A 65982-nucleotide genomic window follows, 5' to 3' on the forward strand; every position below is an offset into this window, starting at 1 on the left:
GGGAGAAGTTGGGCATCGCCAGCTATGGAGCTTCTGTAACCACCATGGAGGAAGTATCCCTAAAATGGGGAAACTGGTGGATTCCAGTTTGGACATCCAGGCCATTCAGATGCCCGCACTGCAGTACCAACGCGGGAGGCGCTCTCAGCAGACCACAGATAACACCGGCAGCACCGGTGGAATAACGGACAACACAGACCTCACAGACAGCCGGATGTTCAGCTCAGAGGACTTCTCCAACATGAAGCTCAACACAGGGCTCAGATTATGCATTCAGCAGTTCTACGCCACAGCGGCGGCAACAAGAGGAAGCTTGGCTCTGATTGAAGGGCCTCCGGTCATCTTCCTGGATGAGCCATCCACCGGTATGGACCCCGTGGCTAGACGACTGTTGTGGGAAGCCATCACGCGTGCCCGTGAGTTCGGCAAGGCCGTGGTCACCACGGAGGAGTGTGAAGCCCTGTGCACCAGGCTGGCTGTTATGGTCAACGGTCAGCTGAAGTGTCTAGGCAGTCCCCAGTATCTCAAAAGCAAGTTTGGCAGCAGCTACACATGCCGGCAAAGGTGGTGCACGACGTAGAGGTGGACCTGGAGGAGGAGAAGGAGGTGGTCGTCAACAGGTGTTTGGGACAATGGAGGCGGCCAAAGTGAAGTACTGTGTTGAAGACGACTGTGTGAGCCAGATATCGCTGGAGCAAGTGTTCCTCGGCTTTGCCTAGTTCCAGCACTGCACAGAGGAGGGCAGGGCTTCGCATGACGTATGTCCCTTCTATGACGAAAGGGGGACAGACTTTTTTGGCTGGGGCCGGGGGACAAAGTGACCATGCCCATGTATGGAGAAAACAGATACAAAGCCTCATGTAAGCCCGACCCCTTAAGTCTGGCAAATATATTAAACTCGAAAAAGAGCTCCTCGGAGCACAGGTCTCCGCCAGGTCAGGTAGGTCATTGTGGGCCAGCAATGCTCGGAATTCGCAAATAAGGATGGAATATGAACAAGGGAACCAGGAGACCTGGTACTGCCAGACCCCTAGTGGTTGAAATCTCAATGGCCGGGCTTTGCATGACGTGTGTCCCTTCTATGTCCCTTCTATGACGAAAGGGGGACAGACTTTTTTGGCTGGGGCCGGGGGACAAAGTGACCATGCCCATGTATGGAGAAAACAGATACAAAGCCTCATGTAAGCCCGACCTCTTGGGTCTGGCAACAAAAATCAGACAGATCCGTCTTGATCACTTGACTATAGAGATAATGTGTACAGATTTGTGTGAAATTTGGATAAAATCTGAAGGAGGAATATCAAAATAATTGTTTTACATAAGTCGGCCTCTGGTGGCGCTATAGAAGGCAGATGTGATAAATGCAGGGTAAACGTTTTTCTTTGGTGAGTGTGCACACAACATTTTACACAGATCGGTGCAGTTAGAGGTAAAAACACAAATTGGCCTCTTATAGCTGATTTGAACATTTTCAAGTGGCATTTCTTCCTCTTTCTAGTAGGGAATGTGCATGCATTTCACGGAAATCGCTGTGTTCATGATTTGAGGCATCTTGGTCGTAAACGGAGAACTCTGCAAACTTTAGAAGCCAATCTTAGCCATTCAGGATGAAATATGATATTTTTCTTTCCCCCCTCATAGACTAAACATTTTTTCTTTCTTGGAATACTTTCTCACGTAAATTTGTATGACACTACTTTATCTTCTGGACCTTAACGTGAATACATGGACATAAGTGAGTGGATCATACGATGAAAGGACTGGTGGATTGAACTGATGTTTTTTTTTCTTTTTTCGTTTGTACTACCCAGTCCTGTGCCCTGGGGCGGGTGTGGGGTGGGGGGGAACGGGTGTGCAGGGGCAGGCCCCCGTATGAAATTCTCATAATATTCTTTAATTTCTACATGAACATTTGTTGATGTCTTCTGAAGACAGGTGAGAAGTTATAGATAAGAGTCTTCCTCAAGAGGACTGGAAAACTGGTGATTACTGTTCATGGCTGGAAGGAGAGAGAGAGAGAGAGCTTAACATGGTTTCTATTCTACAACATAGAAGTTAAGGCTGTGTCAGTTGTACTCCTGGTGACCGTGTTGGAAATTGCCTTGCCTTGCCTTTGCCTGTACGTAGGCATCCTTATAGGCATCCTCATTGCCTCATTGCTTTAACTGCCATTGCCTCATTGCTGGAGGAGAGCTGAAGTGCTGCGGCTCGCCTCTCATCCTCGAGAACAAATACGGACCGGTTACCACATGGTTATTGTGAAAGACGCTCTCTGTAACGTGTCTGAGATCACCCATCTGGTCCACATGCACATCACTAACGCCACGCTGGAGAGCAACGAGAGCAACGCGGGGGCGGAACTCTCCTACATATTGCCTAAGGAGAGCACCGACAGGTTTGAGTTGCTGGTTGCTGAGCTGGAGGTGAATAGGGAGAAGTTGGGGAGGTGAACAGGGAGAAGTTGGGCATCGCCAGCTATGGAGCTTCTGTAACCACCATGGAGGAAGTATTCCTCAGAATGGTCTCTCCCAGAGACAGCTAATGACAGCTAATGAGCTACGGGGTATATGACTTACACTGACTAGAGGTTCGGACGCTTCGCGGCCCTCACAGCTACGTTGCACCAGAGATCCAACTGATATGGCCATATATGGAGATCTCTATCTGTCAGTCCTTGTCCCATTTATGGCCATATATGGCTGACTGATTTGAAGATGTGGTTCGTCCGCCTGCCCATCCTCCCTTAAGGCAATTTCTTGTCCCGTTTATGGCCATATATGGCTGACTGATTTGACAATGTGGTTCGTCCGCCTGCACCCATCCTCCCTTAAGGCAATTTCACACTGGCATCGTGCTCCAAATTGGGTGGTTTGCCGCTAAGCATCGGAAACCTTGGTAACAGTAGGGTCCTAGCGGGCCAAAAAAAAGTGACTAAAATGTGCCTGAATAAAAATAATGTAGTTTTATATTAACTGTACAATATGTGGCCTGGGCCGTGGCGTCGCGGTCCAGGCACCCTGGTTGAAATCCCTTAACAGACAGCGTGCCGCGGGTTCGCGTCCCGTTCCCGACGGCCTTTGCTGCGTGTCTTCCCCCACCTCTCTCCCCATTTCCTGTCAGCCTACTTTCACTATCCCTCTCCAAATAAAGCTATAAAAAGCCACAAAAAAAATCTAAAAAAATAAAATAAAATAAAAGTACAATATGTAAGTACATTGAAGGTGGGGAAAGAAGCCTAGGTATTATCCAGAGCACTGATAAATAGTATGTGGCAAGTTTGGCGGCAAGTGGAGTGATCGTGTGCTGGCCAAGCCCGGATATACACCACAGCGTGGGCATTTCAATTAAAGTAATAGGATTTTTTTTAACAACAGTTCAACTGAGAGACCGAACTAACTGTTACTCATAACAATGGGCCTCATGCAGCAATAAGTTCTAAATGTTTTTCTAACATTTCTTCCTAAGTGAATTCCTAAGAGAAGTTGAGTCAGATTCATGAAACGTTCTTAAAAGGCAGAATTGTTCGTAACTATGTTCTTGATGATGATGAATCCCAATCCTCGTAACTTGAAGGGGTGTGCCAGTTCATCCTAATTACCATAGGGAGCCGCCCCAGTGGCCCCACCAATCCCCATATAAGGCATGACTGCATGGCTCTGCCTGCAGTCACACCTGTGTGTGATTGCTGCACACAGAAATCACAGGAAATCACACACAGAAACAAAATTGAGAGAATGAAGTAAAGAATACCTTGGGGGGTACCGTGGGGGTTATGGGGTAGGTATGGGGCTTGGGCTTCAACTCAACCGGGTCCGTTTGGGTTAGATTGTAATTTCAGACCCGTCTCAAACATTTTCATGTCAAGGACCCCCAAATTGACATGCATTTGGCTGCAGACCCCCACCTGAAAATACTTTCTGCCGAGGTCCTGGGGTTGCTGCTACTGGACGCCTTGCTGTACTGCCTGGTGGCGTGGTACGTGGAGGCCATTTTCCCTGGTGAGTACGGAGTACCGCTGCCGTCAGGGCCGCATTTACCGCGGAACTTAGTGGAACTTGTGTTCCACGGCCCGCAGCCTGCAGGGCCCTGTGAGAATTGTGTATTTAATTTTTGTGTATTTAAAGAAAAAATGTTGATTTATATTGGTCAAATAGAACCGAATTAGACCGAATTAGACCCGAATTAGACCGAATTAGACCCGAATTAGACCCGCAGCGCGCGTGCATGTGCGTGAAATTACGCCACTGGGGGGCATTTGATTTTGTGGTGTTCCACGGCCCTGTGGGGTCTTAATGCGGCCCTGGCTGCCGTACTACTTCTTCATCCTGCCCTCCAGCAGCCCCCGCACGGCTCCGGTCAGCAGGAACAAGGAAGAGGCGGTTGCTGGGAGCGCTGTGAAGGGTGAGTTCATGGAGGAGGAACTGACCGGATCATCATTATTATTATTATTATTACATTTATTGTTATTATTATTATTATTATTTCACTTAATTCACTCTCCATTTGTTCTCAGTATGTAATTCCATAGATAATAATGTACAGTTCTTCATTCACATTCTGCAGGTTTCAGGTTTATCGTGAAATATTTTAGTGTTTGATCAAACTGTATGTTGTCCATTCAGTATTATATAGTCTCTGTCGGGTGGAAACCTCATATGTCCAGAACTATTACTTTTCAGGATTTAAATAAAAAAATAGTAAAAGTAGCAGATCTACTACTTTTGTGACGCTGTAGTGTGATCAAGTAGGGCGATAATTTACGAATAAACACAAAAAGTTAGAATATGTAGATAAGAGGTTTCTGCCCGACAGCAACGATATCTATAAACATATAAACTAGTAAATAATGTGAATTTCAGGATCCATGGGAACGCTGTGGCTCTGACTTCATGTGACCAGACTGAGACATCAGTCATGATGTCAGTCATCTATGACAGAGGCATAGATTAACTTTTCAGGCCGTGACCCCCCCATTACATATAATTGTGTATATACAGTAGAATCGAAGTTGATACAAGACTTATATCCAGGTATCGGTGGTGGAAAAAGCACTGACATTTTTTACTTAAGTAAAAGTATCAATACCACAATGTAGAAGTACTCTGTTACAAGTAAAAGGCCTGTGTTCAAAATGTTACTTTAGTAAAAGTACACAAGTATTGGCTTCAAAATATACTTAAAGTACCAAAAGTAAAAGTACTAAAATGTTTGAAAATAGCAGATCTACAAGCTCACAACGCGTCGCGATGCGACGAAGTAAACAGTAACTCAAAATTTGACTTACAGTAAGTACAGTACTTAAGTACACATACTTAGTTTCTTTCCACCATTGCCAGTGATGCATGCACTCACATTTTAATGTTATAAAACGTTTTTGGTGTTGTTTCTTGGACTGTTGCGTGCGCGTAACTTTCGAGGAGATTATGAAGCTACAGGGAAACTGTGGTCACTTCTAGCTTCTGTCAGTGCAGAATATACACGTTGTGGTTGAATGATGTTCATGAGAATGAGGAACTAGAAGAAAAGATGTTAAACCGCAGAGTCGGGCAGTGGAGAGGAGGAGAGGTGATGTTGTTCTGATCGCGTTTGTGTGTGTGTGTGTGTGTGTGTGTGTGTGTGTGTGTGCGGGTGTGTGTGTGTGTGTGTGTGTGTGTGTGTGTGTGTGTGTGTGTGTGTGTGTGTGTGTGTGTGTGTGTCCAGACCCCCTGGATGTCCCACCACAGACCCCCGCCAGTAAGGAGGTGTTGAGTCAGCTTCGCCCAGGAGAGAAGCACCAAACACTTCCCTCAAGGTATACTGTCAGTGGTGGAAGAAGTACTCAGATATTTTAAATACTCTGTTACAAGTAGGAAAGGCCTGTGTTCAAAATGTTACTCGAGTAAAAGTACCAAATTATTGGCATCAAAATATACTTAATGTACGAAAAGTAAAAGTACAAAATTGTTTGAAAATAGCCAATGCAGCCAAATACATTATGGGGGTCCTTGACATGGAAAAGTTGTAGCAACACTGATATAGCAAAAATACTGTTAGGATTTAGAAAACATTTTTAGATATGTATTTGGCCAAAGACCCCCAACTCAAAATATGTTGTTCCAGGGACCCCCCAGAAGCAAAGACTTGAGTTACAAATGTTTTCTTTAAAAAATATATACATTCAACGATTTGCACAAATGTTCAACATTTTTCCAAAAATATCAGATCTACAAGCTCATGAGCTGGTAGATCTGCTATTTTTGAATGGCCGAAGACATCTTAAAATGACACATGATGCGTTCATTGTGTTTTTACTCTTGTACAATTCTTTGACAACTTTAGTCACTAGTTACTATTTAGATTGTGATTATTATTACAAGACATATACATTAACTACTTCAGCCCTTTATACATTTCGGCCATTAGAAAATAGCCGATCTACAAGATCTACTATTTTTACGGGGACAGGCTTCCAGCATGTCTCTGTTTTGTTATTGGCATTATTACGGGGCCAGAGCTCAGCTCTGGACCTGTTTTAAGATTGGCATTATTACGGGGACAGAGCTCTCAGCTCTGTACCTGTTTTATTATTGGCTTCTTTTTTCTTCTCCCCCTTTTGGCAGTTCTGGCTGAACCGTGCTGTCGCTTTTTACGAAATTCGGCCATATGGTAGATGGTCATGAAAAACTATCAAGAAATAATTCTCACAACCATCGGCCAAAGGGTGGCGCTATTTCACTCAATTGACTTTGAACAGGTACAACTCATGCCCTGTTTGACCCACGGCCATTAAACTTCGATACACACATGCGTCTAGTCATGATGAACAACTTTCACCTGGGGACTTTTGACCTCTGACCTTTAGATCTCCCACCATTTTGAATTATATGAAAAACAGTCATTGGCTCCTAACTTCTGCATTTTTTCACTTAGAAAAAATCGCTCGCATCATTATGTCGGCAGAGGTCCAAAGTTCATGTGTAAAGAGTTTCGTGCAGATTACTCAAAAATCCCAGGAGGAGATAGATTTTAACTATTGCAGTTTTATGAAAATTATTCATCTGCCCCTAACACACACATGTAGACTCACATTTCTTTGAAACTTTGCAGAAAGGTTGAAGGTCATTCCAAATATCACTGAAACCAATCTTACTCCAATTGGCCAAAGGGGGGCGCTATAGCAATTTTTTGAAAATGCAGACTTTAAACAGGCATGAGTCATGCCTCGTTTGGCCGAAAGTCGTGAAACTTGCTTACACATGTGCCTCGACTCATGAGGAACACATGTATCACTTTGATCAGTAAGCTCCGCCCTTAGATTGTCCGCAATTTTGAGCAGTTTGAAAAACACTTGTTTTTGGCAGTTCTGGCTTGACCGTGCATACGCTTTTTAAGAAACTCGGCCATATGGTAGATGGTCTTGAAAAACTATCAAGAAATAACTCTCACACTCATTCGTCAAAGGGTGGCGCTATAGCACTCAATTGAAAGTGCCAACTTTGAACAGGTACAACTCATGCCCTGTTTGACCTACAACCATGAAACTTCAATACACACATGCGTCTCTTCATGCCCGACAACTTTCGTGGTCTGACTTTTGACCTCTGACCTTTAGATCGCCCACCATTTTGAATTATATGAAAAACAGCAATTGGCTCCTGAGTCAATATCACCATAAGGTACATTTGGGTGTCCTCACCACAATCACTCAAATATCATGAAAATGTAACAAAATAATGAAACTCTGAGGTCTTATTATGAATGGCCAAACATTTACACACTTATCAGTACAATGATGAGTCTCTGGAAATGTGTTTCCTTCATTTTATACAGATCTGTAACATTGGATGTATATGGTTTTGGCATGTCCCACACACCACTCTGCTAACTACAGTGTGTCTAATAAGTGGTTATTTTATTTGTTTTATTGTCCACAACACCTTATTTGATAAAACAAGTCATTTTGATCATAAATCATATGATATAGTCTGTTTTTATAATCATATTGAACATTTTTTGTGTCCCCCTGACATTGCTGTCCACCCTGTCATCTGGGGGTAAACTGGCCCTTTAAGAAACTTACTTAAGTTTAAGTTCCCTTGTTGTCTTCTTCCTGTCTTACTTCAATGGAGGCTGAAGCTGTGGCAAGTTGCCAGTAAATATTTACACTTATATATATTGTATTTTTCATAGTTTATGTGTGTAGTTGTATGTTGTCAAGCTTAGCATGTCCACTCTGTCATACTGAAATATCAATGAATATAAAAACTTTTCTGAAATTTGAAATATATCTGTTAAAAAGTATAGAGTCACCTTGCTAACTGAGCTAAGTTGCTAACAGAAGGTCCAGCATGTGCCAATTAAATCCTAAAACTGACCCAAAAGGTCCACCCTTTGCATTTTTCCTGACAGGGTGGACATATTTTACTGTTGACATATATTACAGTTAATTCATAAAAAGTGTGGGAGCTTGACCAACATGCATTTCTAACTGTACAACATCCACTTAATACAATGAGTAAAAAGTTAAATGGAAAATCACAGTTTAAAAAAAAAAAGAAAAGCTAAGGCCCAAATGTACCTTATGGTGATATTGACTCTCCTAACTTCTGCATTTTTTCACCTATGGAAAATATTTTGCATCACTTTGTCGGCAAAGGTCCTAAATTCATGTGTAAAATGTTTTGTGCAGATTACTCAAAAATCCCAGGAGGAGATAGATTTTAACTATTGCAGTTTTATGACAATTATTCATCTGTGCCTAAAACATACATGCAGACTCAAATGTCTTTGAAACTTTGCAGAAATGTACAGGGTCATTCCAAATATCACTGAAACCAATCTTACTCCAATTGGCCAAAGGGGGGCGCTATAGCATTTTTTTTTAAATGCAGACTTTAAACAGGCATAAGTCATGCCTCGTTTGGCCGAAAGTCGTGAAACTTGCTTACACATATGCCTTGACTCATGAGGAACACATCTATCGCTTTGACCAGTAAGCTCCGCCCTTAGATTGTCCGCAATTTTGAGCAGTTTGAAAAACACTTTGTCGTATATTAGCCCTCATTTGCTATATTTAATGTACCAGTATGTAGGTAAAAGCAGAGGAAATAATATACTAAAGGCTAAAGTAAAACATTAGATAGAAATGTAACCTTGCTAAAAGTAAAAATCATAGTGTGTGTGTGACACAGACTGGTGTTCGCATAGGTAATCAGGGCATCAGACAGCTGTGAAGTCTATATTTACATGCCTTTTGTTTAGCCTGGAGACGCCAGGTCTGGCTTCTTCACACATACAGAGGCAGTGATCAAAGACATTGACCAACTGGTGGGGGCTCTCACTGACCCCCACCCCGCATGAGCCATTTGTTTGTATTGTAATGAGAGGGTGAGCTAGCTACAGTGTATAAAACAGTGAATGAAATGACTAGTCAGGACAAGTACTGCCAGGCCGTCAGGCTGCAGGGAGCTCTGGCTCCTTGGTTCTCTGAGATGATGCTATGCTGTTTGCTGCTGTTGCTCTGCTCTGAATAAATGAATGCTGCTGTTGCTCTGCTCTGAATAAATGAATGCTGTGGGAAACCTTGGTCCAGACGTCTTCTCCTCTTCTCCTCTACATTATAACAAGTTAACTACCAGCCTGCTGACCGCAGTTTATGCCTCATCATTTACCACAACTTAAACCCAGGATTTTTCAGCTATTTGCGTCAAATGGTATTATCTGTATGACCTCCGTTTTCACTAGACCAGGTCTGTTGGTCCAATGGCTTCCCCCTTAAATGAATGCCTCACAACCTCAAGGTTGCCGGTTGAAGCCTCACTTGGTGCAGATGTCATTTGAAGTGCATTGCGAACACCAAGACTGTATCAATGAATACATTTGCAATTGTTAAAGATAACATGAAATGCTTATTTGAGAGGGTATGTTTTTGCAATGTATGACATACTTCATTCTGAAAATAGCTACAATCTCAAAACTTTTCAGATAGCAACGTGTTTCTGAGCTTGTAGATCGGCTGCTTTCACTGTTTTCGGTTGCGAGGAGACATACAATTTCTCTATTGGTAAATGGTTTGTGAACGAGTGATCTTAGTGTTAGTGAAACAGGGGCTTGGTTCATGACAGAAGGCAAGAGTTTATTGTCTTCAACAGACAACCTCAGCCTTGACAAAGCTATAGCACTATAGGTAGTGTTGCAGCCTGGCAATCCGAAGGTTGAGGGTTCGATTCCTGTTATTGGAAATAGATTGAGATGTCCAATCAATCAATTCAGTTTCCATCCCTCTCTCTCTTCAATCTATTACGTTTCCTTGTCTCTCTCTCTCTCTCTCTTCAATCTATTCTGTTTCCATGTCTCTCTCTCTCTTCAATCTATTCCGTTTACTCTCTCTCTCTCTCTCTCTCTCTCTCTCTCTCTCTCTCTCTCTCTCTCTCTCTCTCTCTCTCTCTCTCTCTCTCTCTCTCTCTCTCTCTCTCTCTCTCTCTCTCTCTCTCTCTCTCTCTCTCTCTCTCTCTCTCTCTCTCTCTCTCTCTCTCTTCAATCTATTCCGTTTCCATGTCTCTCTCTCTCTTCTCTTCAATCTATGGGGGCGGCCATAGCTGAGTGGTTAGTGAGCCCGCCTAGAGAGCCAGAGGCCCTGGTTGCCCCAGGTACGATTCCAGGCCAGGCCAGCAAATGTGTCGATGAAATGAAATATCTCCCTGAGCAAGACTCTTAACCCCTAATTGCTCACAAGCCCTCATTGGAAACAAGGCCAAGGACTTTCATAAACGGACTTGTTAAAGGAATTATCCTATTCTGTTTCTCTCTCTCTCTTCAATCTATTCCGTTTCCATGTCTCTCTCTCTCTCTCTCTCTTCAATCTATTCCGTTTCTCTCTCTCTCTCTTCATTCACTGGCCCCGTATAATCGCTGCTTGCAGCTATATTTCTGTTTCTTCTTCTTCTGCCACTTTTCGCAGTTCTGGCTGAACCGTGCTGTCGCTTTTTACGAAATTCGGCCATATGATAGATGGTCATGAAAAACTATCAAGAAATAATTCTCACAATCTTTCGTCCAAAGGTGGCGCTATACTGTAGCACTCAATTGATAAATGCCAACTTTGGACAGGTACAACTCATGCCCTGTTTGACCTATAGCCATGAAACGTCAATACACACATGCATCTACTCATGATGAACAACTTTCACACTCTGACTTTTGACCTCTGACCTTTAGATCTCCCACCATTTTGAATGCTATGAAAAACAGTTAAAACCTATCTCCTGGGATTTTTGAGTAATCTGCACGAAACTTTTTACACATGAACTTTGGACCTATGCCAACAAACCGATGCAAAATATTTTCCATAGGTAAGAAAATGAAGCTTTAATGAGCCAATGAATATTGCAGTTTTATGAAAATTATTCATCTGCCCCTAACACACACATGCAGACTCACATTTCTTTGAAACTTTGCAGAAATGTAGAGGGTCATTCCAAATATCACTGAAACCAATCTTACTCCAATTGGCCAAAGGGGGGCACTATAGCAATTTTTTGAAAATGCAAACTTTAAACAGGCATAAGTCATGCCTCGTTTGGCCGAAAGTCGTGAAACTTGGTTACACTTGTGCCTTGACTCATGAGGAACACACGTATCACTTTGACCAGTAAGCTCCGCCCTTAGATTGTCCGCAATTTTGAGTAGTTTGAAAAATACTTGTTTTGGGCAGTTCTGGCTTAACCGTGCATACGCTTTTTACGAAACTCGGCCATATGGTAGATGCTCATGAAAAACTACCAAGAAATAATTCTCACACTCATTCGTCAAAGGGTGGCGCTATAGCACTCAATTGAAAGTGCCAACTTTGAACAGGTACAACTCATGCCCTGTTTGACCTACAACCATGAAACTTCGATACACACATGCGTCTCTTCATGCCCGACAACTTTCGTGGTCTGACTTTTGGCCTCTGACCTTTAGATCGCCCACCATTTTGAATGTTCCCTTTATTTTTTCTTCTGCCACTTTTCGCAGTTCTGGCTTAACCGTGCATACGCTTTTTACGAAACTCTGCCATATGATAGATGGTCATGAAAAACTATCAAGAAATAATTCTCACAATCTTTCGTCCAAAGGTGGCGCTATAGCACTCAATTGAAAATGCCAACTTTGAACAGGTACAACTCATGCCCTGTTTGACCTACAGCCATGAAACTTCAATACACATATGCGTCTACTCATGATGAACAACTTTCACACTCTGACTTTTGACCTCTGACCTTTAGATCTCCCACCATTTTGAATTATATGAAAAACTGTTAAAACCTATCTCCTCCTGGGATTTTTGAGTAATCTGCACGAAACTTTTTACACATGAACTTTAGACCTATGCCGACAAACTGATGCAAAATATTTTTCATAGGTCAAAAAATGAAGCTTTAATGAGCCAATGAATATTGCAGTTATATGACAATTATTCATCTGCCCCTAACACATACATGCAGACTCACATTTATTTGAATCTTTGTGGTAATGTTGAGGGTCATTCCAAATATCACTGAAACCAATCTTACTCCAATTGGTCAAAGGGGGGCGCTATAGCGATTTTTTGAAAATGCAAACTTTAAACAGGCAAAAGTCATGCCTCGTTTGGCCGACAGCCATTAAATCTGCTTACACATGTGCCTTGACTCATGAGGAACACATCTATCACGTTGACCAGTAAGCTCCGCCCTTAGATTGTCCGCAATTTTGAGCAGTTTGAAAAACACTTAAACCCAGGATTTCAGCTATTTGCATGAAACTGTATCATCTGTGTGATCTCTTTATTCACAGGTCTTGTCTGTTGGTCCAATGGCTTCCCGCTTAAGTGAATGTGTCACAACATCAAGGTAACCGGTTCAAGCCTCACTTGGTGCAGACTTCATTTAAAGTGCATTGCAAACAACAAGACTGTATCAATGAACACATGTCTAATTGATAAAGATAACATGAAATGCTTCTTTGAGAGGGTATGTTTTTGCAATGTATGACATACTTCATTCTGAAATTAGCCGATCTACAATCTCAAAACTTTTCAGATAGCAACGTGTTTCTGAGCTTGTAGATCGGCTGCTTTCACTGGTTCACTTTTCACTTTTATCTATAGCACTATAGGTAGTGTTGCAGCCTGTCAATCCGAAGGTTGAGGGTTCGATTCCTGTTAATGGCAATAGGTTGAGATGTCCAATCAATCCAATCTGCTTCCATCTCTCTTCAATCTATTCCCCCTTTCTCTCTCTTTCTCTCTCTCTCTCTCTCTCTCTCTCTCTCTCTCGGTGAGAGGTGGAATTGCAGAAAACATGACCTTAAGCTCAGTCTTCTATGGCTTATTGTGCATATTACTTATAGTTTTGTCTCTCTTTTAATGTATAATATACTTCATTTTGAAAACAGCCGATCTACAACCTCACAACTGTTCAGATAGCAACGTTTTGTGAACTTGTAGATCGGCTACTTTCACTAGTTTTCGTTCTGAGGAGACACAAAAATCCCTTTATTGGTAAATGGTTTGTGAACCAGTGATCTAGAGTAGTTCGGGACACAGAGGCCTGGTTCAAAATGAACGGAAATACTTATAAATATCAACAGACACTATCAGGGAGGCCATATATCTAGCTCAATGAGAAGAAAGGCAGTCTTGGAGTCCGTAGGTTGCTGGTTCGATCCCTGTCCACGACAATGTATTGAGGCGATCATGATTTGGCATTATTAGGATAACACATAGTGTGTCTTGAGGATAGGCTTAGGCGTTGTTTTACTGAGGTTAGGGTTAGTGAGGGTTTAAAATCCTCATGTTAATTGCATGGTCTTCTTTCTCTCAAGTTCAGTATTCTATGTTTCAACGGCTTATTGTGCATATTACTTATCATTGCTTCTTTCTTTTTTTTCTCTTCATTACCTGGCCCCGTATTATCGCTGCTTGCAGCTATATTCAAAAGATTGTTATACATTTGAAAGCTTGCAATGGGACATAATGAGTACTTTAACTTTTTGGTATTTTAAGTTCATTTTGATGGCAATATTTTTATGCTTTTACTCAAGTACATTTTGAACTCCGCCTGTCAGGCTGCCTGAGCTTCCCTACCTATAACCACTCACTGAAAATGAATCACTAATGGCACTTAAAGCGCTCTGTAGTGTTAGAAATGTTTTAGATGTGTGCTGGTCTTTAGAATTTTTAGCTTTTTCTCGAAACTTTGACATATAGGCTGTTTTAGCCCCTACATCTTTAGCTCAAGTGACTTTGCCTTTTGCCAATCCTGCCATAGTAAATAAAAACATTGCTCTCAATGACTTGCTTGGCCTAAAAACAGGTTACACGAAAATTATAAATATAATACGTTGTGGCTGTGAGTTCAGTCAAAGTAGTATTTCTGCATGAAAACGTTTCGATGTCCTCTGAAGACAGGAGAGAAGTTATAGATAAGAGACTTCCTCAAGAGGACTGGAGAACTGTTGATTACTCTTCATGGCTGGAAGGAGAGAGAGAGGGAGAGAGAGAGAGAGAGAGAGAGCTTAATGTGGCTTCCATTCTACAACATAGAAGTTGTGGGTTTGTCAGTTGTGCTCAAGTCCTGTATGGACATGCCTGACGTCACACGAATACTGACGTCGTCTGTGATGTCAGTCGGCTATGAATAAAGCTTATTATCGATCGAGAGACAGTGAAAGAAGAAGCGACAACATATTTCTGTCTTTACACCGTTTACAAGAAGGCGGCAATTACAGAAAGGACGGACGATGAGTCTCACGCGGCAGCTTGGCTTGCTACTGTGGAAGAACTATGTGCTGCGGAAACGTCAGATCCTGGTGACTGTGTTGGAAATGGCCCTGCCTTTGCTGTTCTCAGCCATCCAAGTTTATATGGGTGGTGGAAAGTTTCTAGCTTTTCTGCCACTGCTGCTGGTGCTCAGCTTAAGCTACACCTCGGGTTTCATAGTAGTGGCCTTGGTGCAGGAGAAGGAGAATAGGCTCAAGGAGTACATGCGCATTATGGGTCTCAGCAACTGGCTCCACTGGAGCGCCTGGTTCCTCACGTACCTCCTCAGCCTCTCCATCTCCGTCTTCTTCATCACTCTGCTCTTGTCCATTCCTGTTAGTGATTGTCCTGTCTGCGAGAGAGACAGAGACGGCGTTCGTGTCTGTCAAAAGTGTGCTGTTCTGTACAACAGTGACCCCACACTGGTATTTGTCTTCCTGCTGGTCTTTGTTGTAGCCACCATCAACTTCAGCTTCATGATCAGTACCTTCTTTTCACGGTCCAAATTAGCAGCAATAGCAAGCGGCTTTATCTATATCCTGACCTACTTGCCTCAACCAATGCTGAACCTTGTGCCCAAGATGACCGATGCCCAGATGACATCTGCCTGCCTTCTTTCTAACGTGGCCATGGCTATGGGAGTCGATCTCATTAATGTGATTGAACAAAAAGGAACGGGAATCCAGTGGTCCAACCTGTTTGAATCGGTGACCTCGAAACATGGACCGCCAGGTAGCCCTGAGGTCAGGTTATTGTCCCTGGCCGAGGTCTTGGGGATGCTGCTGCTGGACACCTTGCTGTACGGCCTGGTGGCGTGGTACATGGAGGCCGTTTTCCCTGGCGAGTACGGAGTACCGCTGCCATACCACTTCTTCATCCTGCCCTCCTACTGGCGCAGTAGCCCCCATACCGCTCCCGTCAGCGGGAAAGAGGAAGAGGAGGTCGCTGGGAGCGCTGTGAAGGGTGAGTTCATGGAGGAGGAACCGACCGGACTGGTCTCCGGGGTCAAGATCAAACATCTAACCAAGGAATTCAAAGTGGGAAACGAGACGCTGCAGGCTGTACGGGACCTCACGGTAAATATGTTTGAGGGACAGATCACCGTACTGCTGGGTCACAACGGGGCCGGAAAGACAACCCTGCTGTCCTTGCTGACCGGTCTGTTCCCGCCCACCAGTGGACGGGCTTACATCAACGGTTATGACATCTGTCACGATATGGCTCTGATCCGCCGCAGCCTGGGTCTCTGTCCTCAACACAACATCCTGTTTGATAACCTGACAGTCAGCGAGCACCTGCTCTTCTACGCACAACTGAAAGGCTTCCCCAGAGACCGGATCCCGGCCGAAGTGGATCACATCATCGGAATCCTAAACCTGGAGGACAAGCGCCATGCCCGGACAAAGACCCTCTCTGGTGGCATGATGAGAAAGCTGTCGGTTGGCATTGCCCTGACCGGCGACTCCAAAGTGGTGATGCTGGACGAGCCCACCACGGGCATGGACCCGTCGGCGCGACGCGCCACCTGGGACCTGCTGCAGGGGCAGAAGCGCGGGCGCACCATCTTGATCATCACGCACTTAATGGACGAGGCCGAGCAACAGGGCGACCGTGTGGCCATCTTGGCCGGAGGAGAGCTGAAGTGTTGCGGCTCGCCTCTCTTCCTCAAGGACAAATATGGACCGGTTACCTCATGGTAATTGTGAAGGACGCTCGCTGACAGCCGGGGCGCCTGATGGAGGAGAAGGGAACTGGTTGGAATAACGTGTTCCTTCCACGCGCTATGTCCAACAAGGGAAACTCCCCCCTGTCGGGTGATAAGAAGCGGCCTGCTTGCTCCTCATGCATTGAAGGAGGCATGAGCTTCAGCTTGGGCTCTCCCTAGGCTGGCAGAGGGTAGGTAGTGCCCAGGATTACATAGGCAATTGGCACTGGGTGAAAAAATGTGGGTTACAAAATCGTGGGATAAAAATTATTTAAAAAAAAAAAAGGACGCTCTCTGTAACGTGTCTGATATCACACATCTGGTCCACATGCATGTCCCTAACGCCATGCTGGAGATTAACGTGGGAGGGGAACTGTCCTACATGTTGCCTAAGGAGAGCACCGACATGTTTTAGTTGCTGTTTGCTGAGCTGGAGGTGAACAGGGAGAAGTTGGGCATCGCCAGCTATGGAGCTTCTGTAACCACCATGGAGGAAGTATCCCTAAAATGGGTAAACTGGTGGATTCCAGTTTGGACATCCAGGCCATTCAGATGCCCGCACTGCAGTACCAGCGTGGGAGGCGCTCTCAGCAGACCACAGATAACACCGGCAGCACCGGTGGAATAACGGACAACACAGACCTCACAGACAGCCGGATGCTCAGCTCAGAGGACTTCTCCAACAAGAAGCTCTCTGTAACGTGTCTGAGATCACCCATCTGGTCCACATGCACATCACTAACGCCACGCTGGAGAGCAACGAGAGCAACGTGGGGGCGGAACTCTCTTACATATTGCCTAAGGACAGCACCGACAGGTTTGAGTTGCTGGTTGCTGAGCTGGAGGTGAATAGGGAGAAGTTGGGGAGGTGAACAGGGAGAAGTTGGGCATCGCCAGCTATGGAGCTTCTGTAACCACCATGGAGGAAGTATTCCGCAGAATGGTCTCTCCCAGAGACAGCTAATGAGCTACGGGGTATATGACTTACACTGACTAGAGGTTCGGACACTTCGCGGCCCTCACAGCTACGTTGCACCAGAGATCCAACTGATATGGCCATATATGGAGATCTCTATCTGTCAGTCCTTGTCCCATTTATGGCCATATATAGCTGACTGATTTGAAGATGTGGTTCGTCCGCCTGCCCATCCTCCCTTAAGGCAATTTCTTGTCCCGTTTATGGCCATATATGGCTGACTGATTTGACAATGTGGTTCGTCCGCCTGCACCCATCCTCCCTTAAGGCAATTTCACACTGGCATCGTGCTCCAAATTAGGTGGTTTGCCGCTAAGCATCGGAAACCTTGGTAACAGTGTGCGCCCATGTCACACATGCGCAGTAGGGTAGGGTCCTAGCGGGCCAAAAAAAAGTGGCTAAAAATGTGCCTGAATAAAAAGAATGTAGTTTTATATTAACTGTACAATATGTAAGTACATTGAAGGTGGGGAAAGAAGCCTAGGTATTATCCAGAGCACTGATAAATAGTATGTGGCAAGTTTGGCGGCAAGTGGAGTGATCGTGTGCTGGCCAAGCCCGGATATACACCACAGCGTGGGCATTTCAATTAAAGTAATAGGATTTTTTTTTAACGACAGTTCAACTGAGAGACCGAACTAACTGTTACTCATAACAATGGGCCTCATGCAGCAATAAGTTCCTAATGTTTCCTCTTACATTTCTTCCTAAGTGAATTCCTAAGAGCAGTTGAGTCAGATTCATGAAACGTTCTTAAAAGGCAGAATTGTTCGTAACTATGTTCTTGATGATGATGAATCCCAATCCTCGTAACTTGAAGGGGTGTGCCAGTTTTTCATCCTAATTACCATAGGGAGCCGCCCCAGTGGCCCCACCAATCCCCATATAAGGCATGACTGCATGCCTGCAGTCACACCTGTGTGTGATTGCTGCACACAGAAATCACAGGAAATCACACACAGAAATAACATTGAGAGAATGAAGTAAAGAATACCTTGGGGGGTACCGTGGGGGGTTATGGGGTAGGTATGGGGCTTGGGCTTCAACTCAACCGGGTCCGTTTGGGTTAGATTGTAATTTCAGACCCGTCTCAAACATTTTCATGTCAAGGACCCCCAAATTGACATGCATTTGGCCCCCACCTGAAAATATTTTCTGCCGAGGTCCTGGGGTTGCTGCTACTGGACGCCTTGCTGTACTGCCTGGTGGCGTGGTACGTGGAGGCCGTTTTCCCTGGTGAGTACGGAGTACCGCTGCCGTACCACTTCTTCATCCTGCCCTCCTACTGGCGCAGCAGCCCCCGCACGGCTCCGGTCAGCAGGAACGAGGAAGAGGCGGTTGCTGGGAGCGCTGTGAAGGGTGAGTTCATGGAGGAGGATCATCATAATTATTTTTATATTATTGTCTCCGCCAGGAGACTATGTTTTCACTTTCCGTCCCCCCCCCCTCGGCCAAGCTAACATTGGTCAAGCCTCACGTGACACGTGACAATACGTTGAAAGAGTGTGCTCTGATCGGCTAGTGAGACGCATGACGTATAGCGGCCTATAAATAGATGTGTCACTTTGAAAGAGTCTTGGTCTCTTTCAAAGTGAGGTAAGACAGGAATAATCACGAAATGGCTGAGAAATGGCGGAGCAATACATTATGTAGACACACTGGTGTCATCACAATACGCAATATAAATAGCTTAGACAGGATTAATCAAGAACAGTACTTTCCAGTCACAGTTGATGACACAGTGCAACTAGCTCTTATTATGCAAACTGAAGAAGCTAATCATTGTCTGCAAACTGATGAAGAAGCAAAGGCAACGCCTATCATCAAAGTTCCAATCTTGGAATGAATTCCAATATTTGCTGGCGGAGACTTGTGCTCCGAGGAGCACATTTTCTAGTTATTATTACATTTATTGTTGTCTCCGCCAGGAGACTATGTTTTCACTTTCCGTCCCCCCCCCCCTCGGCCAAGATAACATTGGGCAAGCCTCACGTGACACGTGACAATACGTTGAAAGAGTGTGCTCTGATTGGCTAGTGAGACACATGACGTATAGCGGCCTATAAATAGATGTGTCACTTTGAAAGAGTCTTGGTCTCTTTCAAAGTGAGGTAAGACAGGAATAATCACGAAATGGCTGAGAAATGGCGGAGCAATACATTATGTAGACACACTGGTGTCATCACAATACGTAATATAAATAGCTTAGACAGGATTAATCAAGAACAGTACATTCCAGTACAAACTGATATCACAGTTGATGACAGCTGATAGCACGGTTCTGCTGGCGGAGACTTGTGCTCCGAGGAGCACATTTTCTAGTTATTGTCTCCGCCAGAGGAGTTTGTTTTCACTTTCTGAAACTGGGACTAACATTGGTCAAGCCTCACGTGACCAACACGGTCTCACTCCGAAAACGTAGCCGGTTGCCTTTTTGTCAGAACCCCGCGACGGAGCCATATGCCGTCGCTGGACGCCAGCGACGTAATTATGTGCCTTCCACGGTCACTCATAGACATTCATTGAGGTCCAAAGACGACACATTGCGCCGTAACAGGCGGGCCATTGATAATGTTGGACGCCAGCGACGTAATTATGTGCCTTCCACGGTCACTCATAGACATTCATTGAGGTCCAAAGACGACACATTGCGCCGTCACAGGCGGGCCATTGATAATGCATTGGCATTTCAAAACGTGCGCTAAGAAGCTTGTTTGAAATGCACCAGACCACACGCCACCACCCACAAAAACCTGTAAATATTCTGAGCATTTACATACTAGTTTTGTAATTTTTCGATGAGTATTTGTTGAGAACGACACTTTTATTTAACTTTTCTATACCCGTGACGTCACGTCACATTACTTCCGTATGAGTTGATTGACAGTAGCAACGATCCGATCAAAACAATTTAGTTTAATCTAATAGATCTATATAAATGATCTGCTTGTCCATAAATCAATTATTCTGGCACTTAAATGCCAAATGTATGAACAATTCTAACAATAAATAATTATTTGTAATTTCTTGATTCCTAGCACTCATAAAATCCCGCCTACTGCATCCGGATGTTCACCACGTCCACATACGTGAAAACAAACATAACGTTTCCGTATCCGCTCTGGACCGGAAATATGGTTATAGGCACATTTCACGTTCTGTAAAGGTTCTGGCTTGCTTTTAAAGCTTTTGAAACAAATAACAGCAGTCTTTTGCAGTCGCTTGGGAACAAATAGCAGCATTTATTTTTTCTCAAAACGATTTAATGTTTTTTGTAACATTTAGGACGTAAACAATCCTATTGATTCTGGGGGCAGTTGGCTGCTAAAGCGTCATTGCCAGCGTTGCCAGATTCTGTGAGAGAAACAAGCAACCACTGGTCTAGGAAAACAAGCCCAAAAGAAGCAACTATGGGCCACATGACTCAGTCATGAGCACTTCAAACATGCTTGAAAATAGCAGATCTACAAGCTCACAACGCGTCGTGATGCGACACGTTGTGAGCTTGTAGATCTGCTATTTTCAAATTCAATTTTGGGGTAAATTATAATAAGCAGACCTGGCAACACTGGTCACAATGTATGGATATGTGCGTCTGGTCCTCCCATGATGCATTGCATTGTTTTTCAACTACAATCGCGGTAAGTCAAGTCTTGTTACTTTTTCATGTATTTAATAGAAATACATGTTAAATCTGCACCCCCACCACCACTAAATCATAGAACCACAACACAGGGTTGTTGTTAACATGTTAGGGGGTGTGTACAGTAGCAAGTTGGTCGGTCTGTATAAGTTTAAAACTGTTTCACTGTGGACATAACCCTAAGCTAACATGATAACAAACAAACACAACAACATGAGCTCGGCTATTTGTGTGTGTCCCTCTTCATTTGTGTGTAGTTATGTATTCTATATGCCATGTTTGTTTGCACAACACTAAAGGCAAAACGAAATGTAATCATTGTTTGTGTTTCCCATTCTGAGTGTACAAATGGAATCAAATGGATGTTTTATTATGAATAGGATACAAAATGATCCCATTGAGCCATAGTGCGTTCTTGTGGTTTAAATCCTATAGAAGTTTACTGTCCTGTACTGCTAATAAAGTATTACATCAATCAATCAGTTCTAGTAGTACAGTCAAATGTTATGCTAAAATATGAACACAATAAGCCCCAGGGGCTTGTTTACATTTTGGTCCATTGTACTCAATTGAACAGTCATATATATACCATACAGAGGTGCAATCCAAAACATGTTGGGATAAAGGTCAGTTGAATAAGAGAAGATGGGTGGGGGCGGGGGGCAGAGGATTCAACTATAAAGCTGGTACCAGGAGTTAAATAAATATTTTTTAAAACAGGAGCTATTTAATCACTTAATTTAAATGTATATGATGTTAATGTTGTTGTTGGAATATTCGAAAGTAGCTCACAACGCATTGCGATGTGACGTGTTGTGAGCTTATGGATCTATTTCTTAAAACTGAGATGTTACTTATTAACTTGGGGCGCTTCACATGAAAAACTTGCAGAACCACTGCCATAGTCCATATTCACACGGCGGCCATTTTGGAATTTAACATTGCGTTGCTGTGGCAACTGGGGTGGCATTTCATTGACTTAATGGCAATATGGCCGCTGTGTGGATATGGTCTATAAGGGTCTATTCCAGGGGTCTTCAACAGGGGGTCCGGGACCCCTAGGGGGTCCTCAGAGCTACTATAGGGGGTCCGCCAAATCTTTGTGTGATAGGATTTTTTTTTTTACATTAACCACTTGAACCCTATAATTCCTTTTCTGAGGGGAACATTAGCCAAAAATAGCAGAGGGGGAAAAAGCAGACAAAGTAAACAAAAAAAGTTTAATCTGAAACACAATTTTAGAGGGAGTCCCTGCTTCATCTCTCTCTCAGCTATGGGGTCCTTGGCCTGAAAACGTTGAAGACCCCTGTTCTATTCGGTTCTGTACACTCAGAGTTTATCTGAGGATTTCAGTGTATGCAGCTATTAAAGGTATTGTGATGTGTTTTTGGGCAAGTATAAGATTCTGTATATCTGGTTTAGGGCTGTTTCTCCCTTTGTTCATTGTAATTCTGAATATGTTGCTTTCTCTTACAGATCCTTCCAACCAAACTCTCCTAAACAAACAAACAACCCAAAAGGCACTTTGAGAGCCTCTCTCTCTCTCTCTCTCTCTCTCTCTCTCTCTCTCGCTCTCTCTCTCTCTCTCTCTCTCTCTCTCTCTCTCTCTCTCTCTCTCTCTCTTTCTCTCTCCCCCCCACCCCCCACCTTTCTCTTAGTGTGTGTGTGTGTGTGTGTGTGTGTGTGTGTGTGTGTGTGTGTGTGTGTGTGTGTGTGTGTGTGTGTGTGTGTGTGTCCAGACCCCCTGGATGTCCCAACACAGACCCCCCCCCCCCCCCCCCCCCCCCCCCCGCCAGTAAGGAGGTGTTGAGTCAGCTTCGCCCAGGAGAGAAGCACCAAACACTTCCCTCAAGGTATACTGTCAGTGGTGGAAGAAGTACTCAGATATTTTAAATACTCTGTTACAAGTATGAAAGGCCTGTGTTCAAAATGTTACTCGAGTAAAAGTACCAAATTATTGGTATCAAAATATACTTAATGTACGAAAAGTAAAAGTACACAATTGTTTTAAATAGCCAATGCGGCCAAATACATTATGGGGGTCCTTGACATGGAAAAATTGGAGCACCACTGATATAGCAAAAATACTGTTAGGATTTAGAAAACATTTTTAGATATGTATTTGGCCACAGACCCCCAACTCAAAATATGTTGTTCCAGGGACCCCCCAGAAGCAAAGACTTGAGTTACAAATGTTTTCTTTAAAAAATATATACATTCAACGATTTGCACAAAGTTCAAGATTTTTCAAAAAATATCAGATCTACAAGCTCATGAGCTGGTAGATCTGCTATTTTTGAATGGCCGAAGAAATCTTAACAAGATCTACTATTTTCAAAAGATTGTTATACATTTGAAAGCTTGAAATGGGACATAATGAGTACTTTAACTTTTTGGTATTTTAAGTTCATTTTGATGGCAATATTTTTATGCTTTTACTCAAGTACATTTTGAACTCCGCCTATCAGGCTGCCTGAGCTTCCCTACCTAACCACTCACTGAAAATGAATCACTAATGGCACTAAAAGCACTCTGTAGTGTTAGAAATGTTTTAGATGTGTGCTGGTCTTTAGAATGTTTTGCTTTTTCTCGAAACTTTGACATATAGGCTGTTTTAGCCCCTACATCTTTAGCTCAAGTGACTTTGCCTTTTGCCAATCCTGCCATAGTAAATAAAAACATTGCTGGGCCTCATTCAGCAACGGTACTTAAGAGGAAATTTCTTCTTAAACCCACTTAAGAAGTTTTTAAGAAGATTTTGGTATTCTCCAATGTTTTCTTAGCTGTGATCTGTTCTTAGGTAAGAACAGAATCTACGTACACTTTCTTAAGAGGATTTTTTTTCTTAGACCCATTTAAGAGGTTTTTAAGAAGATTTTGGTATACTCCAATGTTTTCTTAGCTATGATCTGTTCTCAGGTAAGAACAGAATCTACACACACTGATGAGCACTCTTAGGCTGGCCTTTGATTTCTTAAGTGTGACATATTTGTGCAAAAATAATTAATTCTCGAAGTTTCTTTTCTACAGTTGTATAATATAGGATTTAAATTACAATAATATTTTTATCATATCTTTAGAGCAGTGGTTCTCAAAGTGTGGTCCCCCAGGGGTCTTTCAGGGAGTTTCAGGGGGTCCACAGAAAACGAAGAACAGTTTAATCACTTTAACCCTATACTTTGTTTGAAAATAGCCGATCTACAAGCTCACAACACGTCCCATTACTGGCCATTTTGAGCTTGTAGATCGGCTATTTTCGAGACATTTTGATAAATCTTGAAACATTTTCCCTGGCAGAAAATATTTTCAGGTGGGGGTCTTCAGCCAAATGCATGTCAAATTGGGGGTCCTTGACATGAAAATGTTTGAGACGGGTCTGAAATTACAATCTAACCCAAACGGACCCGGTTGAGTTGAAGCCCAAGCCCCATACCTACCCCATAACCCCCCACCCAACCCAGCAGAGCCATGCAGTCATGCCTTCTATGGGGATTGGTGGGGCGGCTCCCTATGGTAATTAGGATGAACTGGCACAACCCTTCAAGTTACGAGGATTGGGATTCATCATCATCAAGAACATAGTTACGAACAATTCTGCCTTTTAAGAACGTTTCATGAATCTGACTCAACTTCTCTTAGGAATTCACTTAGGAAGAAATGTAAGAGGAAACCTTAGGAACTTATTGCTGCATGAGGCTCTCAATGACTTGCTTGGCATAAAAACAGGTTACACGAAAATTATAAATAAAATACGTTGTGGCTGTGAGTTCAGTCAAAGTAGTATTTCTGCATGAAAACGTTTCGATGACCTCTGAAGACAGGAGAGAAGTTATAGATAATAAGAGACTTCCTCAAGAGGACTGGAGAACTGGTGATTACTCTTCGTGGCTGGAAGGAGAGAGATAGGGAGAGGGAGAGAGAGAGAGAGAGAGCTTAATGTGGCTTCTATTCTACAACATAGAAGTTGTGGGTGTGTCAGTTGTGCTCAAGTACCGTATGGACATGCCTGACGTCACAAGAATACTGACGTTGTCTGTGATGTCAGTCGGCTATGAATAAAGCTTATTATCGATCGAGTGACAGTGAAAGAAGAAGCGACAATTACAGAAAGGACGGAAGATGAGTCTCACACGGCAGCTTGGTTTGCTGCTGTGGAAGAACTATGTGCTGCGGAAACGCCAGATCCTGGTGACTGTGTTGGAAATGGCCTTGCCTGTGCTGTTCTCAGTCATCCAAGCTTATATGGGTGGTGGAAAATATATAACTTTTCTGCCACTGCTGCTGGTGCTCAGCTTAAGCTACACCTCGGCTTTCATAGTAGTGGCCTTGGTGCAGGAGAAGGAGAATAGGCTCAAGGAGTACATGCGCATAATGGGTCTCAGCAACTGGCTCCACTGGAGCGCCTGGTTCCTCACGTACCTCCTCAGCCTCTCCATCTCCGTCTTCTTCATCACTCTGCTCTTGTCCATTCCTGTTAGTGATTGTCCTGGCTGCGACAAACGCGGCGGTCGTGTCTGTCAAAAGTGTGCTGTTCTGCACAACAGTGACCCCACACTGGTATTTGTCTTCCTGCTGGTCTTTGCTGTAGCCACCATCAACTTCAGCTTCATGATCAGTACCTTCTTTTCAAAGTCCAAATTAGCAGCAATAGCAAGCGGCTTTATCTATATCCTGACCTACTTGCTTCAACCAATCCTGAACCTTGTGCCCAAGATGACCAATGCCCAGAAGACATCTGCCTGCCTTCTTTCCAACGTGGCCATGGCTATGGGAGTCGACCTCATTTATAGGTTTGAAGCCAAAGGCACGGGAATCCAGTGGGACAACCTGTTTGAATCGAAGGGGCAACCTGGTCGCCCTGAGGTCAAGTCATTGTCCCTGGCCCAGGTCTTGGGTATGCTGCTGCTGGACACCTTGCTGTACGGCCTGGTGGCGTGGTACATGGAGGCCGTTTTCCCTGGCGAGTACGGAGTACCGCTGCCATACTACTTCTTCATCCTGCCCTCCTACTGGCGCAGCAGCCCCCATACCGCTCCCGTCAGCGGGAAAGAGGAAGAGGAGGTCGCTGGGAACGCTGTGAAGGGTGAGTTCATGGAGGAGGAACCGACCGGACTGGTCTCCGGGGTCAAGATCAAACATCTAACCAAGGAATTCAAAGTGGGAAACGAGACGCTGCAGGCTGTACGGGACCTCACGGTAAATATGTTTGAGGGACAGATCACCGTACTGCTGGGTCACAACGGGGCCGGAAAGACAACCCTGCTGTCCTTGCTGACCGGTCTGTTCCCGCCCACCAGTGGACGGGCTTACATCAACGGTTATGACATCTGTCATGATATGGCTCTGATCCGCCGCAGCCTGGGTCTCTGTCCTCAACACAACATCCTGTTTGATAACCTGACAGTCAGCGAGCACCTGCTCTTCTACGCACAACTGAAAGGCTTCCCCAGAGACCGGATCCCGGCTGAAGTGGATCACATCATCGGAATCCTAAACCTGGAGGACAAGCGCCATGCCCGCACAAAGACCCTCTCTGGTGGCATGATGAGAAAGCTGTCGGTTGGCATTGCCCTGACCGGCGACTCCAAAGTGGTGATGCTGGACGAGCCCACCACGGGCATGGACCCGTCGGCGCGACGCGCCACCTGGGACCTGCTGCAGGGGCAGAAGCACGGGCGCACCATCTTGATCATCACGCACTTAATGGACGAGGCCGAGCAACAGGGCGACCGCGTGGCCATCTTGGCCGGAGGAGAGCTGAAGTGTTGCGGCTCGCCTCTCTTCCTCAAGGACAAATATGGACCGGTTACCTCATGGTAATTGTGAAGGACGCTCTCTGTAACGTGTCTGATATCACACATCTGGTCCACATGCATGTCCCTAACGCCATGCTGGAGATTAACGTGGGAGCGGAACTGTCCTACATATTGCCTAAGGAGAGCACCGACATGTTTTAGTTGCTGTTTGCTGAGCTCGAGGTGAACAGGGAGAAGTTGGGCATCGCCAGCTATGGAGCTTCTGTAACCACCATGGAGGAAGTATCCCTAAAATGGGGAAACTGGTGGATTCCAGTTTGGACATCCATGCCATTCAGATGCCCGCACTGCAGTACCAACGCGGGAGGCGCTCTCAGCAGACCACAGATAACACCGGCAGCACCGGTGGAATAACGGACAACACAGACCTCACAGACAGCCGGATGTTCAGCTCAGAGGACTTCTCCAACATGAAGCTCAACACAGGGCTCAGATTATGCATTCAGCAGTTCTACGCCACTGCGGCGGCAACAAGAGGAAGCTTGGCTCTGATTGAAGGGCCTCCGGTCATCTTCCTGGATGAGCCATCCACCGGTATGGACCCCGTGGCTAGACGACTGTTGTGGGAAGCCATCACGCGTGCCCGTGAGTTCGGCAAGGCCGTGGTCACCACGGAGGAGTGTGAAGCCCTGTGCACCAGGCTGGCTGTTATGGTCAACGGTCAGCTGAAGTGTCTAGGCAGTCCCCAGTATCTCAAAAGCAAGTTTGGCAGCAGCTGCACCCTGCCGGCAAAGGTGGTGCACGACGTAGAGGTGGACCTGGAGGAGGAGAAGGAGGTGGTCGTCAACAGGTGTTTGGGACAATGGAGGCGGCCAAAGTGAAGTACTGTGTTGAAGACGACTGTGTGAGCCAGATATCGCTGGAGCAAGTGTTCCTCGGCTTTGCCTAGTTCCAGCACTGCACAGAGGAGGACAGGGCTTCGCATGACGTATGTCCCTTCTATGACGAAAGGGGGACAGACTTTTTTGGCTGGGGCCGGGGGACAAAGTGACCATGCCCATGTATGGAGAAAACAGATACAAAGCCTCATGTAAGCCCGACCCCTTAAGTCTGGCAAATATATTAAACTCGAAAAAGAGCTCCTCGGAGCACAGGTCTCCGCCAGGTCAGGTAGGTCATTGTGGGCCAGCAATGCTCGGAATTCGCAAATAAGGATGGAATATGAACAAGGGAACCAGGAGACCTGGTACTGCCAGACCCCTAGTGGTTGAAATCTGAATGGCCGGGCTTTGCATGACGTGTGTCCCTTCTATGTCCCTTCTATGACGAAAGGGGGACAGACTTTTTTGGCTGGGGCCGGGGGACAAAGTGACCATGCCCATGTATGGAGAAAACAGATACAAAGCCTCATGTAAGCCCGACCTCTTGGGTCTGGCAACAAAAATCAGACAGATCCGTCTTGATCACTTGACTGTAGAGATAATGTGTACAGATTTGTGTGAAATTTGGATAAAATCTGAAGGAGGAATATCAAAATAATTGTTTTACATAAGTCGGCCTCTGGTGGCGCTATAGAAGGCAGATGTGATAAATGCAGGGTAAACGTTTTTCTTTGGTGAGTGTGCACACAACATTTTACACAGATCGGTGCAGTTAGAGGTAAAGACACAAATTGGCCTCTTATAGCTGATTTGAACATTTTCAAGTGGCATTTCTTCCTCTGCCTAGTAGGGAATGTGCATGCATTTCACGGAAATCGCTGTGTTCATGATTTGAGGCATCTTGGTCGTAAACGGAGAACTCTGCAAACTTTAGAAGCCAATCTTAGCCATTCAGGATGAAATATGATATTTTTCTTTCCCCCCTCATAGACTAAACATTTTTTTCTTTCTTGGAATACTTTCTCAGTAAATTTGTATGACACTACTTTATCTTCTGGACCTTAACGTGAATACATGGACATAAGTGAGTGGATCATACGATGAAAGGACTGGTGGATTGAACTGATGTTTTTTTTTTCTTTTTTCGTTTGTACTACCCAGTCCTGTGCCCTGGGGCGGGTGTGGGGAGGGGGGGAACGGGTGTGCAGGGGCACGCCCCCGTATGAAATTCTCATAATATTCTTTAATTTCTACATGAACATTTGTTGATGTCTTCTGAAGACAGGTGAGAAGTTATAGATAAGAGTCTTCCTCAAGAGGACTGGAAAACTGGTGATTACTGTTCATGGCTGGAAGGAGAGAGAGAGAGAGAGAGCTTAACATGGTTTCTATTCTACAACATAGAAGTTAAGGCTGTGTCAGTTGTACTCCTGGTGACCGTGTTGGAAATTGCCTTGCCTTTGCCTGTACGTAGGCATCCTTATAGGCATCCTCATTGCCTCATTGCTTTAACTGCCATTGCCTCATTGCTGGAGGAGAGCTGAAGTGCTGAGGCTCGCCTCTCATCCTCGAGAACAAATACGGACCGGTTACCACATGGTTATTGTGAAAGACGCTCTCTGTAACGTGTCTGAGATCACCCATCTGGTCCACATGCACATCACTAACGCCACGCTGGAGAGCAACGAGAGCAACGTGGGGGCGGAACTCTCCTACATATTGCCTAAGGAGAGCACCGACAGGTTTGAGTTGCTGGTTGCTGAGCTGGAGGTGAATAGGGAGAAGTTGGGGAGGTGAACAGGGAGAAGTTGGGCATCGCCAGCTATGGAGCTTCTGTAACCACCATGGAGGAAGTATTCCTCAGAATGGTCTCTCCGAGAGACAGCTAATGACAGCTAATGAGCTACGGGGTATATGACTTACACTGACTAGAGGTTCGGGACGCTTCGCGTCCCTCACAGCTACGTTGCACCAGAGATCCAACTGATATGGCCATATATGGAGATCTCTATATGTCAGTCCTTGTCCCATTTATGGCCATATATGGCTGACTGATTTGAAGATGTGGTTCGTCCGCCTGCCCATCCTCCCTTAAGGCAATTTCTTGTCCCGTTTATGGCCATATATGGCTGACTGATTTGACAATGTGGTTCGTCCGCCTGCACCCATCCTCCCTTAAGGCAATTTCACACTGGCATCGTGCTCCAAATTGGGTGGTTTGCCGCTAAGCATCGGAAACCTTGGTAACAGTAGGGTCCTAGCGGGCCAAAAAAAAGTGACTAAAATGTGCCTGAATAAAAATAATGTAGTTTTATATTAACTGTACAATATGTGGCCTGGGCCGTGGCGTCGCGGTCCAGGCACCCTGGTTGAAATCCCTTAACAGACAGCGTGCCGCGGGTTCGCGTCCCGTTCCCGACGGCCTTTGCTGCGTGTCTTCCCCCATCTCTCTCCCCATTTCCTGTCAGCCTACTTTCACTATCCCTCTCCAAATAAAGCTATAAAAAGCCACAAAAAAAATCTAAAAAAATAAAATAAAATAAAAGTACAATATGTAAGTACATTGAAGGTGGGGAAAGAAGCCTAGGTATTATCCAGAGCACTGATAAATAGTATGTGGCAAGTTTGGCGGCAAGTGGAGTGATCGTGTGCTGGCCAAGCCCGGATATACACCACAGCGTGGGCATTTCAATTAAAGTAATAGGATTTTTTTTAACAACAGTTCAACTGAGAGACCGAACTAACTGTTACTCATAACAATGGGCCTCATGCAGCAATAAGTTCTAAATGTTTTTCTAACATTTCTTCCTAAGTGAATTCCTAAGAGAAGTTGAGTCAGATTCATGAAACGTTCTTAAAAGGCAGAATTGTTCGTAACTATGTTCTTGATGATGATGAATCCCAATCCTCGTAACTTGAAGGGGTGTGCCAGTTCATCCTAATTACCATAGGGAGCCGCCCCAGTGGCCCCACCAATCCCCATATAAGGCATGACTGCATGGCTCTGCCTGCAGTCACACCTGTGTGTGATTGCTGCACACAGAAATCACAGGAAATCACACACAGAAACAAAATTGAGAGAATGAAGTAAAGAATACCTTGGGGGGTACCGTGGGGGTTATGGGGTAGGTATGGGGCTTGGGCTTCAACTCAACCGGGTCCGTTTGGGTTAGATTGTAATTTCAGACCCGTCTCAAACATTTTCATGTCAAGGACCCCCAAATTGACATGCATTTGGCTGCAGACCCCCACCTGAAAATACTTTCTGCCGAGGTCCTGGGGTTGCTGCTACTGGACGCCTTGCTGTACTGCCTGGTGGCGTGGTACGTGGAGGCCATTTTCCCTGGTGAGTACGGAGTACCGCTGCCATCAGGGCCGCATTTACCGCGGAACTTAGTGGAACTTGTGTTCCACGGCCCGCAGCCTGCAGGGCCCTGTGAGAATTGTGTATTTAATTTTTGTGTATTTAAAGAAAAAATGTTGATTTATATTGGTCAAATAGAACCGAATTAGACCGAATTAGACCCGAATTAGACCGAATTAGACCCGAATTAGACCCGCAGCGCGCGTGCATGTGCGTGAAATTACGCCACTGGGGGGCCTTTGATTTTGTGGTGTTCCACGGCCCTGTGGGGTCTTAATGCGGCCCTGGCTGCCGTACTACTTCTTCATCCTGCCCTCCAGCAGCCCCCGCACGGCTCCGGTCAGCAGGCACGAGGAAGAGGCGGTTGCTGGGAGCGCTGTGAAGGGTGAGTTCATGGAGGAGGAACTGACCGGATCATCATTATTATTATTATTATTACATTTATTGTTATTATTACGGGGCCAGAGCTCTGCTCTGGACACGTATTGTTATTCGCATTATTCTGTCACTTCTGCCACTTTTCGCAGTTCTGGCTGAACCGCGCTGTCGCTTTTTACGAAACTCGGCCATATGGTAGATGGTCATGAAAAACGATCAAAAAATAATTCTCACAATCTTTCGTCCAAAGGTGGCGCTATAGCACTCAATTGAAAATGCCAACTTTGACCAGGTACAACTCATGGCCTGTTTGACCTACAGCCATGAAACTTGGATACACATATGCGTCTCCTCATGCTGAACAACTTTCACACTCTGACTTTTGACCTCTGACCTTTAGATCTCCCACCATTTTGAATTATATGAAAAACAGTCATTGGCTCCTAACTTCTGCATTTTTTCACTTATGGAAAATCCGTTGGAAATTTTTGTAGAAAGTGGTCCAAAGTTCAAGTGTGAAACGTTTCGTGCAGATTGCTCAAAAATCCCAGGAGGAGATAGATTTTAACTATTACAGTTTTATGAAAATTATTCATCTGTGCCTAAAACATACATGCAGACTCACATTTCTTTGAAACTTTGCAGAAATGTACAGGGTCATTCCAAATATCACTGAAACCAATCTTACTCCAATTGGCCAAAAGGGGGCGCTATAGCAATTTTTTGAAAAGGCAGATTTTAAACAGGCATAAGTCATGCCTCGTTTGGCCGAAAGTCGTGAAACTTGCTTACACATGTGCCTTGACTCATGAGGAACACACGTATCGATTTGACCATTAAGCTCCGCCCTTAGATTTTCCGCAATTTTGAGCAGTTTGAAAAATACTTGTTTTTGCCAGTTCTGGCTTAACCGTGCATACGCTTTTTACGAAACTCGGCCATATGGTAGATGCTCATGAAAAACTATCAAGAAATAATTCTCACACTCATTCGTCAAAGGGTGGCGCTATAGCACTCAATTGAAAGTGCCAACTTTGAACAGGTACAACTCATGCCCTGTTTGACCTACAACCATGAAACTTCGATACACACATGCGTCTCTTCATGCCCGACAACTTTCGTGGTCTGACTTTTGACCTCTGACCTTTAGATCGCCTACCATTTTGAATTATATGAAAAACAGTCATTGGCTCCTAACTTCTGCATTTTTTCACTTATGGAAAATCCGTTGGAAATTTTTGTAGGCAGTGGTCCAAAGTTCATGTGTAAAATGTTTCGTGCAGATTGCTCAAAAATCCCAGGAGGAGATAGATTTTAACTATTACAGTTTTATGAAAATTATTCATCTGTGCCTAAAACATTCATGCAGACTCACATTTCTTTGAAACTTGGCAGAAATGTACAGGGTCATTCCAAATATCACTGAAACCAATCTCACTCCAATTGGCCAAAAGGGGGCGCTATAGCAATTTTTTGAAAAGGCATACTTTAAACAGGCATAAGTCATGCCTCGTTTGGCCGAAAGTCGTGAAACTTGCTTACACTTGTGCCTTGACTCATGAGGAACACATCTATCGCTTTGACCAGTAAGCTCCGCCCTTAGATTGTCCGCAATTTTGAGCAGTTTGAAAAACACTTAAACCCAGGATTTTTCAGCTATTTGCGTGAAACTGTATCATCTGTGTGATCTCCTTTTTCACAGTTACTTGTCTGTTGGGCCAATGGCGTCTCCCTTAAATGAATGCCTCACAATCTCAAGGTCGCCAGTTCAAGCCTCACTTGATGCAGGCTTAATTTAAGTTGAATTGCAAACAACATGACTGTATCAATGAATACATGTGCAAATGGTAAAGATAACCTGAAATGCTTATTTGAGAGGACGTTTTTTCAACGTATGACATACTTCATTCTGAAAATAGCTGATCTACAATCTCACAACTTTTCATGGTTTGTGAGCTTGTAGATCGGCTACTTTCACTAGTTTTGGTTCTGAGGAGATGTACAATTTCTTCATTGGTAAATGGTTTGTGAACGAGTGATCTTAGTGTTAGTGAAACAGGGGCTTGGTTCATGAAAGAAGGCAAGAGTTTATGATCTTCAACAGACAATATCAGCCTGGACAAAGCTATAGCACTATAGATAGTGTTGCAGCCTATTAGTCTGAAGGTTGAGAGTTCGAATCCTGTTAATGGCAGTAGGTTGAGATGTCCAATCAAACCATTATGTTTCCATCTCTCTCTCTCTCATCAATCTATTGTTTCCATGTCACTCTCTCTCTCTTCAATCTATTCCGTTTCCATGTCTCTCTCTCTCTCTATTCACTGGCCCCGTATTATCGCTGCTTGCAGCTATATTTATTATTATTATTTCACTTAATTCACTCTCCATTTGTTCTCAGTATGTAATTCCATAGATAATAATGTACAGTTCTTCATTCACATTCTGCAGGTTTCAGGTTTATCGTGAAATATTTTAGTGTTTGATCAAACTGTATGTTGTCCATTCAGTATTATATAGTCTCTGTCGGGTGGAAACCTCATATGTCCAGAACTATTACTTTTCAGGATTCAAATAAAAAAATAGTAAAAGTAGCAGATCTACTACTTTTGTGACGCTGTAGTGTGATCAAGTAGGGCGATAATTTACGAATAAACACAAAAAGTTAGAATATGTAGATAATAAGAGCTTTCTGCCCGACAGCAACGATATCTATAAACATATAAACTAGTAAATAATGTGAATTTCAGGATCCATGGGAACGCTGTGGCTCTGACTTCATGTGACCAGACTGAGACATCAGTCATGATGTCAGTCATCTATGACAGAGGCATAGATTAACTTTTCAGGCCGTGACCCCCCCATTACATATAATTGTGTATATACAGTAGAATCAAAGTTGATACAAGACTTATATCCAGGTATCGGTGGTGGAAAAAGTACTGAAATGTTTTACTCAAGTAAGAGTATCAATACCACAATGTAGAAGTACTCTGTTACAAGTAAAAGGCCTGTGTTCAAAATGTTACTTTAGTAAAAGTACACAAGTATTGGCTTCAAAATATACTTAAAGTACCAAAAGTAAAAGTACTAAAATGTTTGAAAATAGCAGATCTACAAGCTCACAACGCGTCGCGATGCGACGAAGTAAACAGTAACTCAAAATTTGACTTACAGTAAGTACAGTACTTAAGTACACATATTTAGTTTCTTTCCACCATTGCCAGTGATGCATGCACTCACATTTTAATGTTATGAAACGTTTTTGGTGTTGTTTCTTGGACTGTTGCGTGCGCGTAACTTTCGAGGAGATTATGAAGCTACAGGGAAACTGTGGTCACTTCTAGCTTCTGTCAGTGCAGAATATACACGTTGTGGTTGAATGATGTTCATGAGAATGAGGAACTAGAAGAAAAGATGTTAAACCGCAGAGTCGGGCAGTGGAGAGGAGGAGAGGTGATGTTGTTCTGATCGCGTTTGTGTGTGTGTGTGTGTGTGTGTGTGTGTGTGTGTGTGCGGGTGTGTGTGTGTGTGTGTGTGTGTGTGTGTGTGTGTGTGTGTGTGTGTGTGTGTGTGTCCAGACCCCCTGGATGTCCCACCACAGACCCCCGCCAGTAAGGAGGTGTTGAGTCAGCTTCGCCCAGGAGAGAAGCACCAAACACTTCCCTCAAGGTATACTGTCAGTGGTGGAAGAAGTACTCAGATATTTTAAATACTCTGTTACAAGTAGGAAAGGCCTGTGTTCAAAATGTTACTCGAGTAAAAGTACCAAATTATTGGCATCAAAATATACTTAATGTACGAAAAGTAAAAGTACAAAATTGTTTGAAAATAGCCAATGCAGCCAAATACATTATGGGGGTCCTTGACATGGAAAAGTTGTAGCAACACTGATATAGCAAAAATACTGTTAGGATTTAGAAAACATTTTTAGATATGTATTTGGCCAAAGACCCCCAACTCAAAATATGTTGTTCCAGGGACCCCCCAGAAGCAAAGACTTGAGTTACAAATGTTTTCTTTAAAAAATATATACATTCAACGATTTGCACAAATGTTCAACATTTTTCCAAAAATATCAGATCTACAAGCTCATGAGCTGGTAGATCTGCTATTTTTGAATGGCCGAAGACATCTTAAAATGACACATGATGCGTTCATTGTGTTTTTACTCTTGTACAATTCTTTGACAACTTTAGTCACTAGTTACTATTTAGATTGTGATTATTATTACAAGACATATACATTAACTACTTCAGCCCTTTATACATTTCGGCCATTAGAAAATAGCCGATCTACAAGATCTACTATTTTTACGGGGACAGGCTTCCAGCATGTCTCCGTTTTGTTATTGGCATTATTACGGGGCCAGAGCTCAGCTCTGGACCTGTTTTAAGATTGGCATTATTACGGGGACAGAGCTCTCAGCTCTGTACCTGTTTTATTATTGGCTTCTTTTTTCTTCTCCCCCTTTTGGCAGTTCTGGCTGAACCGTGCTGTCGCTTTTTACGAAATTCGGCCATATGGTAGATGGTCATGAAAAACTATCAAGAAATAATTCTCACAACCATCGGCCAAAGGGTGGCGCTATTTCACTCAATTGACTTTGAACAGGTACAACTCATGCCCTGTTTGACCCACGGCCATTAAACTTCGATACACACATGCGTCTAGTCATGATGAACAACTTTCACCTGGGGACTTTTGACCTCTGACCTTTAGATCTCCCACCATTTTGAATTATATGAAAAACAGTCATTGGCTCCTAACTTCTGCATTTTTTCACTTAGAAAAAATCGCTCGCATCATTATGTCGGCAGAGGTCCAAAGTTCATGTGTAAAGAGTTTCGTGCAGATTACTCAAAAATCCCAGGAGGAGATAGATTTTAACTATTGCAGTTTTATGAAAATTATTCATCTGCCCCTAACACACACATGTAGACTCACATTTCTTTGAAACTTTGCAGAAAGGTTGAAGGTCATTCCAAATATCACTGAAACCAATCTTACTCCAATTGGCCAAAGGGGGGCGCTATAGCAATTTTTTGAAAATGCAGACTTTAAACAGGCATGAGTCATGCCTCGTTTGGCCGAAAGTCGTGAAACTTGCTTACACATGTGCCTCGACTCATGAGGAACACATGTATCACTTTGATCAGTAAGCTCCGCCCTTAGATTGTCCGCAATTTTGAGCAGTTTGAAAAACACTTGTTTTTGGCAGTTCTGGCTTGACCGTGCATACGCTTTTTAAGAAACTCGGCCATATGGTAGATGGTCTTGAAAAACTATCAAGAAATAATTCTCACACTCATTCGTCAAAGGGTGGCGCTATAGCACTCAATTGAAAGTGCCAACTTTGAACAGGTACAACTCATGCCCTGTTTGACCTACAACCATGAAACTTCAATACACACATGCGTCTCTTCATGCCCGACAACTTTCGTGGTCTGACTTTTGACCTCTGACCTTTAGATCGCCCACCATTTCGAATTATATGAAAAACAGCAATTGGCTCCTGAGTCAATATCACCATAAGGTACATTTGGGTGTCCTCACCACAATCACTCAAATATCATGAAAATGTAACAAAATAATGAAACTCTGAGGTCTTATTATGAATGGCCAAACATTTACACACTTATCAGTACAATGATGAGTCTCTGGAAATGTGTTTCCTTCATTTTATACAGATCTGTAACATTGGATGTATATGGTTTTGGCATGTCCCACACACCACTCTGCTAACTACAGTGTGTCTAATAAGTGGTTATTTTATTTGTTTTATTGTCCACAACACCTTATTTGATAAAACAAGTCATTTTGATCATAAATCATATGATATAGTCTGTTTTTATAATCATATTGAACATTTTTTGTGTCCCCCTGACATTGCTGTCCACCCTGTCATCTGGGGGTAAACTGGCCCTTTAAGAAACTTACTTAAGTTTAAGTTCCCTTGTTGTCTTCTTCCTGTCTTACTTCAATGGAGGCTGAAGCTGTGGCAAGTTGCCAGTAAATATTTACACTTATATATATTGTATTTTTCATAGTTTATGTGTGTAGTTGTATGTTGTCAAGCTTAGCATGTCCACTCTGTCATACTGAAATATCAATGAATATAAAAACTTTTCTGAAATTTGAAATATATCTGTTAAAAAGTATAGAGTCACCTTGCTAACTGAGCTAAGTTGCTAACAGAAGGTCCAGCATGTGCCAATTAAATCCTAAAACTGACCCAAAAGGTCCACCCTTTGCATTTTTCCTGACAGGGTGGACATATTTTACTGTTGACATATATTACAGTTAATTCATAAAAAGTGTGGGAGCTTGACCAACATGCATTTCTAACTGTACAACATCCACTTAATACAATGAGTAAAAAGTTAAATGGAAAATCACAGTTTAAAAAAAAAAGAAAAGCTAAGGCCCAAATGTACCTTATGGTGATATTGACTCTCCTAACTTCTGCATTTTTTCACCTATGGAAAATATTTTGCATCACTTTGTCGGCAAAGGTCCTAAATTCATGTGTAAAATGTTTTGTGCAGATTACTCAAAAATCCCAGGAGGAGATAGATTTTAACTATTGCAGTTTTATGACAATTATTCATCTGTGCCTAAAACATACATGCAGACTCAAATGTCTTTGAAACTTTGCAGAAATGTACAGGGTCATTCCAAATATCACTGAAACCAATCTTACTCCAATTGGCCAAAGGGGGGCGCTATAGCATTTTTTTTAAAATGCAGACTTTAAACAGGCATAAGTCATGCCTCGTTTGGCCGAAAGTCGTGAAACTTGCTTACACATATGCCTTGACTCATGAGGAACACATCTATCGCTTTGACCAGTAAGCTCCGCCCTTAGATTGTCCGCAATTTTGAGCAGTTTGAAAAACACTTTGTCGTATATTAGCCCTCATTTGCTATATTTAATGTACCAGTATGTAGGTAAAAGCAGAGGAAATAATATACTAAAGGCTAAAGTAAAACATTAGATAGAAATGTAACCTTGCTAAAAGTAAAAATCATAGTGTGTGTGTGACACAGACTGGTGTTCGCATAGGTAATCAGGGCATCAGACAGCTGTGAAGTCTATATTTACATGCCTTTTGTTTAGCCTGGAGACGCCAGGTCTGGCTTCTTCACACATACAGAGGCAGTGATCAAAGACATTGACCAACTGGTGGGGGCTCTCACTGACCCCCACCCCGCATGAGCCATTTGTTTGTATTGTAATGAGAGGGTGAGCTAGCTACAGTGTATAAAACAGTGAATGAAATGACCAGTCAGGACAAGTACTGCCAGGCCGTCAGGCTGCAGGGATCTCTGGCTCCTTGGTTCTCTGAGATGATGCTATGCTGTTTGCTGCTGTTGCTCTGCTCTGAATAAATGAATGCTGCTGTTGCTCTGCTCTGAATAAATGAATGCTGTGGGAAACCTTGGTCCAGACGTCTTCTCCTCTTCTCCTCTACATTATAACAAGTTAACTACCAGCCTGCTGACCGCAGTTTATGCCTCATCATTTACCACAACTTAAACCCAGGATTTTTCAGCTATTTGCGTCAAATGGTATTATCTGTATGACCTCCGTTTTCACTAGACCAGGTCTGTTGGTCCAATGGCTTCCCCCTTAAATGAATGCCTCACAACCTCAAGGTTGCCGGTTGAAGCCTCACTTGGTGCAGATGTCATTTGAAGTGCATTGCGAACACCAAGACTGTATCAATGAATACATTTGCAATTGTTAAAGATAACATGAAATGCTTATTTGAGAGGGTATGTTTTTGCAATGTATGACATACTTCATTCTGAAAATAGCTACAATCTCAAAACTTTTCAGATAGCAACGTGTTTCTGAGCTTGTAGATCGGCTGCTTTCACTGTTTTCGGTTGCGAGGAGACATACAATTTCTCTATTGGTAAATGGTTTGTGAACGAGTGATCTTAGTGTTAGTGAAACAGGGGCTTGGTTCATGACAGAAGGCAAGAGTTTATTGTCTTCAACAGACAACCTCAGCCTTGACAAAGCTATAGCACTATAGGTAGTGTTGCAGCCTGGCAATCCGAAGGTTGAGGGTTCGATTCCTGTTATTGGAAATAGATTGAGATGTCCAATCAATCAATTCAGTTTCCATCCCTCTCTCTCTTCAATCTATTACGTTTCCTTGTCTCTCTCTCTCTCTCTCTTCAATCTATTCTGTTTCCATGTCTCTCTCTCTCTTCAATCTATTCCGTTTAATCTCTCTCTCTCTCTCTCTCTCTCTCTCTCTCTCTCTCTCTCTCTCTCTCTCTCTCTCTCTCTCTCTCTCTCTCTCTCTCTCTCTCTCTCTCTCTCTCTCTCTCTCTCTCTCTCTCTCTCTCTCTCTCTCTCTCTCTCTCTCTTTTCAATCTATTCCGTTTCCATGTCTCTCTCTCTCTTCTCTTCAATCTATGGGGGCGGCCATAGCTGAGTGGTTAGTGAGCCCGCCTAGAGAGCCAGAGGCCCTGGTTGCCCCAGGTACGATTCCAGGCCAGGCCAGCAAATGTGTCGATGAAATGAAATATCTCCCTGAGCAAGACTCTTAACCCCTAATTGCTCACAAGCCCTCATTGGAAACATGGCCAAGGACTTTCATAAACGGACTTGTTAAAGGAATTATCCTATTCTGTTTCCATGTCTGTCTCTCTCTCTCTCTTCAATCTATTCCGTTTCCATGTCTCTCTCTCTCTCTCTCTCTTCAATCTATTCCGTTTCTCTCTCTCTCTCTTCATTCACTGGCCCCGTATAATCGCTGCTTGCAGCTATATTTCTGTTTCTTCTTCTTCTGCCACTTTTCGCAGTTCTGGCTGAACCGTGCTGTCGCTTTTTACGAAATTCGGCCATATGATAGATGGTCATGAAAAACTATCAAGAAATAATTCTCACAATCTTTCGTCCAAAGGTGGCGCTATACTGTAGCACTCAATTGATAAATGCCAACTTTGGACAGGTACAACTCATGCCCTGTTTGACCTATAGCCATGAAACGTCAATACACACATGCATCTACTCATGATGAACAACTTTCACACTCTGACTTTTGACCTCTGACCTTTAGATCTCCCACCATTTTGAATGCTATGAAAAACAGTTAAAACCTATCTCCTGGGATTTTTGAGTAATCTGCACGAAACTTTTTACACATGAACTTTGGACCTATGCCAACAAACCGATGCAAAATATTTTCCATAGGTAAGAAAATGAAGCTTTAATGAGCCAATGAATATTGCAGTTTTATGAAAATTATTCATCTGCCCCTAACACACACATGCAGACTCACATTTCTTTGAAACTTTGCAGAAATGTAGAGGGTCATTCCAAATATCACTGAAACCAATCTTACTCCAATTGGCCAAAGGGGGGCACTATAGCAATTTTTTGAAAATGCAAACTTTAAACAGGCATAAGTCATGCCTCGTTTGGCCGAAAGTCGTGAAACTTGGTTACACTTGTGCCTTGACTCATGAGGAACACACGTATCACTTTGACCAGTAAGCTCCGCCCTTAGATTGTCCGCAATTTTGAGTAGTTTGAAAAATACTTGTTTTGGGCAGTTCTGGCTTAACCGTGCATACGCTTTTTACGAAACTCGGCCATATGGTAGATGCTCATGAAAAACTACCAAGAAATAATTCTCACACTCATTCGTCAAAGGGTGGCGCTATAGCACTCAATTGAAAGTGCCAACTTTGAACAGGTACAACTCATGCCCTGTTTGACCTACAACCATGAAACTTCGATACACACATGCGTCTCTTCATGCCCGACAACTTTCGTGGTCTGACTTTTGGCCTCTGACCTTTAGATCGCCCACCATTTTGAATGTTCCCTTTATTTTTTCTTCTGCCACTTTTCGCAGTTCTGGCTTAACCGTGCATACGCTTTTTACGAAACTCTGCCATATGATAGATGGTCATGAAAAACTATCAAGAAATAATTCTCACAATCTTTCGTCCAAAGGTGGCGCTATAGCACTCAATTGAAAATGCCAACTTTGAACAGGTACAACTCATGCCCTGTTTGACCTACAGCCATGAAACTTCAATACACATATGCGTCTACTCATGATGAACAACTTTCACACTCTGACTTTTGACCTCTGACCTTTAGATCTCCCACCATTTTGAATTATATGAAAAACTGTTAAAACCTATCTCCTCCTGGGATTTTTGAGTAATCTGCACGAAACTTTTTACACATGAACTTTAGACCTATGCCGACAAACTGATGCAAAATATTTTTCATAGGTCAAAAAATGAAGCTTTAATGAGCCAATGAATATTGCAGTTATATGACAATTATTCATCTGCCCCTAACACATACATGCAGACTCACATTTATTTGAATCTTTGTGGTAATGTTGAGGGTCATTCCAAATATCACTGAAACCAATCTTACTCCAATTGGTCAAAGGGGGGCGCTATAGCGATTTTTTGAAAATGCAAACTTTAAACAGGCAAAAGTCATGCCTCGTTTGGCCGACAGCCATTAAACCTGCTTACACATGTGCCTTGACTCATGAGGAACACATCTATCACGTTGACCAGTAAGCTCCGCCCTTAGATTGTCCGCAATTTTGAGCAGTTTGAAAAACACTTAAACCCAGGATTTCAGCTATTTGCATGAAACTGTATCATCTGTGTGATCTCTTTATTCACAGGTCTTGTCTGTTGGTCCAATGGCTTCCCGCTTAAGTGAATGTGTCACAACATCAAGGTAACCGGTTCAAGCCTCACTTGGTGCTGACTTCATTTAAAGTGCATTGCAAACAACAAGACTGTATCAATGAACACATGTCTAATTGATAAAGATAACATGAAATGCTTCTTTGAGAGGGTATGTTTTTGCAATGTATGACATACTTCATTCTGAAATTAGCCGATCTACAATCTCAAAACTTTTCAGATAGCAACGTGTTTCTGAGCTTGTAGATCGGCTGCTTTCACTGGTTCACTTTTCACTTTTATCTATAGCACTATAGGTAGTGTTGCAGCCTGTCAATCCGAAGGTTGAGGGTTCGATTCCTGTTAATGGCAATAGGTTGAGATGTCCAATCAATCCAATCTGCTTCCATCTCTCTTCAATCTATTCCCCCTTTCTCTCTCTTTCTCTCTCTCTCTCTCTCTCTCTCTCTCTCTCGGTGAGAGGTGGAATTGCAGAAAACATGACCTTAAGCTCAGTCTTCTATGGCTTATTGTGCATATTACTTATAGTTTTGTCTCTCTTTTAATGTATAATATACTTCATTTTGAAAACAGCCGATCTACAACCTCACAACTTTTCAGATAGCAACGTTTTGTGAACTTGTAGATCGGCTACTTTCACTAGTTTTCGTTCTGAGGAGACACAAAAATCCCTTTATTGGTAAATGGTTTGTGAACCAGTGATCTAGAGTAGTTCGGGACACAGAGGCCTGGTTCAAAATGAACGGAAATACTTATAAATATCAACAGACACTATCAGGGAGGCCATATATCTAGCTCAATGAGAAGAAAGGCAGTCTTGGAGTCCGTAGGTTGCTGGTTCGATCCCTGTCCACGACAATGTATTGAGGCGATCATGATTTGGCATTATTAGGATAACACATAGTGTGTCTTGAGGATAGGCTTAGGCGTTGTTTTACTGAGGTTAGGGTTAGTGAGGGTTTAAAATCCTCATGTTAATTGCATGGTCTTCTTTCTCTCAAGTTCAGTATTCTATGTTTCAACGGCTTATTGTGCATATTACTTATCATTGCTTCTTTCTTTTTTTTCTCTTCATTACCTGGCCCCGTATTATCGCTGCTTGCAGCTATATTCAAAAGATTGTTATACATTTGAAAGCTTGCAATGGGACATAATGAGTACTTTAACTTTTTGGTATTTTAAGTTCATTTTGATGGCAATATTTTTATGCTTTTACTCAAGTACATTTTGAACTCCGCCTGTCAGGCTGCCTGAGCTTCCCTACCTATAACCACTCACTGAAAATGAATCACTAATGGCACTTAAAGCGCTCTGTAGTGTTAGAAATGTTTTAGATGTGTGCTGGTCTTTAGAATTTTTAGCTTTTTCTCGAAACTTTGACATATAGGCTGTTTTAGCCCCTACATCTTTAGCTCAAGTGACTTTGCCTTTTGCCAATCCTGCCATAGTAAATAAAAACATTGCTCTCAATGACTTGCTTGGCCTAAAAACAGGTTACACGAAAATTATAAATATAATACGTTGTGGCTGTGAGTTCAGTCAAAGTAGTATTTCTGCATGAAAACGTTTCGATGTCCTCTGAAGACAGGAGAGAAGTTATAAATAAGAGACTTCCTCAAGAGGACTGGAGAACTGGTGATTACTCTTCATGGCTGAAGGAGAGAGAGAGAGGGAGAGGGAGAGAGAGAGAGAGAGAGAGAGAGAGAGAGAGAGAGAGAGAGAGAGAGAGAGAGAGAGAGAGAGAGAGAGAGAGAGAGAGAGAGAGAGAGAGAGCTTAATGTGGCCTCTATTCTACAACATAGAAGTTGTGGGTGTGTCAGTTGTGCTCAAGTACTGTATGGACATGCCTGACGTCACAAGAATACTGACGTGGTCTGTGATGTCAGTCGGCTATGAATAAATAAAGCTTATTATTACAAGAAGGCGACAATTACAGAAAGGACGGACGATGAGTCTCACGCGGCAGCTTGGCTTGCTGCTGTGGAAGAACTATGTGCTGCGGAAACGTCAGATCCTGGTGACTGTGTTGGAAATGGCCTTGCCTGTGCTGTTCTCAGCCATCCAGGTTTATATGGGTGGTGGATATTTTCTATATGTTCTGCCACTGCTGCTGGTGCTCGGCTTAAGCTACGCCTCGGGTTTCATAGTAGTGGCCTTGGTGCAGGAGAAGGAGAATAGGCTCAAGGAGTACATGCGCATAATGGGTCTCAGCAACTGGCTCCACTGGAGCGCCCGGTTCCTGACGTACCTCCTCAGCCTCTCCATCTCCGTCTTCTTCATCACTCTGCTCTTGTGCACCATTCCTGTTAGTGCTTGTGAATGCGAATACAAGGAGGACGTTCGTGTCTGTCATCAAAAGTGTGCTGTTCTGTACAACAGTGACCCCACACTGGTATTTGTCTTCCTGCTGGTCTTTGCTGTAGCCACCATAAACTTCAGCTTCATGATCAGTACCTTCTTTTCAAAGTCCAAATTAGCAGCAATAGCAGGCGGCTTTATCTATATCCTGACCTACTTGCTTCAACCAATCCTGAACCTGTCCAATATGACCAATGCCCAGATGACATCTGCCTGCCTTCTTTCCAACGTGGCCATGGCTATGGGAGTCGACGTCATTTATACGTTTGAACACAAAGGGAATCAAACGGGAATCCAGTGGGACAACCTGTTTGAATCGTGGCCGGGACCGCCATATCCCCCTGAGGTCAAGTCATTGCCCCTGGCCCCGTTCCTGGGTATGCTGCTGCTGGACACCTTGCTGTACGGCCTGGTGGCGTGGTACATGGAGGCCGTTTTCCCTGGCGAGTACGGAATACCTCTGCCATACTACTTCTTCATCCTGCCCTCCTACTGGCGCAGCAGCCCCCATACCGCTCCCGTCAGCGGGAAAGAGGAAGAGGAGGTCGCTGGGAGCGCTGTGAAGGGTGAGTTCATGGAGGAGGAACCGACCGGACTCGTCTCCGGGGTCAAGATCAAACATCTAACCAAGGAATTCAAAGTAGGCAACGAGACGCTGCAGGCTGTACGGGACCTCACGGTAAACATGTTTGAGGGACAGATCACTGTACTGCTGGGTCACAACGGGGCTGGAAAGACAACCCTGCTGTCCTTGTTGACCGGCCTGTTCCCACCCACCAGTGGACGGGCTTACATCAACGGTTATGACATCTGTCATGATATGGCTCTGATCCGCCGCAGCCTGGGTCTCTGTCCTCAACACAACATCCTGTTTGATAACCTGACAGTCAGCGAGCACCTGCTCTTCTACGCACAACTGAAAGGCTTCCCCAGAGACCGGATCCCGGCTGAAGTGGATCACATCATCGGAATCCTAAACCTGGAGGACAAGCGCCATGCCCGCACAAAGACCCTCTCTGGTGGCATGATGAGAAAGCTGTCGGTTGGCATTGCCCTGACCGGCGGCTCCAAAGTGGTGATGCTGGACGAGCCCACCACGGGCATGGACCCGTCGGCGCGACGCGCCACCTGGGACCTGCTGCAGGGGCAGAAGCGCGGGCGCACCATCTTGATCATCACGCACTTAATGGACGAGGCCGAGCAACAGGGCGACCGCGTGGCCATCTTGGCCGGAGGAGAGCTGAAGTGCTGCGGCTCGCCCCCCTTCCTCAAGGACAAATACGGACCGGTTACCACATGGTAATTGTGAAGGACGCTCTCTGTAACTTGTCTGATATCACACATCTGGTCCACATGCATGTCCCTAACGCCATGCTGGAGATTAACGTGGGAGCGGAGCTGTACTACATATTGCCTAAGGAGAGCACCGACATGTTTTAGTTGCTGTTTGCTGAGCTGGAGGTGAACAGGGAGAAGTTGGGCATCGCCAGCTATGGAGCTTCTGTAACCACCATGGAGGAAGTATCCCTCAAATGGGGAAACTGGTGGATTCCAGTTTGGACATCCAGGCCATTCAGATGCCCGCACTGTACCAACGCGGGAGGCGCTCTCAGCAGACCACAGATAACACCGGCAGCACCGGTGGAATAACGGACAACACCGACCTCACAGAGAGCCGGATGCTCAGCTCAGAGGACTTTTCCAACATGAAGCTCAACACAGGGCTCAGATTATGCATGCAGCAGTTCTACGCCACAGTGGCGGCAACAAGAGGAAGCTTGGCTCTGATTGAAGGGCCTCCGGTCATCTTCCTGGATGAGCCATCCGCCGCTATGGACCCCGTGGCTAGACGACTGTTGTGGGAAGCCATCCCGCGTGCCCGTGAGTTCGGCAAGGCCGTGGTCACCACGGAGGAGTGTGAAGCCCTGTGCACCAGGCTGGCTGTTATGGTCAACGGTCAGCTGAAGTGTCTAGGCAGTCTCCAGTATCTCAAAAGCAAGTTTGGCAGCAGCTACACCCTGCTGGCAAAGGTGGTGCACGACGTAGAGGTGGACCTGGAGGAGGAGAAGGAGGTGGTCGTCAACAGGTGTTTGGGACAATGGAGGCGGCCAAAGAGAAGTACTGTGTTGAAGACGACTGTGTGAGCCAGATATCGCTGGAGCAAGTGTTCCTCGGCTTTGCCTAGTTCCAGCACTGCACAGAGGAGGGCAGGACGGTATAATGGGAACCAGGAGACCTGGTACTGCCAGACCCCTAGTGGTTGAAATCTGAATGGCCGGGCTTCGCATGACGTGTGTTCCTTCTATGTCCCTTCTATGACGAAAGGGGGACAGACTTTTTTTGGCTGGGGCCGGGGGACAAAGTGACCATGCCCATGTATGGAGAAAACAGATACAAAGCCTCATGTAAGCCCGACCCCTTGGGTTTGGCAACAAACCCAAGGTAAACATGTTTACCTCACGGTAAACATGTTTGAGGGTCAGATCACCGTACTGCTGGGTCAAAGCGGGGCCGGAAAGACAACCCTGCTGTCCACACTGACCGGTCTGTTCCCGCCCACCAGTGGCAATTATCGCGGGGAGGGATGGTGCGGGCTGCGCAAATGTCAGTCGGCAGAACTATTATTATGATTTTGCTGTGTTTTCATTATGATTTACTTTGCTGTGATATCATTTATTTTGGTTTGTTGTGATTTCGATTATACTTACTTTGCTGTGATTTTGTTTATTACTTTTGCTGCATGTTGAGTTATTTGAGTTGATTTATTTGTGTTGTGTGTATTAATGATTTTGTTCTGCCACTGACTGAACTGAGCCTGTCAATCACTGGAATTAGCGAAACGCCTACAGACGCACAGACACGGTCCGCCAACCAGAGCACGCGCTGGAAACCCACGGAGCCAGTTGGCACACAGGGGGCGTGTACAACAGAGGACAGGGAAATGTTTGAAAGGGAAAGGGAAAAGAGACACACAGGAGCGACAACACCGTGGAGGGAGAGGAACAGTTACGGACGGACAGTGGAGAGTGGGGAGAGCGACGGCCAGCACAACATAAGAGCAGAGAGACGAGCAGACGGCGTGGATTACCTCAGAGACGGAGAGAGAATACTGAACAGTGCGACACGCAACTACCGCAGTGGCAGAGCAATAGCTCTGCCTTGTCGGTGAGTACTTGAATCGGCCCGCACTGTCGAAGATTAACAACATTTGGCTACGCCATTACCTGAGAAACAGAGTTGTGCAAACTGTTGAAATTCGAGTGATCTGCCGCTACGCTCTCTGTCCCCCTAGGAGCTGTGGACGGCGCCGCGTCAGAAGATCTCCACACTGCCCCAAACAGAACTGTCCCCACTCCAATCCATTCCCAGTCACGGTCACTTTAATTTACAATTTTAGCTTAGTGTGTTTTTATTTAGTTTTAGTGGTCTCATAGTTTTGTTTGTGGTATCTGAATATTTTAAAGTGTTTAATTAAAGTTGTATGTTTTATTTGTTAGAATATTGTAAAGGGCTTTTTATAATAAAAAAGGTATTTACTTTTTTTAAACCAGTTAACTTTGCCTGTTTCAAATATTTCTTTGCCAAAGCTTTTTAAATTATTGGTCGAACCTGTGTTGCCTATGTCACTTTTTAAGTGACTGATATTTCAGGGGCAAAAAAAAAAAAAAAAAAACAGCAGCGCACAGACCGTATCTTAGCAACGTGAAAGCGCTAATTCTCATTGGTCGTGAGCTGCTGAGCGCACTCCCAGACAATGGGATCATACCAGAGTTGCCAAGTCTGCTTATTTCCCGCAACTTGGCAAACAAAAGAAATTGGCTTGTTTTGGCTCATTTCTCTCACTATACTTGGCAACACTGACTGACTCGCTCTGACATTCCCAGTCACGCAGCGGGGAGACAGACAGCGCATCATCCATCGCCCTGTCTTTCATATTGATTCCCCGACCTTAAAATACGGGACAAAGTGCGTCCCTTATCAGTTCAATACGGAACGCATCTTTTAGTTTCCAATTACGGGACGATTCCGTATTTTAAGGGACGGGTGGCAACTGAGGTCCCATACAGCCTGCAGCGTCTCGTTGACCACTTTGAATTCCTTGGTTACACAGCGCCCCCAGCGACTTCCTCTTCCTCGCTCCCGCTGATACGAGCTATATATTCCAGTGAGCCCAGTGCCAGTCACTCCTGCCGAAACATTCAGTTGCGCGCCGATCACAAAGACACAAGTATTGCAGACACTTATCGTTGAACGCCTCGCCCTCGATGCAACGTATATGGTCTTTGCCAGAACATTGCCACGAGTATGCTGTTGCAGTACATCCCATGCTTTCCCACCTACCCCAGCAGAGATCGTGCTGGCGGCAACATTCGTCAAGTGCACACACAGATTGGCCTCCACCGCCCCAGCCGCAGTATCGCCCATAATCAGTATACCACCAGGCCCATTGGCAAGTGGGACAACACCAGTTGATCATACTCCCAAACTGCCACGCGCTCCGTCCATCTCGTTGGGTCGCTGAACGTCCCACTTCAGGTGGAGCGTTTTCTGCGGGTAATAGCATCCTTTCATTGCGTCGGGTCATGCTGGTCACTTCAGATGCAGCATTTTCTGCGGGACAGGCTGGACACACGCACAGCATGAAGGCAATTATTGCGGTTAAATAAACTGGTTTCATTATAATTAAATACTAAATATATAAATAAAATATTATTTCAATAGTATATTCTATATTATATAATATATTTTATTATAATGAAAATATTATAGAGCAAATAGTTGAAGTTGGCTTCTGGTTCCTCTGTAGGCTAATAGCTGGACTCACACTTTGTACAATAGCAGTCTTTTATATAGGCATTTTGTATAGCATCCTGACGTCATGCTGTAACGTCACACTGGCATTGTGCCCAAATTAGGTGGGGATGACTTGTTGCTAGTCATTAATTACCCCAACCAACATCGAAGCACCTGTGTGTATTAATCCTTCATTAATCCTCCTTTTATTAAATAAAATAAAAGTTTACATCTGTCTTCTTGCCTGTATGTTCTTTCATGAAAGCCAAATCTCAAGCGAAGTTCTCTCTAATCTCTGAAGTGTCTATGTTACTTCTGTGTATCAATCAGCACGCATCATGCATGCGTCAAAGAGATACGTTGTATAACTGTAATTTCACCTTCACGTTGCTGCCCAAAAATAGCTGATCTACAAGCTCACAACCATCACAACACCACGCCTTGTGAACTAGGAGATCATATATTTTTCGGAGAAGCTCTAGCATGCAGATAGGCAATAGGCCTATAAACAAAAGAGAGAGTATATTTTTAGACTTTTTTCCCACTACATTTCAAAGACAAATGTTGTGCTATTGACTCCACGCTACATTTATAGTAAGGGGAAACATACGGATTAACCACTGTATTTAAAATATAGTGAAAATAGCCAATCTACAAGCTTGTAGATCGGCTATTTTCACTATTAATGCTATTTTTGTACTTTGTAAAAAGTATTTTTTTTAAAGCATGTACTTTTAAACACTTAGGTTTTTCTATTTTTAAAGCAAGTATACTCCAGTACTTTAACTCAAGTACAAATTTCACTGAGCAACTTTCACTTTGTAGTTCAGTGATATTTGACCAGGAGTATCTATACTTTTACTCAAGTACTGGATTTGAGTATACTTTTGTGCTGCTATTTTTGTCATTGAAAATGTTATTTTTGCATTTTCTCACCTAATTCTCAACGAATGTCTGTGATTCTAATGTCCCTGTCATCAGCTCAAGTATGAGGTCAGTTCCTTGTGTCAATGCTTATATAAGATGTTGGAGCCAGTTTTATGTTTTCTTTGTTTTGTTCACTTCATAATTTTTCGTTTTTATATATGTCAAATATTATTTTCTAATAGATCAAGTTATTATGAATTGAAATTTAGAAGCCTCCGCCTCTAATTACACATTTTGGAATTAATAGGGTAAAACAGGTGGTTGCTAGGATCTGATAAGTGGTTGCTAGGGCTTTTAAAAAGTGGGTATAAATATACTTATTTAAACCTTTTTAAATGTCAAATAATTCACTTGGACAGAACATGTAGAGTTACGTCATTGACCCTGCTCCTGATTGGATGTTACCGTCATTAAAAAAAACGATATAATAATCACATAAGCACAGTGTTATTGGATTTAGAATGTGTTTGGGTTTGGATTTTGGATTTTCTAAACAGTTCCTGGAAAAAAAAGCAACGCACTTAATTTATATATCTGAAATGTTCAAATGGCGCCCTCTGCTGGAGCATGGAGGAATGAAATTATGTCCCTCTGGGAGTCACCAAGTGCTTTTGACCTCCAGTGACGTCATCTTACAGCCAGTTAAGATCCATTACTAACTGTGCTATCATTCATGGCCTGCTATTTACATCAGTGCTTCTCAGGATCCGGGGACCCCCCCAGGAGGTCCTTGACGGGGTTCCAGGGGGTCCCCAGCGAAATGTGTTAATACAGCGTCACAATCATTTTAACCCCTCTATCCATATTTTATATGTTGGCTATTCAAAAATAGCAGATGTACAAGCTCACAGCACGTCACTTTGCTTGTGCACCTGCTATATTTGAAAAAAAAAATTAAATGTTCAAAAAAAAATTGAATAATTTTGAATTTCTTAAAGGAGGAGTTCACCCAACAAATGACTTATTTTCTATCAATTGCACACCCTGTGAAGCCTTGAATCCATGGATTATTTTTTATTTTTGTGGCATTCCTAAGCCAATAATTTGATTCCCGTCTCCTACTGGCTAATGTATCCGGTAGGAGACACAAAGTAGATTATTTGTGTCTCCTACCGGAAATACACACGGTCATCAAATTATTGTCTTAGGAATGCCACAAAAATAAATCCATGAAATCAAGGCTTCATGGGGTGTGTAATTGATAGAAAATAAGTCATTTTTTGGGTGAACTCCTCCTTTAACACAAATCTTCTCTTCTGGGGGTTTTAATGGATGGAAGTGGTTACTTCGTAGATTTTGAAGTAAGGGCGCGTCCCCACCAAAACATGGTTGTTAAACTTAAACTGCCTCTGAGATGTAGTAGAAGTAAAAGTATTGAAAATTGGAAATACTTTAGTAAAGTAAAAGTACCTCAAAATTGTACTTAGGTACAGTACTTGAGTAAATGTACTTAGTTACTTTACATCACTGCACTTAACGTAGGCTATATATTGGCTTTGGCTGTGTGAAATGTATGACCCAACGCTTTAAAATAAGAGATCTGGGTTAGTAACTATGATATTCTTAGTGGCTCTATAACCAGTGGTGGACATATTAACAAAGTACATTTACTTGAGTAGACTGTATGTAAGTATTCTTTTTTAGTATCTCTACTTCAGTTAAGAGTAGTATATTTTTTGACTTTTTTTCCACTACATTTCAAAGACAAATGTTGTGCTTTTGACTCCACGCTACATTTATAGTAAGGGGAAACATACGGATTAACCACTGTATTTTGTACTTTGTAAAAAGTATTTTTTTAAAGAATGTACTTTTGAACACTTTGAGTACTCCAGTACTTTAACTCAAGTACACATTTCACTGAGCAACTTTCACTTTGTAGTTCAGTGATATTTGACCAGGAGTATCTATACTTTTACTCAAGTACTGGATTTGAGTATACTTTAGTGCTGCTATTTTTGCATTTTTTTAAAAAATATATAAATCTTATCTTCTCTTCTGAGGGTCCTTGGCACACAACCACTGCTCTATAAAACCCTGGCCACGGTGGATATCCCAGTCTGTGTGTCTGCAATAACAAACTCTCAGTTTCAATGTCACATTCCCTCTGACAGTCCTGCCTGTAAATATATATAGCCTCGGAGACAAACGCATAAACGCTTACAAACATCTCAAGGGTTCGTAATGTTCACCCCAAAGGGCCCTAAGGTTACGTCCAAAAATATGTGTTCGTTCGTCTACCCTTTTAAAAAAGGTCCTGTGTTGTCATGGCCTGCACGATGGCCTGACCTGGCTGTCACAACATTCAGCACCAAAACATTTGTGTTTGCAAGTCCGCACAAGTGTCTTTCTCCGTGAGTCAGTGGTGGAAAAAGTACTTTTTCAAAAGACATTTTGGTGGTTTAATGCACAAAAGCTGACATTTTGTTTTACCATTGAGATAATAGAGCCTGTCTGCTTGCTCAGGGGATGAATTGAATCTTGATCATCAGGTCAAAATTCGTGTCAGATCCTGTGTCTAGGTGAGACATGACCTTTGACACGATCTAAATGTCTCAATAGAAGAGGGAGACAAAATACAACCACCCTAATCATATAGGTTATATTGTATTAACATACTCTACCATACAGATTGTATAAGTTATATTGTATTAACATACTCTACCATACAGATTGTATAAGTTATATTGTATTAACATACTCTACCATACAGATTGTATAAGTTATATTGTATTAACATACTCTACCATACAGATCGTATACGTTATATTGTATTAACATACTCTACCATACAGATCGTATACGTTATATTGTATTAACATACTCTACCATACAGATTGTATAAGTTATATTGTATTACCATACTCTATCATACAGATTGTATAAGTTATATTGTATTACCATACTCTACCATACAGATTGTATAAGTTATATTGTATTAACATACTCTACCATACAGATCGTATACGTTATATTGTATTAACATACTCTACCATACAGATTGTATAAGTTATATTGTATTAACATACTCTACCATACAGATTGGACAACATTACATTGTACATACCATAGTGCCGCTAAGTTTTCCTCCCAAAACCTTGAAACAACAAGTGAGTTTCAGCAACATCCAGACCATTGTAGCAGAGCAGGTTTCTATGGGCACTGGGTTTGAGGGATTGTTATTGTTTAAAGAGGCCTGAATGGATGATGAAGGATGATTTTGTATGTTGTTGATGTTTGTTTTCCTGTTCAGGTTGAAAAGACCGTGTCTGTGTCATTTAAATAAATAGCAGATCTACAAGCTCATAGCGTGGCACTCGGTGCCGCGCTATGAGCTTGAAGATCTGCTATTTATGAAATAGGCTGATGCTATAAATGTCTCCTAAATCCTAACAGTTTTTTGTTTTTTTTCTTTTTTACTTATGCTGCTATATCAGTGGTTCTCAAACCTTTTCATGTCGAAGACCACCCAAAACTGTATTTTGCCGCGGGACCCCCATCTCAAAACATTTGTGTTCCGGGGACCCCCAGAAACAAAGATTTGAGTTGCAAATGTTTGCTTGAAAATGTAGATATATTCAAAGATTTGCAATTTTTGTTTTCAAAAACAGCAGATCTACAAGCTCATAGTCGCTATGAGCTTTTGATCAGGTATCAGGGATCAAATGGACAGGAAGTGATGCCCACCATGCCCTAGGCCTAGGAAACTTGTGGATAGGGTTTCATCTCCCTTTACTTCACTATATCGTCTCTGTCGGGTGGAAACCTCATGTTCCCCTTATTCCAAAACGGTATACTTTTCAGGATTCAAATAAAAAAGAAAATCTTGCCCGTAGATCTGCTACTTATGACGCTTTTGTGTGACGTTGTAATGTGATCAAGTCGGGCATTCATTTATGAAAAACAAACACAAAATATTAAAATATGGAGATAAGATGTTTCTGCCCGACAGCAACGGTTTTCATGAGCCTTAATCTGAGTTCCCAGAAGTTTTCGCCAGCTCTCGCATACAAACGGGAGGGGCGAGGAAACTTCTGGGCCAGAGCCCTGGTAATTGTGCGCGGGATGTAACTTACGCTCAGAATCTGAGCGGACACGCCTCTTACCGGTCTGAGAGCTGTGCAACTCGTCTAAACAGTCCGACGAGAGGCAAACAGCAGTACACAACAATGGTCCCGTCGCTCCTATTTACATGCAGCACCCACTGCATGTGGATCCCGCCCCCCTTTTCAGCATTGGCTGTTGATTTGAATCAGAACGCAGTGGCCGCGCCCCCTGCTGTCCAGGTTCTGAGGCGAAGTCTCCCAGACTACATGAGCCTCATCCCAAACCCACTAACCCTGCTCTTGTTATGCTGCGTTCACCTGACCTTAGGCCACCATTTGGAAATCCCCTTGGCCAGTCTTTGCTCTCCACCCCTGCTGTGCCCTTGCTCCAGAGTCCAGAGACGAGTCCCAACGCAGACCCCCAGTGAAAGGGCAGTGACAGATGCTAAAGGGCTCACACATGTCACCACGAGGGTCCCAGAAAGTCTGCTGGCTGTCTGGCCTCTCAACACACAATGAATGATTTGTTTCGGACACTGTTAAAAGACAAACGATAAAAACAGAAGATAAACACAATACACTTAAAATAAGAAATATAAAAATATGAAAACAAATGTACTCTAGGATGTTCGAAAAGGGCATGCATAGGATGAAGTTAAAATTAGTTTTTAGTCCTATCCCTTACTGCTCAACAATCAAGTAAAATTTAGACATCTAAAATCTATGTCATGAAAATACTATGATGACAAGAAACAAACAGAAACAAACACAAAAGATCTTCAGAGCTTAATGCAATATCCTTTCAATATGTTGTTTTTATATTTTTTTGTTAACTTGAGTTAAAAAAAAATACATTGTACTGTATTTTTTCAGTTCTTCACTACTGGTGTTCATAACTCAACCCCTTTAACTGTGATACAGTGAAGCTGTGGATTGTTCAAGGTACCGGATCCCACTATTCCATTATTTGTATGGACCCCCTAGGATGGTATGCATCAGGCCATGGACCCCCCATAACTCTGAGAGGGTTGATTTGAACACTCTCAGAGTTACAGACCTGTAAGGGTCCATTTGGTTGCTAACTATCAATCATTTAGGCCCACCTCAATGACCCCTGGGGGTCCCCAGAAACCCATTTTGATAATCAGTGTTTTGGAGAACTGGAAGGCCAATATCAAATGATTTTGTTGTTATTTCTCTCAAAGATTCTCACATCCATAATTAATGTAGTGAAATCTGTACCTATCATAACATTATTATAATTTGTTTAAATTACTTAAAGGGGAATAGCACTCATTTTCAACATTGAACTATGCCTTTAATACACCTTACAACTGTTCTATGTTGCCTAGAACTGGAGAATTGATTGAGGTCATGTGGTCAGTGACATACGCAGGGTGAATTTTTGGTTGAGGGCGCGGAACTATTGACGTAGTTCAATGTTGAAAATGAGTGGTATTCCCCTTTAACCACAGTGTAATAGTAATCCACCCAAGATGCTCCACATGTTCTAATGAATCAGCTACCAGGATTAACAGGCTCCTCCTCAATAAGATCTTCAGGCACCAATCACTACACAGCTAGGCTTTAACAGGCCACTCCCCCATAACAGCATTTTCTGTGCAGATAAACAAAAAAGACAATTAAAGAGATTCCAGTCACAACAGAAAGTACTCCTTCTGTGTGATAGGGAATCTACAAGTTACATCCATAACCTATTTCAATATGAATGTGTGCTGCATGGAATATTTGTCTACAAGAGGCTGCTCTTAAGGCCTTACCATAGTAAGGTAAAACCTGGTGCCAAATATTGGTGAACATTTAGGAAGACTCTAGTCTGATAGAGCCTGTAAAAGATGCCATGTTTTATAGATTATAATGATTATACATGATATACAGTTGCTCTCTGTCTCTTCCCCATAAACATATTTACTGTATATCCATACACACCATACTGTATATGTTATTCCAACAGCAGCTAATAAGCCAAGTGTTTTGCATTTCGTTAGCACCTGGTTTTGTGGGTTTGCAGTGTCAGGTCCCACATGGTGACTGGTGTTTCTCATGAATGGAGATGAGAGCAAGGCCCTGGGTGAAGCTTTTATTAGAGTCTGAGGAAGATGTCTCGCCTTGCAGTGAGAAATGGATAGCTTTTACAAGGAATTCACTTATGGCTTCCTAAAGCACAAGACATGAATACAAGAACACTCGCCCCAAAACACACTCGGCCCTGGTCAAATCCGGCGACCTCGGAACTGTCGCCACCAGGTATTCCTAAACATAACCTCAGTAAACTATGCTAAACCTAACCTTATTCCTAAACTTAACCTCAGTAAAACTATGCCTAAAACTAACCTTATTCCTAAACTTAACCTCAGTAAAACTATGCCTAAACCTAACCTTATTCCTAAACTTAACCTCAGTAAAACTATGCCTAAACCTAACCTTATTCCTAATCTTAACTTCAATAAAACTATGCCTAAACCTAACCTTATTCCTAATCTTAACCTCAGTAAAACTATGACTAATCCTAACTTTATTCCTAACCTTGACCTCAGTAAAACTATGACTAAACCTAACTTTATTCCTAATCTCAACCTCAGTAAAACTATGTCTAAACCTAACCTTACTCCTAACCTTAACCTCAGTAAAACTATGACTGAACGTAACCCATTTCCTAATCTTAACCTCAATAAAACTATGCCTAAACCTAACCTTATTCCTAATCTTAACCTCAATAAAACTATGCCTAAACCTAACCTTATTCCTAAACATAACCTCAGTAAAACTATGCCTAAACTCAACTTTATTCCTAACCTTAACCTCAGTAAAACTATGCCTAAACCTAACCTTATTCCTAACCTTAACCTCAGTAAAACTATGCCTAAACCTAAAATTATTCCTAAACTTAACCAACTTAGCCTTTAAATCATATTATACGTCAAGGTATTGTATATCATCAAAATAATAATTGTCCAAGTATTTACTTCATAATATTAAACATCTAAATATCCATATAACTTAAGTTAATCAATTCTTCAATATAATCATATCATCCACATCACTAGAAGTAAAACACTGGAACTTACATTATACCAGGTTTAACAGACGCATGGGCAAACATCAGAACATGGGCAGCAGACGGCAAACACACAGGCCGGCCACATGTGTTAGGAAACAAAGGACAAGGGGAGAATGGGAATCCAGTCCTGCTTTTATAGTGGGAGGAAGTGAGGTCACCACCACAGGTACCAGTCTGAATCCCATTGTGGTGTCTCCTTGTGGAGCGGAGGGGAAATTAACCTTGCAGTTTCTGACAAGTATGCACTGTTCGTTAAAGTGGCACTATGTCACTTTTTTATGAATAAAATGTAATTTAGTCCAATCTGTATAGTAGAGTATGTTTATACAATATAACTTATACAATCTGTATGGTAGAGTATGTTAATACAATATAAACTTATACAATCTGTATGGTAGAGTATGTTGATACAATATAACTTATACAATCTGTATGGTAGAGTATGTTAATACAATATAACTTATACAATCTGTATGGTAGAGTATGTTAATACAATATAACTTATACAATCTGTATGGTAGAGTATGTTAATACAATATAACTTATAGAATTGGGGCGGTTGTTGTAAAGATTGGCCGATGGCTCAAGGCTCCAAGAATTAGACAACCGTGCAAAAATGCATTTTGTTGTTTTTTATTTACCAAAACTCTCCAACGCCAACGGTCTCGTGCAATAATATACAGCGCAGGACTGTCCAAAAATAGGAATATGAAAATAGTACTCTAAAGAAACGAACAAGGGCAAAAGGCTAGAAGAACAGCAACCTAGGTAACTGCTATATGGGCTACAAACTTCTACGATGGGCCCCAGCAGCTTTCTTCCTCTGGCTTCATGCAGATATACCGGTATACAAACATGAAACACACAACACTCCCAAACAGTCACTTCCAAGCTGGCCAGCGTTGATTAATAGGCTCTTTGCACAGCGGCCATATTATCACTTCCTTCACAGGTGTTACCAATGATACTAATGAAGGCTCTGTTCCATTTAGTGTAGCACAGTGGTTTCCACGAGCCCCATAACTCTGAGAGTGTACAAATGGAACCAAATGGACCCTTACGGGTCCATTTGGTTCCATTTGTACACTCTCAGAGTTACACACCTGTGAGGGGCCATTTGGAAGCCCATGAGGGTCCCTGGACCCCAACTGTAGACCCACTGGTGTAACAGAGTGTTTCCAGTGAGCCAACATGCACAACATCAGCACCCTGACTCTGTTTGACCAGAATGGAACAGAGCCTTCATTAGTATCATTGGTAACCCCTGTGAATGTCTTCATAATATGGCTGCTGTGAATAGAGCCTATGAGAAGTAATTGTGTAATCAGATGAGTGTGTGCGCATTGTCCATGGTAGTCTCCATAGGGCACGGGGCTGCCCCGTGACAGTTGCATTTTGTCTCCCAGCTCTTCTATTGAGACATTTAGATCGTGTCAAAGGTCATGTCTCACCAAGATACAGGATATGACATGAATTTTGACCTGATGGTCAAGTTTCAATTTATCCCCTGAGCAGACCGGCTCTGTTAGCTCAATGGTACAACATTTCAGCACTTGCCACTAGACATCATACAGCATCTGACCTAGAAGTAAATTCAACAAAAAAACATTATATTCAATACAATTTGTTTCACGGCAAAATGAAAAAATATATATATAATAACAAAAAACAAAATAAGAATATCACAAAATGATCATTCACTGATGCCCACTGATTATAGACTGCCAGAATAGAACAATATTCACATGCCAATGAGTGCAATGGGGCAGGTTAGGGAATGCAGTACAGAAACCTTGTATCTCCATATTTATTTTTTATTTTTTACAAATGAATGGCCTACTTCATCATACAAGAGTGTCACACAAAAGTAGTGAAAACCCATTGCAATGTGTTGTGAGCTTGTGGACCTTTTTTTCTTTTTGTAAGGAACGGTTTTGGACATACAAGGTTTCCACCCGTCAGCTATGATATTACAGTAGGTTTGTGCAGTGTGCTTCAGTCTAAGGCAGTGGTGGAAAGTAACTAAGTACATTTTTGTTTACACTTAAGTACAATTTTGAGGTATTCTTTTTACTTTACTGGAGTATTTCCAATTTTCTGTACTTACAATTATTTGAAAACTTTAGTTACTTGCTACTTTGTAGATTTGTATTACTATTACATAACATACATTAACCACTTAAGCCCTATATACATTTCGGCCATTCGAAAATAGCCGATCTGCAAGCTCACAATGCGTCGCGATGCGACGCATTGTGTGCTTGTAGATCTGCTATTTTCAAAAGACTTGTACACATTTTTATACAAAAGTTGTGAAATGGGACATTCTGCATAATGAGTACTTTCTACTTTTGGTACTTTAAATACATTTTGATACCAATACTTACTTTTACTCAAGTAAAATTTCTGCATTGCAGTATTGATAATTTTACTTTTCCACCACTGGTCTGAGGTAAGCGGACCCTCGTTTAACTACTCGCCAAAAAGAAATAACGACGTGGACATGATTTAACACCTGCTGTTTTAATGCAGGCTCCAAAAGAAACCGTATCTCCCCAAGACCTCACAGACCTCCCAGTCAGTCACCAGACTCGCTGAAATAGTGGAGCTAAGTTTAGCCTGTTTGTTGCTCAGGGCAGTCAGCTTCCTTTGACACCTCTAGCCTGCATTTCATTGGCCGGTATCACTTTCTATGAAAGCCCATCATGTCCACCATGTATTAAAAAACACTTATAAATAATGGCAAGGGCGAGGCAGGCAGTTTTTATTTGTATCGCCAGTGGTGGAAAAAAGTAATCAAATATTTTACTTTAATAAAAGTATCAATACTGCCATGTAGAAATAATACTCTGTTACAAGTAAAAGTCCAGAATTCAAAATTTAAAAAGTACAAAAGTATTGGCATCAAAATGTACTTCAAGTACCAAAAGTAAGAGTACTCATTATGCAGAATGTCCCATTTCACAAAAAACGAAAAATGAAAATAGCAGATCTACAAGCTCACAATGCGTCGTATCGCGACGCATTGTGATCTTGTAGATCGGCTATTTTACAAATGGCCGAAATGTATATAGGGCTGAAATGGTTAATGTATGTTTTGTAATAATAATCAAAATCTACAAAGTAACTAGTAACTTGAGTTTTCAAATAATTGTAGTGGAGTAAAAGTACAATATTTGTAGTGGAGTAGAAGTAAAAGTTCTGAAAACTGGAAATACTCCAATAAAGTAAAAAAAATAACTCAAAATTGTTACTTTACAGCACTTTGTATAGCACATTTCAACGACAAGGCAATTCAATGTGCTTTTACACAGAACCACAAGCAAAGGAAACCCAATTATACAATGAAATTAGGATGTAAAAAAATGTAAGAAGTAAAAATGAACAGATAAAAGTACAGTGCAGAAGAGAAAAGAAAAAGAAAAAAGAAAAGTAACTCATTCAAAGGCAGTGATGAACATGAAATAAGATATGTGGGGTGCATTTAAAAAAAAAAAATAAACAAACGAATATAATGCATTATAATCTGGTTATAACACTGTACAATTATAGCTATAAGACCTCATAAACATGCTTTAATCATAACACATTATAAGGCATTGCATAATGGCTTATAAGGTCAAGTACATGCGTAGTCATCACTTTACTTACTTTATTTGTTTATTTAGACAGGACAGAGCATATTAAAGCTGCACTATGTAACTTTCCTCTTCTACCCCGGAGTTGAACCCGGTTTCCTGGGCAAGTGCTGAAATGTTGTACCATTGAGCTAACAGAGCCGGTCTGCTCAGGGGATAAATTGAAACTTGACCATCAGGTCAAAATTCATGTCATATCCTGTAACTTGGTGAGACATGACCTTTGACACGATCTAAATGTCTCAATAGAAGAGCTGGGAGACAAAATGCAACTGTCACGGGGCAGCCCGTGCCCTATGGAGACTACCATGGACAATGCGCACACACTCATCTGATTACACAATTACTTCTCATAGGCTCTATTCACAGCAGCCATATTATGAAGACATTCACAGGGGTTACCAATGATACTAATGAAGGCTCTGTTCCATTCTGGTCAAACAGAGTCAGGGTGCTGATGTTGTGCATGTTGGCCCACTGGAAACACTCTGTTACACCAGTGGGTCTACAGTTGGGGTCCAGGGACCCTCATGGGCTTCCAAATGGCCCCTCTTAGGTGTGTAACTCTGAGAGTGTACAAATGGAACCAAATGGACCCTTACGGGTCCATTTGGTTCCATTTGTACACTCTCAGAGTTATGGGGCTCGTGGAAACCACTGTGCTACACTAAACGGAACAGAGCCTTCATTAGTATCATTGGTAACACCTGTGAAGGAAGTGATAATATGGCCGCTGTGCATAGAGCCTATTAATCAACGCTGGCCAGCTTGGAAGTGACTGTTTGGGAGTGTTGTGTGTTTCATGTTTGTAATACCGGTATCTGCATGAAGCCAGAGGAAGAAAGCTGCTGGGGCCCATCGTAGAAGTTTGTAGCCCATATAGCAGTTACCTAGGTTGCTGTTCTTTTAGCCTTTTGCCCGTGTTCGTTTCTTTAGAGTACTGTTTTCATATTCCTATTTTTGGACAGTCCTGCACTGTATATTATTGCACAAGACCGTTGGCGTTGGAGAGTTTTGGTAAATAAAAAACAACAAAATGCATTTTTGCACGGTTGTCTAATTCTTGGAGCCTTGAGCCATTGGCCAACCTTTACAACAACCACCCCACTTCTATAAGTTATATTGTATTAACATACGCTACCATACAGATTGTATAAGTTGTATTGTATTAACATACTCTACCATACAGATTGTATAAGTTATATTGTATTTACATACTCTACCATACAGATTGTAAGTTATATTGTATAAACATACTCTACTATACAGATTGGACTAAATTACATTATATTCATAAAAAAGTGACAAGTAACGAACAGTGCATACTAATGCAATGTAAATACAGATTTAGCAGTGATGCTAATTTTCATCTGCAGTCCCCACAAAAAACAGAACAAGGAACAATAACATACAGTACAATATTAGCATACAATAATAACCTTATTATTACAATAAACACTATAAATAGTACAAATAAATTACAAAACATAGTATAGCCTACTAGTGGTTTGATTAATTTTGATCAATTTTGATCAATTTTTTCCCCTTTTTTTAGGTATTAAAAAGATCTTAAAAGTCATTAAATTGTCAATTCAATGTCATCTGTGGACCGCCCCCCACACAATCATGTGGGGACTCCCCTTGGGGTCCCGACCCACAGGTTGAGAACCACTGCTATATAGGCCGGGGCGTGGTGCCGTCCCTACAGTCTGACACAGCAACTGCTAAGCCTGTGGCAGGATGTCGACAATGTCTACACTTCAACACTGTCTCTCACACACACACACACACACACACACACACACGCACACGCACACGCACACACACACACACACACACACACACACACACACACACTGTGGTATTGTTACTGAAGTACTTCCTCCATATCACTGTTAATAGCAGTGGTGGGAGAAGTACTCGGATTGTATTTTACTGTCATTTATTTTAATGACTTTATGTGTTGCTGGGTAGATTAACCTTTAATAATGATGCTGTGACTGGACATCATATTGTATTTCCCCATGCATCCCCCCGCCCCTCCGTGGAATGCACACCCACGCGTGCGTGCGTGCGTGCGTGTGCCTCACACATTAGAATGGTGTGAGGCATTCTCAGGAGACGTCCATGCACGGGACGGCTATTAAATCATTCAGATGGACACATTGACAGTTGACATGTGCAAACAGGAAAAGATCTGAGTCAAGGCCAGTGGTGTAAAGTAACTAAGTACATTTGCTCAAGTACTGTACAATTGTGAGGTATTTTTTTACTTTACTGGAGTATTTCCAATTCTCAGTAGGCTACTTATTCTTGTACTCCGTCTATCTCAGAGGCAAACATTGTGCTTTTAATCCACTACAATTATTTGAAAACTTTAGTTGTAAGGCTACTTTGTAGATATTATTATTACAAAACATACATTAACCACTTCAGCCCTATGTACATTTCGACCATTTGAAATGCGACGCATTGTGAACCTGTAGATCTGCTATTTTTGTTACAGATGTGTATGCATTTTATACATTTAAAAACCTGTGAAATGGTAATGGGTACTTTCTACTTTTGGTACTTTAAGTACATTTTGATACCGATACTTTTGTACTTTCACTCGAGTAAATTTTGAATTCCGGACTTGTAACAGAGTATTTCTACATTGCAGTATTGATACTTTTACTTAAGTAAAACATTAGAATACTTTTTTCCACCACTGGTCAAGGCCTGAACAACAAACTGAACAACATAATTACCAGAAGAGCGTGTGTGTGTGTGTGTGTGTGTGTGTGTGTGTGTGTGTGTGTGTGTGTGTGTGTGTGTGTGTGTGTGTGTGTGTGTGTGTGTGTGTGTGTGTGTGTGTGTGTGTGTGTGTGTGTGTGTGTGTGTGTGTGCGTGCGAAGCTATGTAGGTGTGCATGCCATGGAGGGGCGGGTGGAGGCATGAGGAAATGTAATGTTCAGTCACAGCGTCATTATTAAAGGTTATTCTACCCAGCAACACATAAAGCCATTCAAATAAATGGCAGTCAAATACATTCCGAGTACATCTCCCACACTGCGAGTAACAATGATGGAAGAAGTACTTCAGTAAAAGTAGGAATACCCCAACGTAGAAATAGTTTGTAGTAAAACGTCCTGCATTCAATCTGTACTTCATTAAAAGTATAAACTATAAGGTATTGCCATCAAAATATACTTACTGTATCAAACGTAAAGGTCCTCATTATGCAGAATGGCCCATTTCATTAACAATATGCATCACACTGTAATGCTGCAGTGCATCTGATAAAGTTGTTGCTTAATTTATTTGCATTACGTGCTGCATGTTTTACTTAAGTAAAAGTATCAATACTGCAATGTAGAAATACTCTCTTTCAAGTAAAAGGCCTGTGTTCAAAATGTTACTTGAGTAAAAGTACAAAAGTATTGGCATCAAAATATACTTTAAGTACCAAAAGTAAAAGTACTAACATGTTTGAAAATAGCAGATCTACAAGCTCACATGCATGCATTGCATCGCGATGCAACTGCTAAAGTGGTTAATGTATGTTTCATAATATATCATAATTCATATCTGAAAAGTAACTAGTAAGGTACTGTGGGTGTAAGAAAAGATAACAGTCAGAGATGCTTGAGATGCTCAGGGTTGGGAATAATAAAGGTTCTGTTCTGTGGTTGTAATGTGCTCGTGCGGTTGTAAAATGTTGCTGTTTGTTGTTTAGTTAATTTCTCTCATTTGTGGTTCATGCGGCTCTCATACTCTAGATCTAGATGAATATTAAAATAATAAGTATATGAGCCAGTATATCGTAACCTCTTATCTCCATATTTAAATTTGTTGTTGTTTGTTGTATTCTTTCCCTAAATTAACGGCCCACTTGATCATACTACAGCGTCCGTCACACAAAAACCTCAAAGGTAGAAGATCTACAAGCTCGAAACGCGCCGCTTCGCTCCGTGTTTTGAGCATGTAGATCTGCTACTTTTGATGTTTTTTTTTTATTTGCATCCTGAAAAGTAACAGTTTTTGACACGAGGTTTCCACCCAACAGAGACGATATGCAAGTTTTCTATACTGGACATATAGTCCTAACACGTTATTGCTCAATAAGGTTACAGAGATGTCTAAATTAATAGGAAAATAGACATATTACGCAATGTCCTGCATGTTTTTTTCTGTTATCCTAAGAAGAAGTTGAACAGAATTTTCCACTTAGTAAGAAGTTTCTATTCCTTCTTTGCTTTGCGTGCGTGCGTGCGTGCGTGTGTGTGTGTGTGGGTGGGGGGGGGGTCATAATTGAATACATATCCTGGTTGCTAAATTATTATACCAATAATAATCCCATATTCTGTAGAAGACATAGACAATAATAATAGTTGTAATAAACTATTTGTATATTTATTACATTTTGTAAAAAACATGAAGCTCAAAGTGCCTTACATTATAGTGAGAAAAAAAAGATGATTAAAAGGAAGCAAAGAAGAACAATACAATTCTTTGAACAGCAATTATTTTAACCACTTTCACCATGGCATGATGGCATCCCAAAATATGAATCTAAAAATTCTACATAAAAAAAAGAATCAAAGTGTTTTCAAATGTAGCACATCAACAAGCTTACAACGTGTCATATCACGATGCGATGTGAGTTTGTAGATCGGCTATGTTTGAATAGTCGAAGTGCTGTATAAAATAAGGCTTAAGTGGTAAAGTAAAGGACAAAATCTATCAATATTGTTAAATGGAAAATGAAATGAAATTAAATGCCTATCAATGACATAGATAAATAATAACTCCTGCACTGTTTTAAGAATGCAACACAATTTATTAATGCATGAACCATGAAAAATGGAGCAGAAGGTTCTTAGATTAATCTTATTCATTCCATAAGCTCCCCTTTGACTTAAAGGTAGGGTGATATTTTTTGATTAAAACAAAAAAAGCTTTTGTTAAAAGGTTAAAGCACAAT

At 42.5% G+C, this 65982-nt stretch overlaps 1 protein-coding gene and 2 pseudogenes across 3 annotated transcripts in view; 2 read left to right on the forward strand and 1 right to left on the reverse strand.

The window, feature by feature from the left end:
* Positions 1-2450, forward strand: part of LOC311034488 (phospholipid-transporting ATPase ABCA3-like) — a 4316-nt pseudogene extending 1866 nt beyond the window's left edge. The window contains exons 1-2 of the transcript in view: positions 1-758; positions 2289-2450. The exon at positions 1-758 is cut by the window's left edge and continues 1866 nt beyond it. The product of the transcript in view is annotated as a phospholipid-transporting ATPase ABCA3-like (transcript). The remainder of the gene's footprint in view (positions 759-2288) is intronic.
* Positions 2451-25207: 22757 nt separating this feature from the next.
* LOC311034490 (phospholipid-transporting ATPase ABCA3-like) lies at positions 25208-46714 on the forward strand (annotated as a pseudogene). The gene is made up of 5 exons: positions 25208-27694; positions 29261-29518; positions 31410-31474; positions 44229-45593; positions 46324-46714. The product of its transcript is annotated as a phospholipid-transporting ATPase ABCA3-like (transcript).
* An 18848-nt stretch (positions 46715-65562) lies between these two features.
* Positions 65563-65982, reverse strand: part of LOC311035441 (CD209 antigen-like protein 2) — a 4194-nt gene continuing 3774 nt past the window's right edge. Inside the window, exon 6 of the mRNA XM_084043641.1 lies at positions 65563-65982. This exon is cut by the window's right edge and continues 626 nt beyond it. The gene's annotated coding sequence lies outside the window, so the exon portion shown is untranslated.

This window comes from Gymnoscopelus microlampas (assembly GCF_963454915.1).
Source record: "Gymnoscopelus microlampas genome assembly, chromosome: 19".
Taxonomy (NCBI): Eukaryota; Metazoa; Chordata; class Actinopteri; order Myctophiformes; family Myctophidae; genus Gymnoscopelus; species Gymnoscopelus microlampas.